Here is a 72089-nt window from a genome sequence, read left to right as displayed (position 1 = left end):
TAAAAATATGAACAATTCAAAAATATTTGGTATTACAAATATTTTTGAATTGTTCATATTTTTAAATACACTACCAAATATCTGCATACATTTATCCAAGAAATTATATCTACCTATACAATGTCATGCATTAAATATAAATCCTTTACAAAACCGTTGGATACATTAATTGATTTATAATAGTTCATATTTTACTATTGTTTGTAATTTACTTTCATTAAAAAAAGGATTATTCTACTGCGAAATTAATTCCTGTCGGTGCGGTTGTAATTGGACCCTGAATAGTAAGCCAGGATAAGAAACCAATATACTATTGGAAGAAAAATAAAGTCTTCAGAACAGAATATGAATTAAGTTGAAGTTTGATAATGTTAAAGACTGTTATTAGTTAGTTGTTAGTTGTTAGTTGTTAGTAGTTATGATTTTAAATTTAATAAAACGCTGTCCGAAAGTGAAGTAACGTCACCTGAAAACAGAAATTAAAGGCCACTTTCATCTCTTAAATAAAAGATACCACCTTAAGATGAATTAGCCCCATTACTTCCAAATTACACGCACGCATACATTCAACGCAAAACTCCAAAACACCATTCAGAAATAACAAGCAGTTATTAACTCAAAGTTGGACCATAGAGCGTAGCCGACGCATAATCGTACCAGTTAATTGAACGAACTTCCCAGTTCGTACCGACTTCATTTCATTTAAACTTGGCTAAATAAACACCTCGGATGGTCTTAAACAATTTTCGGAATGTCAGTTATGCACGAAGTCGAGATAGCGTATTCTGAATTTGTTGTTAACGTTTTAAAATAACTCCATTGTCTTTTCTGCCGCTTTGTTGGATTAATCTGTTCTTTTAATTGAGTGCAAGCGTAAAGTTTTTCTTTGAAAACAGAATGAATAATATCCCTGTAATTTAATGAAACACATGTTATCTGTCATATACAGTAAACATACATAATACTTGTTAAATCAAAATATAAACAGTCGCCCGTAATATATTTAATATTGGTCCCTGTATTTTGAGGTAGATCAAAGCAAAAAATGAATTTACAGTATCGTCGAAAACGTTGATTCATTTAGTAATAATTATTAATCTGATGATTCTATACTGGCTTGTATTGCAAGAACTCAAACCTTCTACGAATCTTACGCTCATAAAATATCGTACAAATGTGGATATGCTTATCGACATTAGTTAAAATGAAAAAAAATACGTTACGCATATAATGATTTCCGTACTTTAATAAAAGCTGCCTCATCCAGACTATTTTCTAAAACTTATACAATTAATATCTCGTCTGCCAATATTTGGCATAAAGTTCTCACATTTAAACATATTTCAAGGGGCAAAGTTCTTGCATAGCAAACTATCGTATGTCTCGTGACCACATTAATTCTGCTCAAATGTCAGCTTACTTGAACTTTGCAGTTTTCTTGCTGAAAATGTGATACTTTCTAAGAACATGTTAACATTCTGTGTGTGTATACAAAGATTAAAAAAGTTCTTAGAGACAGGTGTTCTTTTAGGGACATAAGTAGGTAACTATATATGAAAGTATTTTAAACATCGTTTTATAAACATTGACGGGTCATTGTATAATGTGACACGATTGAAACCTTTTCATCTCGCTTTGTGTTGTTTACATTAATTCGTATTCGTAGAAACTGTTATGAATATATCGCACCTTCGGTAGAACAAGGGCATAATTGTCATAAATTGCCAAAATGACTTAAATATGCAGAAATGCTTTAAAAAGGCCCTTTCAACTGGAGGGACAAAGACATTCGTTTAATTCCTACAAAAAACAGCCAGATTGAAATAGTGGCGTTGTCATTTTGGCGCTATTTTGTTTCTCTCTTGGCGAGACAAAGTCTCATTGGTTAGTTGTGCCATCGGCGGGGACTGAGCTAGCTGTCACTTGGAGCGCTAACGTCGTTTATGTAAATATGCCCTATAATGTTTTTGATTTCTGGAACGACAAGGCCATATCTGTCACACTTATGCCTAGTTTACGATTTAAAAATTGGGAGGACAAAGTCGTTCAAACAATTGTGCCCTTGTCTGTCCAAGATTTGTTATACTCTGTGGTCTTAAAAGTAACATTTTATTCCGATAATTGCTGTAGAGAGCAAAAAAACAAGTTAGTTTTTTAGAAATTTGAACGATAGGACTGCCAATCAAAATACAACAAACATACCCTCACACCCACAAATCTATCCTCAAAAACTTTCGAGTTTACATAATAAATAATAATATTAGTAAGATATTTATTCGTAAATAATTATTTTTCTTTTTCAAATTTCTTTTTGGAATGTATTATTTTGCTGTGAACACATTGCCTATAAAATCGATCATACATAAATTAGGGGACCCAGCATAAAGCCGATGCCGTCCATTCTGGAATGTAAAACGTGCAAAAAAAGCTGGCCCAATATCAATATGCACTCCGGCAGAATACATAAGCCTTATAAAAAATGCCACGAAAAAGGAGGAATTATTTAATGTCAAGGAATTGAATTATGATTCTTTCTTGTTCTGTTATCTTAATATAATATTATTCCAATTTTTAAAGCGATTCCAAAGAATTTTGCTAGGAAACATAATAGTTTCAGATTGTTGAAGATGTGTAATGGCTGATTAGTAAGTTTTGATCTCTATTTTTGTGATAAAGTACTGCGGCTTTCTAAAGTGTTTTAGAAAATAAAACATTTATACAAAAAAACACATTATTATCATTCCAAAATTATTAACTCAAAGCTTTAGATATAGCCATATTTACAAATTAATTATCTTGTTGGTGGAACAAGGGCACAAATGTACACCTACTTAAGAAAAAAATATTATTAAAAAAAAACTAGCAGTTTTTAATATTTGTAAACGATACACCTAAAAGAATATAGTATATAGTTTATGTCATACAAAGCAGAACAACCATAAAAAAATTATTATCATAGCTAGACCACATTAAGTACTACAAATATCTTAAAATGGCTCTCCTGTAAAATTGCAAAAACTGTAATTGTGCCCTTGTTCTACCGAAGGTGCGATATTATGAAAGTTAAAAATGTGTGCGAATTTAATTTACTTCATTCACATTCATTGCATTTAAGGGAATTTAAAATTATACCCATATATATTTTTTTTTATAAACATCATAACATACTTTTAATTTAGTGTTCAAGATTCAGATAATATTTTTATTAAATTAGCTGCACGAGTAGCTTGTAGATATGATCATAATTTCTCACAGACACATCCACATTTCACACTAATACGAATATTGTAAATTGTATTATACAATGCTCTACTAAAGCTCCAAAACATATGATTCCTTTCATATGATTTTATTGCTCACCAGCCTCTGCTCCTTTTTAAATCCTTCAGGACCTCCCTGAAGGCCCATACAGCAGATGTGTCTGTGCTTTATATGGGACCCACTCAAGTTATTAAGAGACATAATATTATGGTAACAAAATGAATTCGTATATTCTTACGCATGGGGCGTATAATTTTACTAATGGACAGCAGTCGTCTTATGGTCTTTGGCTTGGTCCCGGGGACAATAGTACAGAATTGAGTGTTCACCTTCTTAGTTTATAATCGTATCCAGATTACGACAATAAACTCCCTATAATAAATCATATTATATTAGCTGAACCTACAGTTTTACCCAGTTTGACACGGGATAAAAAAATACATTCCAAACATGCATTTTATACACACAAAATAAATATAACTCGTCTAATTTCAACTAGGTACTGGTATTTATAAAGATGCCAATTACGTAAAATATATTATGATATTCCAATTAACCGTTGTAAGTAGAACTTTATTCATATATTCCGCGAATTAACCTGTGGAAGGTACAATTTTGAAATTATCTGATATTCATGTTACCTGAGCTTCATGCTCTAAACTTATTTACATGCTTATGATTTTGTATAAATACTAGTATATCCACTCGGATTTTGATTGACCAATATACAGGTAGGTACCAACGTCACCAATAAATAATACTACTACTTTTCCACTAGTGATATAAATACGAAAACGTGATAGTTTTTGAGTTTATTAATTGTTTTTCATAAGATTTCTTGTATATAGATATAGAGTTTTAATTAAAAAGACAATAATTAATCTAGCAAGCGGAAACACCTCGTGTCATAAGAAGGGATCTAAGAACGTGACCAACGAGTCGAATAAAGGATTTTAAAAATATTGTTTAGTCTATCTACACTCTACAAATGGTTTGTCGCAATTACGTGACCTTTATATTTATTGCAGTGGATTTTATTTATTATATTGATATAAAATTAATTGATTTTATTAGTATCAGCTTTGGGGTGTGTATTCACAAATAATGTGCGAGGATGTAGCGAGGAATGTGTTTGTAAATAACCAATAGTTTCTCTTCAAACACCAAACACTCCACACTTCAAATGAAGCGATATGATTGGTTCTTTTCAAACACATTCCTCGCTACACATCCTCGCACGTTATTGGTGGAAAAGCACCCTTAAACGCCAATGAAATTTTATTTTTACAAAATGGCGGTTTAAATGAGAACGTAAAAAACATTCAGTAAAAACATTGCAAAAACTAAAGATCAAAGGAAGTGAGATTTCTACATTAATTAAAATATTCAAATTTATTATTGCTGCCATGTTTCTTTTTCGTGAGAATACGCTTTTCCTGCGAAGAGTTGTATTATAAATTACCTTAGTTTTATAAATCGATTAATTGGTTAGTAAATAAGTACAGTATTATATGATCTGTGGAAAAACTAATCGATTTATTTTACACTATATTGGTCAATTCTCTTTGACATACTTGGCCAAAAATTTCCTGAAATATATGCATGTCGTTATCGGGAACATTACCTAGTCATAAGGGATACTTATAAAGCCTTATATCAACTCTGAGGTCGTCAAATTAGGTCGTAAATATTCAAGAACTTAGTGTTCTGGATATGCTAGCCATAAATAGAACATGATTTGATTTATGAGTTTGAAAGTATTTAAATAAAAATACTTACCTATCTGTTTTGTCTTACCTTATGAATATTGTTTGATACCTACTATACCCGACTCAGAATTAAATAAGTTTCAATGTAGCCGATTTCTTTATAAATTATAAGTTAATTACCTACATCTTGTGAATTATCCACAGAGAAGTTCACTTGAAAATAGTCTGTGCGTTTCATTTGTATAAAAATATTTAAAGTTTAGTCAGAATATACCTACAATCATTCTACGAATAATAAGCAATGGATATATTTTCAAAATAATCTAAAGATTATCCTACATACCGCCCAAGCCTTTCCGAATAAACATCTGGGGGCACGGTAGTGCCCCCGCCAAGACGAATCAAGCGAAAGCGAAGCGCACGGGCACTACCTACCTTTTCTCGAAGCGCTTCGACGTTTTTTTGAACCCTCATAACTTGGGTTTGGATTATGCTAGATCAACAAAATTTTCGGGATATATTGTCAATAGCGGACTTATTGAATATATTAAGTTTTAATTACATTAGCTTTTATACTTCAGATTTTATTTATACCTAAAAAACGCTAATTTCGTCACTGACTCACTGATGATCATCAAAATTCTTAAGGTATTTCCTAATGTTCTAGAAAGCTGAAATTTTGTATGTAAGCTAGTATTAGCACACAAACAACGAAAAAATTATAAAACTTGTAACTTTCATCCCCTAACCCCTTAAACTAGGGGATGGGAGTTTGTATGAGACCTGTAATTTTAAATTAAATTTTGATGACGCTAGAGGTCTAATCTAATAATCTAAAACTTGGTTCCCCTAGATATATATATGTATAGGTACTCCTTGTTAAAAAAAAATTAAAATCGACATATATTGACATATATGAATGAATAGAAGTGTTGCGAACGTCTCCTGCCTCTTACGTCCACACAGTAGCTAAAAATAAAAAAAAATTGTCGTTGACAAGAGAGTGGGCTATAAAAAAAGGCGTCTCTGATGTGCAAGAAATACACCCCAAAAAAAGAAGAAAATAATAAAAAAAAAATTTTGTTACAAACAACTTACAAAAAGAAATGAAATCCCACCAAAAACATTTTCATGTAAAATGTTGCCAAGACGAGCCCATATGACTCGCACTGTCAAAAAGTTATCAGATCTCATGTAGAGCCAAGCTTCTAACACTACACGCCCTAACTCTACAAGGCCTAACTTCACAAACTCTACACCTGAGTCAAAATATGTGGCTTGGCCGTTCGTTACTACAAGAACTATTGTATAACACAAAAGTTATGAACAGTGAATTAATTTTTCACCTTACGCCGATGTGAATGTAGCGAAATGGCCAAGCCACATATTTTGACTAAGGTGTAGAGTTTGTGAAGTTAGGCCTTGTAGAGTTAGGGCGTGTAGTGTTAGAAGCTTGGCTCTACATGAGATCTGATAACTTTTTGACAGTGCGAGTCATATGGGCTCGTCTTGGCAACATTTTACATGAAAATGTTTTTGGTGGGATTCTATTTTTCACAAAAATGAATAGACGCTTCTAGAATTCATCGAGAAATGAGCTCCATTTTGATTGATGATGTGGCATATCAGGTCGAGTGACACAGTCTCATCGAGCGAGATTGATTACCAACGTACGTTGCTCGTTGACATCTTGCTCTGTTTACCGCAAATGAATAAAACGAGCAATGGATAAAAAACAATTCATTATTTCATCACGGTTTATTACCTCTTCATGTTTCAATAACTTAGTGCGGTATGACGATGAAAAATAAACGGAAAAATTCCGATAAAATGAACGTAACGTTTTATTAAAATACGTAAAAAGGGATGCAAGTACAATAGGATTTAAGGTCTGATAAATATCTACAAAATACTGGATTGTTTAATCATATAAAATTTAACCTATATTTAATAAGAAAATTGTTTGTAGTTTAGGAATAGCATAAAATTATGAAAAATTTATTATTAAGATTACACGAATAAGCAGTATTTCATTACTTAAAAATTAAAACTCTGTAATAAAGATAAATCAAAAATAAGAATTACGATACCATAGCGTGGTTTCCTTTTAACACCATTACGCTTATAAAATAACGTAGAAATGCAGCTATAACTAAAATCGGGACATATTTTTAAGCAATATGTCGTTCAATGCAATATAGTGGCAAGGCCGCTATTGGTAGCCATAGTATGCAATATTGTCCAAAAATGTAGCCAAACATTTTCTGTGTTTTTAGTGCATTTTGTGTCGTCGACTGATCGCGAGACAAAGAAAAACACTGGAATTTTTTCAGGCCTGTATATAAAGTAATATCTTTTGACTTGAGTGACGGTTCCCTGTTATTGCAGGGTTTTTGTTGTTGTCGGTTGTTATGCATTTTAACTAGTATCATCGTTGTTTGTATTTGAGTAAGATTTTAACCTTTTTTATTCTCTATCTATACTAATATTATAAAGCTGAAGAGTTTGGTTTTGAATGCGCTAATCTCAGGAACTACTGGAGATTTTAAAAATTATTTCGGTGTTAGATAGCCCATTTATCGAGGAAGGCTATATATCATCACGCTAAGACCAACAGAAGCGGAGCAATGCGGGTGAAACCGCGGGGAACAACAAGTATTATTATAAATCTCTTTACACAAGAATCTACCCTACATATAAAGTCGATATTATTATCATTCAATATTTTTTCTCTTCTCTTCGTTTGTTTTTAAGTCTAGCATACCATAATCACTAAATTTATCCATAATTGAGTTATATTAAGCAAACTCAAATCAAGTTTCATTAACAGCGACTACGGAATAAGGAGATTCACGTCATCGTAACGAGTTGAATTTCAATTAAGGTCTTAACAGAATAACGTTGGGATTTCAGAAACTATTTACTACACGTGGACGGTGGAAGCCTTGACATTCACTTGAATATTATGAGAATTGAGAAACAGTCACATTTATGCGTGGATGTATTTATTATCTCTCTTTATAGGGGTACATGTATGTATTGTATTTAGTAGTAGAGCAATACGTGCATCTTTTTGGGTCTTGTGTTGAAGTAAATAAAGAAATTTGAATTGTATTGAAATGTATGATTTGTGAAATTTGAAATGTATTGTATTGGAACGTGAACGTATGGGAGTCGTAACTCGTAAGAGTGTCCTTTATGTACTTATTAGAATTGATTTGCTTTTTTTTTGTATTTTCGTAATAATATGTACCTAATAATATAATGTTATGTTGATTTAAAATAAAACAACAGAATTCATTTTTAATTATAATATACATTTACTCTATTCTATGCATGAAAATAAGTGGAATAAAAAATAATATTTCATAAAACATAAGAATTTCATATTATAATAATCACCCTCTTTAATATATTTCGCCTTCGACCGCCTCCTTGGTACAGTGGTTGACGCGTGAGCGTAACACCGAGGGGTCCTGGGTTCGATTCCCGGTGGAGACGAAGAAAAAAAAATGTCTCGGTCTGGCAGGACACAGAAGGCTAAATCCTAAATCCTAAATCCTACTTATCCCTAAAGAAAATCGATCAGTGAAACAGATGTATAATGCATCTGCCCCTTACCCCACTGGGGGACATGGGACTTTATATATTTCAATTACGGCACACAAATTAAAATAAAAGTAGAAAATCTGAGTGCCAATTTCTCCATTAAGTCATATTCATTCAGAGCTGTTTTAACTCTTTTCAGGCATATTTTTACCTTATAGTGATTTTAGTTCAAATGTAGTACGTTTTAATACAGCTAGAAAAATTTGCTTGAGTAACTTGCCTGCTTATTAAGGTCGAGTTTTTATCTTATTGCCAAGATTTTCTTTTGACGAAGCAAACTTTAAACTGTTGCTGAAACTTACTTGAGCACGACATGATTTTTCATTCGTATTAGTCTGTAATAAAAATCAATTGAGGTTCTTTCATCTTGTTATAACAAGATAATTATGGAATGATTTGAATAATTGCACACTAAAAAATACTGATAAGAAAACTGTTATAATTTGTATGAAATAGCAATAACAACGCGTTTGTATTCTAATAATAGGCATATTAATTGTGATTTAATAAGTACCTATTGGAGACTGAGAATTTATGTCTGTTCAACTTGTATTATTTATACAAAGCAAATCTTCAAAATAAAATAATAAAAACTAACTTTTTAAAACCATCTCGAAGGTTCCATTTTTTCAGTTCAATAAAGACCAAATTTTCAAACGCAACATACCACAAAAAATGTTCATCCGAAAATCAGTTTTCCTCGATGCAACCTCACTGCAAAACTAGTTGTTCGCAAGTCTAACTAAATGCTATGATATGTTTATTTTGTTAATAAAATGTAAAGAATGCTTGTTTCATATTTCTTAATAATTAATAATTGAGATATGTTCATCTTATTCTTCTCATTCTCAATCAACAATATTATATAATAATATGAAAAAACAAAATAAGGCTACTCTAAATAACTTTCACCTATTGTTTGAACTAGGTACATATTGTTATGTATTCAAGAAATTGAACTAATGATAATAAACAAGCAATATAACAATTTCGTAATTATTGTACAAAAAAAAATATAGTCTTGATATAGCAACTCGTCGGATACGTTTGTAGGCAAATGGACGAATATTCCCTCTCGTGTATATGATTTTTAGGGTTCCATAGTAGAAAAGAAAATACAAAAACTTCTACGACTTGGACTGTATTTATCTACGTTTTTAATAATCTATACTAATATTATAAAGCTGAAGAGTTTATTTGTTTGAACGCTCCTAATCTCAGGAACTCCCATTTTAAAAATTGTTTCGGTGTTAGATAGCCCATTTATCCAGGAAGGCTATAGGCTATATATCATCACGCAAAGACTATCAGGAGCGGAGCCACGCGGGTGAAACCGCGGACCGCAGCTAGTAATTTATAACATCTAAAATAGGTGCAGTATAACGTAAGCTTTCATAATCATATTATAACTAGATTTCCGCCCGCGGCTTCGCCCGCGTTTGCAAAGGAAAACCCGCATAGTTCCCGTTCCCGTGGAATTTCCGGGATAAAAACTATCCTATGTGTTAATCCAAGTTACCCTCTATATGTGTGCTAAATTTCATTGTAATCGGTTCAGTAGTTTTTACGTGAAAGAGTAACAAACATCCATACATCCATATAAACTTTCGCCTTTATAATATATATTAGAAGATTATAGTTCCATATAATATACACATAATACCTAATAAGTCAAATCATTGTGATCAGTAAAAACATTTAATTTAGAAAAAGCTTTTAAACTACATTTCCATTCAACCTTTGATCGTCATTCAAATGTATCACATTAATAGTGTTAAATCACGTCATGTTTAATCATTGGTGGCCATCCAAACATACCGGAATTACATTGACATACGTTGTAGTTATATAGATAAATCCGTTGTATTATGAAATGACCAGGTAACATGCAATTCGAATATCTATTTTGAATTAATGTAACCTTTCACAACTGTGTATTTTCATACATCACTGGCCAATTTTTGTCGATGTGCGATCAACGCTGCATGCATATACATTCGCGTCCATTCATAATGTTTTATTCATAATATGTTCGAATTCAAATCGACAAATGCCTTAAATTTTAATCAGCAGCATCATAAGCCTTTATTTGTATATTAAAAAATACTTCCACCAAATTCAGGTCATATAACACCATGCTAGTCTAGTATGGGAGACGTGACTTGTTTCATTTTTCTTTCATCGACATTCTCGTCCATAAATTTTAAGTATTTTTACTAGCGGTGTACCCGGCTTGACCACCTTGGTCCCTACATAATATATAAGTTAAGTACTAAAGGATCAAATACATAACCAACAGTGAAAGAACTTTTGAAAACATCCCTATAGTTCCAAACCGCAAACTCTTCAACTTATTAAGATTTTATTTATGTGCAAAAATATGGTTAAACAAACCTTAACTCACATTTCCTTTACTAAATAGCAGTACCAATACACCTGCTACGTAAACTGCGACAGTAGATTGAGCAAACGTCAATACTAACACCTCTAACAGTAAACGAGGCGACTCAGTCCAATCAATAGGCGCTAATTAATCAACCCACTGGCTCTTGGAGCTGAATTTGATGAATAAGCGTTCGAATCGGTTACTCAACTTGCGAACTATTTAATAGAAACATTCCCTAGTCTGATAGTCTTGTGATGGTGATCTCGGTAAACGCTTGGACGATTGTCTTTTACTACTGTAGCATGAATTCGATTTCCATGTCTTGTAGAGTAATGTAAAATGCTTTTACGCTGTCGAGATTTCTCAACTAGCTGAGGATGTGTTGAGAGTTGAGACTTAGGTAATATAAAATAGGTAACTGATTATTGTGTATAGGTATAGGTATACTTTTATTGCAAGTTGCTAATAAAATAATCAATACATTAATAATGAACGAAATCCAATATATAACTATAGAATACATAAGTTCATCAGTCATCCGAAATATCAAACGAAGCAATTTCAATTCATGTTAATTATGCAAATCATAATATCTGCTGTACATTAAGATTTAATAAATATATAACATAAATGACCTACTTAACCTAAGGTCTTTAATGAAATTAAGTAGATAGCCTCTGTAATTTGTAATGTTTGTAACTAAGTATTAACAACTTAAAATTGGGCATAAAATTCACGTCTTAAATTGTAAGTAAATTATTATAGAGTCATTAGGTAAATAATTTTGTAACCTTTGATCAGAAATGGGAGTCAATTAAGTCATTATAATTTATAGAGCGTCGAGAATTTTTAATATTATTCCTGTTTAAAATCTTAAATATCTTATAACGTTATGAAACATAACATAAAAAGCTTTTCATCTAAAATTACATAATAACATTCCATTATACATTTTTATGAAACGCGACAACGTAAAGAGGCAGTCAAAGAGAAATAAAATTGTTCGAAAACACGGCCAAGTGTTGACAATACCATCTCTATTTACCGATGTCTTCTTGCAGATATTTCCTACAAACATGATAAAAAAATAATATGGAGCAAACAGAACAAATATTGTCCGTAAACCGAATTGGGAGATCCCAAATAAATGTCAAATATCAAGGTTTAACTAAAATAAACAACGCAGAAGCGGTCCGAGCGGTGGAAACAATAACAATAAATAATGATAGGAAAAGGAACTAGGACGAATCAAATCGGTCGTTATTCTGCCTTTTCGAGATAAAGAGTGAATGCCTAATGCGTTCCTTTGGACGGAATTTGTTCACGAAATTGTTACAGAGAACGGTAATGGTATGGTGTGGAATTAAATGGTTCAGATGATACTGTGTGGGCGATTTAAAGTTGATTTTGATTTTTATATGGTAAGCTTTGTTTGTTGATTTTGCACTGTGAGTCCTTTTTGTTGTGTTTATATTATTCAAGTATAAATCCGGCTTAAGCTAAAAATGGAATACGTATTTCGAATCTCGCTATCGGAATATCGTAAGGAACATACAATGTATAAATTTTATAAAGCATTTCCATTCTTCATGTTAGCAGCCGTTAATCTTTTATGATAGACCACTGCTCAGTACTAAACATTTTATCAAACATTAAGCTTACATTAAAGCAAAACAAAACACCTGGGAACCACATAAAGCACAATTACGCTTATATAATGAAGGTTCTAGCAAATGGAACAAATGGGTAATTTCAACCCTCCCATCATGAAACAATTAATTACTTTCAAAATAAACTTTTATTTCACTCGCCATTTTAATTAAGAGATTAAAAGTAAAGGCTTATTATATTTACCATTGTAATCAAAGCTTACAGTAGAATTATTTAATTCCAGATGTGATAATTATTTTCACGGTCATTTCTATCGGATGGATTTCGTCGCATGAAAAATAGAACTTTTCATACTGACAACTGAAATATTTCAAGGAAACTTTTAAGTATAGAACTTATTAATTTCGAAATGTGAAAATGTGTTTCCGGAGGCCCACATCCCTTCCTATCCCCAACCCATTCTCTCCTCTCCTATCCTTAATCCCTCCCATCCTCGCCCCTTTCTCCCTAACTCCTTCCAAATCCCTTAATCCTTCCTATATCTCTCTGGTGGGCAACAACCATAACCTTTGTTATGGTCTATGGGCGACGCAACCTGCTTACCACCAGGCCTCGTTTGCCTCCCCATAACATAAAAAAATAAGCATTTGCTCTATCTCTCTATTTACAGGATATATTAACAAATCACGCACTAATTATATTCAAATGTAAATTAATAACTAAATATTATGTATAATTTAAGTAACTATAAGTTGGCAGTGGGAAATTTAGAGTAATTAAAGTATATTCGGACCTCGTTCCATATACTCCTGTATTTATTTGTTTATTTAAATAAATATTACGCTTAGGGTGCATTTCCCTTGTCGCTTCAAATAAAAAACATAAATAATCAACACGGCTCGAAGGCGTAAAAACATAAATTGGCATATCAAGATCCGACAAGGAAAATAGGGGACCAAGTCACCTCTTTTAACCTTAATTCATACAAAAACGTGACAAGAATTCCAAATCTGACGAGTGTAATAAGTCTCGAATGAAGATAGGACAATCTTTTTAATGGCTGGACCAAAGTTCGTAATACAGAACATCGCTCGATATTACATAATATTATATACCTATGTACACATTTATAAACTTTTTACATAATAAACGTAACGTATTTAGTCCAGTAGTAAAACTAAGAAGTGAAATAATGAATCGTTTGTTTAGGTTATGTTATTAATCGTCTTAATAAAGCGTATAATATGTTTTCAAAACATTTGTTTAGTCTCTCTTTTTCATATTTATACTTATCTAGTTATTTTGATGAATGTATGTATGATTCTATTCATGTATAGAGCGTAAGTATTACTTATTTTAATCGTGCTCATGGTTTTCTTCATGATAAACATATTCGATTCTCTTTAACACTGTTCACCTACTTTTCCAAATCGTATTTCCCAAAAGCTGACAGGAATTCAAGAATAGAAGTACCTAAATATGTTATTTAAGACGAGCGTTATTTTCTTAATAAATTTGTTGTCAAATATAGCCGACTCTATATAGCTGTTAAAAGAAGATCCCTCCCTCCCTCTCCCTCATTCATGGTTGACTGCACCATTGTGAAGCTTTCATCCTCCCCTCGTAAATATTTTGTCTTCTAGTAATTATTCGCCGATGACACACATAAAAGTGAATGCGTGTACGGTCACCGCAGATGTGATGGGAATAGGAAAATTTACCCGGGAAACGGGGAAAAAAATGTTTGTCCGTGTAACATAACCGGGCCGCACTATTCATTTGACGTTATTTGCGATGCGACATTTTGTTTTTATTTTCGCCGTCAATATTCGTACGTTTTGCATGAGATTTAAGGATTTCAAACAGTGTGATGGTTTTTGCAAATAAAGGAGGAATTATTCTGTTTATTTCATGAGATCACAAGTGGCTGTTTGTTTGTTGATACGAATAGTATTTAAAGATTGATATTGTCAACCTTTTCTAAAAGTTTCTCTTTAGTGATAGTGTTTGATTGATGAATTTATCAGAATTAACTACGTAAATTATTAAAAATTAAAAACGATTTTATAATAAGTGATTGTTGTATGTGAAATTTATAAAACATGTTTATAAAATACTTACAATGTAATAATACGTAAGAATATAGAGCAAAATATTTTAATTATTATTACACGTAAACTCACGTCTCGTCCACTCGAAAGTTCTGTTAGAGCGTTATTAAACTGACATTCTACTAAAGCCTTTGCCTCTAGCAATAAAGGTTAACAAAGTTGTCTTGTCTCAATAAACTATTTATTGGATAACGATGACATCGTGTATCGCTTAGGACAGACAAACACATATTGCAACCAATCTCGTTAGTTATTCAGCAACTTCCTGGAAATTTTATACACAATTACGGCTAAACACAAAAGAGCACAATAGATTCCATATTTCCCAGAATCTAATGTAATCCACTTCGTCCACACACTTCGTTATGATACTGGGCAAAACACAAAGCAATAATACCACTATTTAAATTCTTAGGTATATAACAGTTTCGCCTAACACTACTACCTACTAACGCTAACGCTACTGTCGATATTATGAATGATTAGCTGTGTCCCGCGGTTTTACTCAGGCTCAGGTTGGTTTTATCGTGATGATATATAGCCTTCCTCGATAAATGAGCTATCTAAAACAGAAAGAATTTTTCAAATCGGACCAGGAGTTCCTTAGATTAGCGTGATCAAACAAACAAACTCTTCAGCTTTATAATATTAGTATAGATATGATGCAGTTCTAAAAAGAAGTCCATAAAGCTTGCAATAGACAAAAGTCTTCTACGATCTCACTCTAAAACGTGAGGATTCAATCAAATTAACGATACGCAGGATCCTCTGACAATCCCCTGTATCCTGAAACCCTTGAGCCTCCACTTCCGAACTGAAACTGGCTTTAACTTCGCTCATCCACCAGGAAATTTACATACTACATGTGTTACTTCGAAATAAATTATCCTGTTTCACTTTCCTTAAAAGTTTTGACCTAGTTAACCGGTGGGTCCTTAAACATGAAATATAAACAAAAACATAATTTTACTGTTCCAAAATTTTAGCCATATATTACACAGTATTTTAAACTAGACTGTGGCTCGGATGCTAATTATACCTATAATAGTTGTAATAACTTGTCTTGTGTGTTTAGAAGAGAAACATAATAGGTACCTACTGGTATAAAAATAGAGAAGCTGAATCTTTCACATCTATGGAATAGTTCAGGATACATCGCCCATTTTTGCAAGTGACTACTATCAAGCTGATTTTCCGTTTGTAGCTTTATTTTGATGAAACACCGAATAATTTCGTGTACGAAACTCTCGATTGTGGTAGCTAACAGAGATAACAAGGATAAAAATTTTTGATTTGATGGTTCTCAAATATTTATTACGCAATTTGTAGGACAATATGTCTGTTGAATTATATAAACATTAACTAAGTGAAAACAAAAAAATCAGCTTGTTAGTAATCATTTATGATGACCTCGTTATCGATACACTTTGGAAAGGGGGACTCTTTGAACCAACCATAGTTTTGTAGGACAAAAATTTTTTCGAATAATTTAGGTAATTATCTTGAGATTGAACAAAAAAAGAAATTCAGTTAGTAATAAATATTTGAGAACCATCAAATCAAAATTTTTTATCCTTGTTATCTCTGTTAGCTACCACAATCGAGACTTTCGTACACGAAATTATTGGGCGTCTGATCAAAATAAAGCTACAAACGGAAAATTAGCTTGATAGTAGTCACTTGCAAAAATGGGCGATGTATCCTGAACTAGAACCATTTTACCTCATACCTGTCCATTTATTCAAGTTCTAAGCACCAAAGTTTATAATAAATATTATTTCTCTATAAACTAAGCATAGAAAGCAGTAAAAGGCTCTAGCTTTCATTGATTAAAAAGTTATAAGTTATTAGATCCAAGTCGCTCACTAATCCGATTCGGACTAGTGCACTATTCCATGAAAGTGAGTTCTAGTCGGTTTTATCTCTTTTTAAGACAACAATACAAGCTTTATTAACTCAACTATTGATTAAAAAAGCAGTATAAGTTGAATCAAATCAAAGATTAACGAAAAAACGAAAACTTAATCAAAGATTAAGCTTGGCTGTCGAAAATGTTATCATTTATCACACAAATACCTATATCTTATTTATAACTTTTTAGTTTATAAAAACGCAAAAGTTTATAAGTATGGATGTTTTTACTCTCAATTAAAATTTACTAGACGGATTTTGATGAAACTTTACAGGAATATATCAGAGAAACACATTTGCTATAAAAATACTTTATTTTGCAAGTGAGTTTTAGGCGGGTGAAACCGCGCGGCACAGTATTTCAATATTATAGCCGTTTGTTTATTACTTACCTACTTATTTTTATACCAGCTCATTCTACAATAAAACGTGCCATAAAAAGCTGAAACGATATAGTTGAATGAAATTATTCGCGTCAAAGCACAATAAAGACCGTCTCTCATCTTTCGCTTTCCTTCGACCGGGAAATTGCTTTGTAAGATCAATTATAAAGGTATGAATACATAATACGTAACGGTGCGTTAATGTCTGAAGCACCGTCAGCTGTCGTAAAGTGTAGGACAAAAATGTGGGTACAGTTTTATGGTGATCGTAAAAGGTAAATGGTTCATTTGCTCGTTGTAAACTATGCAAGATTATATATGTGTAAAAATATGTCAGTGGTGATTAACAGCCTTTTATATTTTTTTCAGGAAAGTCGTTTGAATTCTTCGTTCCATTCTTCTTTCGATACCAGCATAAATTATTAAAAAAAATAAGTTTACCAACAGATTAAAATAACACACGCATTTAATCGAGACCTTACGCAACTGGCAGTCCAACAAAATTTCTAATTACACGTTTGACTGATTCCGTTCTAGCTATTGTGCCCAATAAGGAAAGTTATATTGGCACAGTTCGTCCCTTCGCAGTTCTGATTAGCTACAGGTAATCGCTAACGCTTTTAGAATCACGGAATTACGAACCGTTTGTTGTAATTGGAAAAATCGGATAAGTTTTTGATGAAAACGTGGTAGCTTTGTTTTTAGAGCTTTTAAGAGGGATCAATTAATGTGTGTGTGTGTTATTTTTTATACGTAGAAGTTTTAATTTACATAGATTTCTCACGTCTAGCCACACTTTATTTTATCTGTTGTGTAGATTCGTTATATACTTTACTAAGATGTTGTTAACTATTAGGTACAAGTAACAGCATTCTGGTATCGTGTCGTTTTATATACAACAACAATTTAACGTCGAAATATACATAAATTTCCTTGGTATTCAATATCCAACGACAACAATGTCTGCGATTACCAATAAAGATTAACATAATGTCGATTCAGCAATATAGCAGCACGCATTCGTTGAGATAAGCAAGGTTACTTCAATCAGAACCCATATCCTCTTAATAAAGACCAATAATTGATTTCAGTGTGCGATAAGGTTGGTGATAAAGTATTTATTTATTACACTTTATTGTAATACAAGTTACAACCATTATATAACAAAAAAAAACAATAAAAAGAAGATATATGGTACGAGAAGGACGTATTACAATTAGCGGCCTTATCACTAAGCAGTGATCTCTGCCAGGCAATAAAAAAGTAATGAAAGAAGAGAAGCTATTTCAATTTAGGTAATAATATCCTTGTCTCGACGTCTCAGAAACTACTCGAGATAAATTGAAAAATACGTAAATAATCCACAACCAAATCCATCATCTAGCCGAAGCAATTTGAACAAATTTGAATACTTCTAAAAGTTACAGCGAGAATTAATTAATTTTATAATGAATTTTACTAAACGTTTCCCAAGAGACTTTTAATAATTTTGATGGATTCTGTTGACCAATAAATTAACATAAAACGTTCTTATTATGCAAATAAATGTGTGTAGTGTAGCCGAGCCTGTTCATAATTCATGAAAAAATGCAAATTAATTAAAGTAAATTTACCTGAACACTATGCTAGTAATTGATTATAAAATTTAATTAATACTCACTCTCCCTAATATATAAGTTCATGAATATATTTAAAAGAGTGGCAAAGAAAACTAATATCTATTATATTTTATACCCTTCAATCAAAGTCGGTGCTTTATGTTAATGTTCTTCTTATTTACAGAGATTAATACATGGACACTTACAAATTCTTCTCTTCACTTCTCTTCTTAACTTCAAAATGCCATTACAATATCGATAACAAAATATTGCGAAGAAACAAGGTTCAACTTTCCCGGAAGCATATCACTTCCGTCAATATAAGAACAGATTGGTAGAAAAATTTCATTAGTTCCGAGTTGATCCTACAACCAGTAAACTATGAACGTGCTACTGCATAAACTAATCGTTCACCTGGCCTCCTTACCATGATAAAGCAATATTATTTCCAGAGTGGAAACATGACACTGAAAAGAATACTGCTAAAAGACAGCATAGTAGTTTAGTTGGCCATCATATAATATTGTATGATATAATATACATATTATACAATATTAAACATAACTAAAATACAAAGATCTAGATGATGTTGCTGATCGTTGGCGTGAATACTGCTCGGCTTTATACTGCTGCACGAACAACTCAAATAAAGCATCCACCCCATGGAATGACATTGACCTGGAACCCACAATATTACGATCGGAAGTTACTGCAGCTATCGCGGCACTTAAGATTAAAAAAGCACCTGGTTCTGACCATATTACCGCTGAAGTTCTTAAATCCCTCGGGGACAAAGGTATAGACTATATTCATTCCATCTGTAATCGCATATGGCAACATGGTGATTGGCCAACTGATTGGTGTAAATCGATTATTTTACCTCTCCACAAAAAAGGCTCCACCAGAAACTGCGAAAACTACCGTACCTTGTCCCTCGTTTCACATAGTAGCAAAATATTACTACATATTATAAATAATCGAATTCGATATTATCTCGATTGGCAAATTCCTCAAGAACAGGCAGGTTTCGTGAAGGGCAAAGGCACACGCGAACAAATCCTAAACGTAAGACAGTTAGTCGAAAAAGCTTATGAATTCGATATCCCACTAGTTTTGTGCTTTATCGACTATAGCAAAGCTTTCGATTGTGTTGACTGGAGCTGTCTCTGGAAGGTACTTGCTGAACTCGGTGTACCCCGACACTTAATCTTCCTACTTCAATCACTATATTACAATAGCCAGGGAGTTGTAAGAGTTGACCATACTTTGTCCAAGCCATTTAAATTTGAAAAGGGAGTGAGGCAGGGATGCATTCTTTCACCCATTTTATTTAACATTTATGGTGAATACATCATGAGAAGAGTTTGTGAAGATTGGGAGGGTGGAGTTAATATCGGCGGCACCAAAATCACCAATCTGCGTTATGCTGATGACACCACGCTTATAGCAAATGATAAAGTCGAAATGGCTTCATTTCTAGACAGATTGGAAAGCATCAGCAATGAATTGGGGCTAACTATCAACAAAGCAAAGACCAAACTAATGGTTGTGGATCGCACAAACAAGATGGATGCGACAAACACGACCAACTTGGATACCGTCGATAGTTTTGTCTACTTAGGCTCCATTATTACTAACAATGGCTCATGTGAACCCGATATCCGAAGAAGAATAGGAATCGCCAAAAATGCAATGTCTCAACTACACAGAGTGTGGGCAGATAGAAATATTTCTCTTATAACCAAACGGAAACTTGTCAATTCTTTAATCTTCTCCATCTTTCTATATGGCTCCGAAACCTGGACATTGCGCAAGGCAGACTACTCTCGGATAAATGCTTTTGAAATGTGGTGTTGGCGACGAATGCTTCGCATCCCATGGACGGCACGTAGAACGAATAAATCAATTCTCAAGGAGCTTGGCATTACCAAAAGACTGTCCTCCACATGCTTGCGACGAATTTTAGAATTCTTCGGTCATATTGCAAGGAAGAGGGGAGACAACCTGGAGAAAGTCCTTCTAACTGGCAGGGTAGAAGGAAAAAGGCCCCGAGGCCGCAGCCCAATGCGCTGGTCAGACCAAATTAAAACGACCGTAGAAACTAGCGTACCTGAAGCTATCCACATCGCAGAAGATCGAGACAAATGGCATAAAATAACTAGGAAATCACAATTCCAAAATGATCACGACCCTCAGCAGTGAGGATTTCGACTTAAGGAGGAGGAGGAAAATACAAAGATACAATGTTGGTTCAATTCAGCACGTATCGCTGTAAACTGCAAATAAAAAGACCTGACTCGTCTAAGTTATGTGAAAAAGCTTTTATTTTAGACGACTTTGTTACGTTTGGTTCCAAAACACACAATCGCACTTTGATTATTATTTAAATATACCTAAGGTAGACTAACAAAAAATTTTACTGGTACAATAACAAGAAAAATCCATTGATCTTGAAGCAATAAATGATTTCAGATGGGTTCTATTCCGAGTACTAAAAATAATATTGTGCTTATGAGTGTTTTATAAGACATAATATTATGTAAATAAAAAAAAAAGTTTATTTACACTTCACAACTTAAACTATTACAATGGAACAAAATATGTAAACGTGTAGCATTTACGTTGTGAAGGACTAGTGTCTGAAATAGGTCTGTGAAAGACCTGTAGTACAGATCACTAGCCCCCCTCGCGGATAACACTACTCAAATACATTTATAATTAAGTATTATGTTTGTACAAAAAGTATTCCTATAAATTAAAGAGAAGAATCAGATTTTAACGACTGCTATTCACTAAAAACTGTTTCAGTTAGAGAGATAATTCCATATTAATCCTATTTTGTTGAATTCAATGAATTTTCGTGAAGCTTCTAAATTATAATCAAGCGTGCAAATATCACCTCACAAAAAATACTAATGATTCCAAATGCCTACTAAAAACCAATCTAATGCGACGCTAAATTACAAACCAAAATGCATTGCATATCGAAAAACACGAGCCATTTATTTTGGGAGATTTCATGCGTCCAATATTCTGCAATCCCATATAAAACATTTGCATATTTATCCAAATATATAAGGTATATTATTTCATAAATAGCGTCACTAAATTGTCTATGTCCCAAAGGACAAGTTGGCTTCTATTGGACCCGGTACATATTGGGTCCCTGAATATTTTACTATGCTAATCGAAAATCTTTGTCAGACGCGGGTTAGAAAAATGTTATTCTAACACATTGCCTAAAAATCTTGGAGGATACATAACGACTATTTAAACATGTTTTGAGTTAGCAAAGGGTTATGCAAATTTAACTTTTGTGAAGTTGATGGATTTATAAATATATAAATAACAAGCTGTACTTTTTTACGCTTCAGTGTGGCACGTTCTTGCTTAGATAAGAAATGAGTAGAAATAGAAACATTTTTTTAAACTGTCGTATATACTGCGTTAAGCTTAGGAGATAAAATCAGCTCTACCTTATTTTTAAGCCTTTACATACGAGCTATTTTTTTTTACGTCAGAGAATTGATAAACTGGATTTACATTTCAATTTTAAATCTTACCTGAAAATCTATATACCTACAAAAGAAGAATTTTGCATACAAAACTGTCGAAATGAATTAATCATAAAAATCCACATCACTAAATTAACTCACTTCAATGTCAATACAAACTGCAGGTAGAGGTTTCTATAAAAATAAAATAATAACTTTTAAAAGAGCATCATGTCGGAAAGCGGAGGCAGGACCGTCAGCTTAACTTTTTCTTTTAGTTTCAACTTGTCGCAACCTTTCGGCGCGTTCCAACTTTCAGCAAGGCTTATTACTTTGAGTCGGAGCAAACGTGGTGTGAAAGATAACTTGACTTTATCGGAAATTAACAATTTAATGTCCTCTAGAATTATCATAAATCGAAAATAAAACCACGTCTTAAACTATTATATTTAAATACATGTTAACTAATGGTATCGACAATATATTATATGTATTGATTTATCGTCTAATAAACAATATAAAGAATAAATGTTGATATCGCTCTTGATATCGCTAGAATATAATAGACTGCGTAAAATAGTGTAGTTCTATAATTTTTCTCTGGCACGTGTTTGAAGTTATTAAATAATTACCTATTGTTGTTTTTGTTCTACTGTATGTGTAACTCATCGTAAAAAAATACTATTATATATATTTATTAAAATTTATTTTGTATTATTGTATTATATTCATCAAAACCTAAATTAGTTCAGCTATAAGGTAACACCACATTCAATGACTGGGCGGTACGAAGTTCGCCGGGACAGCTAGTGTAATATAATAGAATACTGATTTAACATACTTACAAGACGCCTTACCAGGCTAACCACAAAACAATAAAATTCATCCAGATTAAGCACACCATTAGTAGGTCATTACAGTGGGATTTTGGGGAGATAAAGGCGCTGTAGAAATATAGCGATGTCCTGAGAGTTACAATTCACTCTTGGCCGGTGTCCAAGAGCGGTGTCGACCGTGTGACACCATTAAACGGACATTATCGGACACCTCCAACATGTGTCCAATTCTATTGTAGCCTTCTATGTATTGTGTGATGGGACTTAATGAGAGTAAAATTGGCAGGATGGGATAGCAGTTTTTTGTAGTAGAGTTAGTGCCGGCTCCTTATAGACATTACAAGCGATGATACTTGTTTGCTATGTATGACAATTTAAAAGTCAAAAGATGAGTTTGCCATTGGACCTACATCTGACAGAAAACTACTTAGAAATATGTTCCTATAGTTTTAGTTGTCTACAACTAGCCCTGACCAATAATCTAAATAAATTTCTACTTTCTATTAACAAAAATCAAACAATTCTGGAATGAATTAGGCTCATTCTCGACGAGTGAATTCCAGAGTTCACTTTCATACCTCCACATACATAATATAATTGCTAGAGTTCGTGTATTTAAGCTGTAGTTCTCCGCTAGAAGACATAAGTAATTAAATGAGAATTGTATGCAAATTTAGAACCACTTGGCTAACCATAAAATGCGTATTAGACTTTCCTAGGTTTACGAACCAAGTATTTAATTTTATCATAGCCATAACAACTAAAAAATATACATATTTATTATTAATAATTTTCTTTCTGTAAGTTCGAACACCTCCTTCGATAAAATTATAATTACTCTAATAAATATTCATAATTTATAAGCGAATAAATTAATTTGTATCTATCGCTAACCTAGAGGTTATTAAACTCCCCAAAAAAGGGAAATCGAAAAATTTAAGAAAAAAGTAATAAAAACGTCGAATTCTGCGTGATCAGTGAAGTCACCATCAATCGTGTCGAAGCATTCTTTTGTGGGATGTAAAATAAAAAAAGATTTTCAAGTGGCAGCCATAATAATAAATTATTCTACTAACGACATGGATGGAGTCCAAATGGGCTGGATTTTGAATCGATTGTTTTGGTTACGCGACTGTATACTTTCTTTGCGATTTCCCTTTAAAGATATTGCCTTTCATTGCCCTGCCCGCGGAAATTCGGTTTGAATATCTTATTTGGCTGTACAAAATGGTAGGTCTGGTAAACTTACTTTATAATATCACAGTGGTCTGACCCGTTGAATTTTGTAGAGCTTAATGTATATCTATAATATAAAAAAGAATCCCAAAATGTGTTGGTAAGCGCATAACTTGAGAACGGCTGAACCGATTTCGTTAATTCTTTTTTTATTATATTCCTTGAAGTACGAGGATGGTTCTTATGTAGAGAAAACGTAAACATGTACCACGGGCGAAGCCGGGGCGGACCGCTAGTTATTTATAAATATAATTTCAAAATTTAAGTGATAATATAGATACCTACTTAAGAGAGTGATAACGCGAAAAAATACAGTTTAAAAATTGATCCTTTCTTGAGTGTGTTAAGTAGGTGCTATTTTAAGGTAACCTATGTTTTCAAGATATATTATAAAACCTATTCCTTGTAGGCACGCCGTAAAGGTATAAGGTAAAGGTAAGGTTGTTAAAGTAAGTACATAATCAAGACATGTCTGTAAATTATGGAATTGTTAGTTTTTTTTTTTTTCAATCCAAAAGTCCAAAAATATTTTATTATTTAATAGCGTGTACAAAGAATGTGTCAAGATAAAATCTGTCCATCATAACTCAAAGATATTCCTTGTTATACCTTATAACAAAACTAGTTATTCATAATAATCCCAATAATTTATATAATTTTCCTTATTTTGTATTAGTGTCATCGCTATCACAGGAATACAAGCTTTTAAAACTCGTTTATATCGCAATTTGGATCCTTGTATCAAATTTCATTGAAACCCTTTTAAAAGATGCGAAATATCTGTTTGCATTTTTATGAAGAAAAATCATTTTGAAAACCTTTGTTGTTAAGTTTATTATCAAAACGGAACAACTTATTTCGGCTAATAATAATCGTAGAACACAAAAGAATGTTTTACTCAAATCTTGACTAAAATACCTTCACATTTTCCTTATTATTTTACAATCTCATATAAGTATCAAATTGTATCTTTAAATACAATTTTATATTTCATAAAACATTTCTCAAACTACTAGTGTATTTGGTTCGTAATCTTCAAATAGTATAAACGCAACGCCTTGTCAATAAACAAGAAACTTGGCTCGTTTGTTTTTATTAACATTCACGTGGTTTCAGAATTAGTGAGCTATAAACAAAGATAAGCAAACTATCCGTCTGTTTAGACAACAACTTATTGAGGATTACAGCTCTAAGCTATGCTAATACCCTTCAATCTATCGTCTAAGATAGCCCATATTAACTATGACTTTATAGTTGTATGATTTACTGCTTTTAAATTATGGGATGACAATTTTTAACCGACTTCAAAAAAAAGGAGGAGGTTATCAATTCGGCCGGTATATTTTTTTTTTTTTTATGTATGTACACCGATTACTCCGAGGTTTCTGAACCGATTTACGTGATTCTTTTTTTGTTCGATGCGGGATGGTGTCGAATTGGTCCCATAAAAATTTTATTCGGATAGGCCCAGTAGTTTTTATTTTATGAGCATTTTTGTCTGTAGGTATTTGTAAATTTTGCAAGTGCAAGTTTGAAGTCGGTTGTTTTTAACGCAGTTATCACTTGTGTTGCTAACTATCCAGTATCAATACTAATATTATAAATGCGAAAGTAAATCTGTCTGTCTGTTACTCAATCACGACTAAACTACAGAACCAATTTTCATGAAATTTGGTGTGGAGATATTTTGATACCCGAGAAAGGACATAGGCTACTTTTTATCCCGGGAAAATAACGCAATCCTGGAATTCCCACGGGTACGGGAGCTACGCGGCGGAAGCCTAGTAGTCTATAATGAGTAATCAAATTTAAATGAAAATATAGAAGAACTTCAGAACTTTTTATATTTTTGTCCAACAGTTGTAAAGCATGAGCGTAGAACCAAGAGGTTTTGGGTTCTATTCCTAGTGAATATTTACAAAAAAATGCCCGGTCTGGTGGGACATAGAAAATATTATCTCATACTTATCTGTAAAGAAAATCGATCAATGAAACAGATGCATTATATGCATTTCATGGATAGCTTCGGCATTAGGTCTCAAGGCTAAGAATTAATAAAACTATTACCTGTAAGAGAAGATTACAAAATCTTCATTATATGTAGCAAAAGCACCTTGGTACATAATTACCGCTGATTGACAGGGACTATTTGAAACTAAGGATAAAGAATTGAAACTAAAATGTATGCATATATTTCTATTCTTCATTGCAAGAAAAAAATATTTTCAGAAGGACAAATCAATTTGAAATTGTATTGTTTAATAAATAGAGTCACCTATCATACGTGACTATAATAAATGTTTATTCAAATGCGATGCACGCACATACATCCCTTTATTTACATATTACACTACTACGTATAAATCGTATCCATAAACATATACCACAAACAATAATCCCTATCAATGTCTAAAAAGAGCGGGAACGCCGCATTTATCACCACAGCCGAACACTGATTTATCGCAAAGCGCATTGTTAGCTTTACAAAAAATAACGTTATGTGCGTAATATATTACTCGACTCTTCCCCTACATTAACAGATCCCTCTTTAGCGTCTTGAAGAATGGATCCATACCCCTAATTTTATTGAATAATGACGCCTCGTCACGCCATATTACCGCCCTAAAACATAAAAGATGCGTGCCAGAAATGAAACACAATTTTTCGGATAATTTATTAAAAAATTATAAAATTACATAGACAGGTCTGTGCTTTAATGGAAAATGTAATGACCGTGTTTGCAAGCGTGGTTACAGCAGTTCGCATATTAAATAGATTTAGGTGCGAGATTTATTACTAATTGAAGGATACAAGAATATAATTAATGAATTTTATTTAACGAACCCTAATCAGAATTAACAAAACCTAGTTGCTTACGAAAGGCACAAAATTATATAAATTTAAATGGTTATACATGAAATTTATTAATGTCATATGTACATCTTAAATGATAATATGGATAATTCTTCAACGTTAAATTAATATATTGAAATTAAACTTAACATCCATTTTATGGATAAAAAGGCACATTTCAAACAAATAATATCTACTATCTCTAAAACTAATACCGCAATAATAATAACGAAAACATAGCAAATACAGGTCATTAAAATTTACACAACATCGACTCTATTTACATCGAATTATAATTATAATTGGTCTCCGCCTAAATTACCATTTAAAATTGCCTTGAGAAAATATTCTATGACTAAAGAACACAAAATCTGATGAGTCACCTATTAACTGTTTGCTTTAAAAGCATGACCATTGTGGAATCAGAAAAAGTAAGTCCCGGAGGTGTCACCTCCATCGTTTTGTCACCCATAGTGGAACTGCGTGTTAGTATAACCACTTAAACTCTTTGGACTCATCATTACTTCTGGATCATTCTCGAACCTTAGAGCTTCCACTTGAGGTATATAATCTACTCCATACATGCAGGCACCAGCCGACGGGTACACTGTTGATAAAGGTTTCATTGGTCGAAGAGTTTTCGTTGACTCTCTATACAACATGTCTGGGTGGCCTGGATCGTAGAAGTTTCCAGAAATATGACTAACAGTAGCATCATTATCTATGTCTGATATGGCATCATTGAAGATATTTGGGGCCTCCGTGGTAAACATGTTACCATTTTTGGCGTTGCGTTTTCTCTTACGATTAATATAAATTCGTACTGCTATTAAAGAAATTACTAAAACTATGACGATGATGATTGCAATGCCGATATAGAAGTAGAAGTTCTCGTTCGCTCTCGAACGTTCTGGAACAAAAGCTATTGTTAGATACACATTCATTCCGGTGGATTCCTATAAAATTATACAGAGAGAATAAAAAATTTCGCACAATATTCAATGAGGAATGCGGCATGAATTTAATTGAATTGTGGTAGAAGTATAACGTCATGTTGTCAAATTTATATAGGTAATGAACTCAATTATTATTGATAATATGATTACAAATAAATTTGTGTTTGTTATTCGCCTAAATTAATTCAATTATGATGAAATCCGGTAACAAGTACTTTAGCCTAATTTTACCAATATTTTAGCGAAATTTGTCGATGTTTAGAAATTTAGGTGATAATAATTGAACGCGAAAGTGGTTAACCGCTGCCGTTCGCCAATGTTTCCGCGATACGCTTAAATTCGACGATTTTAAGAGCCTTTATAATGCTAATTTAATTATTTTCTACCGCGTTGCAGCTTTGCTTGCGTTCGAGCTTAAGATATACTGCGGTATTATGTATTTTTAGAAATTTACGAACAATATACGTTTATAAATTACAATTACATGACAAGAAAATTAAATCTTTTCAAAATATGTACAATATAAAGGAGTATTTTAATTGAACTGAAACTTCTTTAGCGTTGAGAGGTAAACATGCGTCATTGCAATACCGTCACGTCATAGAGCAAGATTTAATTTTCTTACAATTACGTACCTGATTTATTCACATTTCCAGTGTATACATTTTCTGAGGCAATTTCCTTTTCCCGATGGTTGCTAATTTCTACTGGAGGTTGGAGCGCTGAGTCGGCGATCGGTGATACAGCATTTACCTCCCATTTATTACTTGGATCTTTATAAAATAATTAAATAAGTTTTAAACAATAATTAGTTATCATTTTTTTTCCATCTATAATCACAGATAAGATAAGAACAACATGCAGAGAAGTAGAAAAGCTTACTTTAGTAACAAACATAATCATGAAAACGTTCGCTTAATAGTACCTGTAATTAATTTAATAAAAATCTTTTATTCAATAATTTAACTCAAAATTAGGGCGTCGCTAATGTATAAATAATTATTACAATAAATTATTGTCAAAGTTCCTAATCTTTCAATATAATAGGTTGTTCAAAGTAATACACATAATAGATATAAATTAACAATTCAAAAGGAATTATTCCTGAATTGATATAATTACAAGTTAGAATTTCTTCCACGATTCGAGTAAGTACCTACTTCGTAATAATTGGCAATATGAATTTCATTGAGAATAGTTAGCTTTCAATTTAAAGTCGTATAAGATTTTTGTCTCAATAATTAAACTGACTTTCTATTATATTTTTATAATATTTCCATGTTCTAGGTTTCCGTTAATACGGAAACCTTATTAGACAAGGAACTAGGACAACAATAATTTAAGACATTCCATAAGTAGTAGCTTTTTTTTTCTTAAAATTTATCCGATTACTGTATTTCTTGAAAAATGTATTATTATTTATTTAACCAAACAATTCATGCAATTATATACAATGTGATACTTTTATATTGTCGTTATCCGATACATCCAGCACATCTAAAACAATTTATTAAAAGGAAATAATTTGTAACAAAAACTAAACAAAGTTTACCTGATTCTTCAAACACTCCTTTGTCTTTGTTTATTTCATAACTTTTCGTGACTTCATCTTTTTCGTCCGTGCTTTCGTATCTCTCAGTTAAAACACCTAGCGGAACTGAAAAGGAATTTTTAGTTTGAAACTTGAATAAATACTTAAGATATGAAATACTGAAAAACCTCTCAGCTTTCAAAGATCAAAATACAACTTTAAAGTTATATTTTTTTCAAAGAATAGCGTCTTCGACTCGGATAAAAAGAGTAAGGAAATAAGATATTTTGGATTGAAAACTGTAGTTAAATCTACATTCCTTACTACATAAAAAAATATTCTGGTCAAAAAATGTGTGCGAGTACTAGTGTTTATACGTAAGAAGTGAAACTTCTTTATGACCTTATTTTTCAAAAAATAATTTACTATATTCAACTTTACAGATATACGTCGAATCACGCGTGGTAGAGTGAAAAAGATGGCGCGTAACGGAAAAATGTTTTGCGTAACGAAAAAATGTTACACTAAATTTTTTTCCAACCCCAATAAAGATGTTTCACTTCAATAATAATCAATATTATATTTGCCCGTTTTGGATATGAATATTTTTTTTTAATCAATCAGAAATAATTGTTAAAACGCCAACAAATACATTTTAGTTATAAAAATCGAAATACGTTTGCCTTATTTAACATATAACCCAATTGACTGAAACATAATAATTGTTAAAAGGTTGGCGTATATTTGACCTGATTGCTTATTTTGTTTGGGTTTTGTCAATTATAAACGCAAATACGATATCCATTCGAAAATTTACAATTTACACATATAAATATACTAGCTTACCGCCCGCGGCTTCGCCCGCTTTGTCTAAAACCTAATAAATTATATGTATACTAAAACCTTCCTCTTGAATCACTATATCTATTAAAAAAAACCGCATCAAAATCCGTTGCGTAGTTTTAAAGATTTAAGCATACAAAGGGACATAGTTACAGAGAAAGCGACTTTGTTTTATACTATGTAATGTACTGTATAAAGGGTCATTAAACTTTCAGTATTTAGTATCTATTAAATCCACAATTAAATCCGAAATTTTATATTTTATAAGAACTTTCGTGCTATTCCATTCATAACATGCAAGTGACAGGCTTGCAATATTTGCATATGAATAAAAATAATAAAGCACGTCGTTATTTTAACCATTTCTTCCTTTATTCTGACATATGCTGCAGTAACCAACCAGAAATAGGTAACCTATTTGAAACATAAGCTACTTGCAAAGTGGGGAAATGGACTTATGTAGCAATGTCTTAGTTAACGTCATTATTGAGGAGGAGAATTAATTTGATATAGGTAGTAAATACGTATACGTATATAAATATAAATACGTATAGTATATATGCGGGTACTACTTATTATCTTATAGAAATAATATACTACATTTAGCCATACTTTATGTCTAAACTACTACATTTTTTTAATACCTATAGTTGAATAAGTAAACACGCACGCCCTTATTTCACTTTAATAAAAGCTACAAGTTCAACAGCCAAGTCCCTATGCTAATAGAATAATATTAATTTTTTAATTACTGGCCTTAACATCACTCCTTAATGAAATTACGTTTTTCATAAAAATTATAAAAATTTATAAAAAAGTATTTGTTTGGGATATCTCAAACATGTCTCTCGAACTAAATACTTTCTATATTGCGCTTTTTATGTAAATATATGGAACTATAAATATACTTACCGCACGCATATACGATTTTCAGATAAGCTCGGGAATCGGGTTTGCAAGGCGAGCCAAATGTTTTGCTGTTCGCTGCGATTTGACATCTTCGCTTGCCGTGGCAAATTTGCATCACTGTTTCAACCGCGTATGGAGCCAAACAATCTAAAGAATAACAAAAATAGAATTAAGGTGCTTTTCCATCAATGATGTGCGAGGATGTGTAGCGAAGAATGTGTTTGTAAAGAACCAATCATATCGCTTCATTTAGTTTGAAGTTTGAAGCGTTTAGCGTTTGAAACGATACTATTGGTTATTTACAAACACATTCCTCGCTGCACATACTCGCACATTATTGATGGAATAGCACCCTAAGAAGCTATTTTAATGTGATAATATAATATTATAAAGCTGAAGAATTTGTTTGTTTGTTTGTTTGAACGCGCTAATCTCGGGAACTACTGGTCCGATTTGAAAAATTCTTTCGCTGTTAGATAGCTCATTTATCGAGGAAGGTTATATAGGCTATGTATCATCACGCTACGACTAACAGGAGTGGAGCCACGGGGGTGAAACCGCGCGGAGCAGCTAGTGTGATAATAAAATAACATCGGCTTTATTTTTAGAGTGCTACAGAATTATTGCATAATGTTTATTTATTATTGTTCAATCGTTTGTTGTATTTCAATATATTTAAAACACACACCGATTTTACTGGCATTTAAATGATTGTTGAAATTTTTATGAGTAGTATTTTTATTTTTTGACAAAAATCGATCCTTTATATTCTCTAAAAAGACAAAAATCGTTCTGTGTCCATTTCACTATCAAATACTGTTAATACATTTTTCATAATGTTACTGACTGTTTTAAGACGGTTTTACACACAATAGCATCTGCATCGGCGATAAGACATCTATTACACGGAATGCATTAGGATAAAAAGATGTAGAAAAACTTACTCTCATCCACAACTCCCTGTGTCTGCGGGCATGTAATCGACTCATACGCAGTTCTGCCATACTGAGCATCAAATATGGCCACTCTTGTATATGGGTTACAAGACACCTTTATCACATCATCTTCACAACCAGTTCTGCTTAGAAACTCATCTGTTAAATAAACAGGTGCTTTAAAAATAAATCGAATCTCAATGTATTATGTAATATCTACTAAATTAATTTAGTTTTCGTTTAAAAATCTAGCACGTAAATAAAAATATTTCATCATGAATATAAATTATGTTTTACAATTACAAAATAAACAACTTCAATCATATCAATCACCTTTCGACCTATGTTTATACAGAAACGCTTAATAAAAATTCGTCTCTCGATATTATAAATACTTTACTATCGTGCAATGAAATTTAAAATTCCAATATGTTCAAAGTTAAGTAAAAACACTAACTAATATCATGATTTTCAACACCCGATTCTGTAATATTCAATTTATTAAACCCCGCCGCGACGTAACGAAAAATGAACAGCTTTCAAAGGAACCGACACAAAAGCCTAATCACTCCCCTATCCGACTTCTAAATAAATCAATAGGAACACGAAAGAACCCTTACGACTTACGTGTGGTCACTACTCCACTCCCGTTCGATTAAGGCGGATTCACACAGAGCGAGCAGCCTCGCGAATCTTGTGTGGACGTGGCTAAGGCGAGCAAAATGGCGCTACGGCCGAGCAGAACCTTATGTATTGGTAGCGCAAAATACAGACGCTTTTTTCAACCGAGCCACGTTCACACGTTGCTATAAGCAGCTGCAGCTCTGTTTCTTCATTTACCTCGGCGGAGGCATTTCCATATTATCGAGCTGCTTCGGTTAAGAATTTGCTTCGCGAGGCTGCTCGCTCTGTGTGTACCCGCCTTATCGTAATATATCACCTGTCCTCTTTGACATGGCAATATGAACAATCGTAATGAACTTGATGCTTATTCAGTATCGGATATTAATGATATTGTGCCAATATCCGGGACTTTTTCGTATATAGAAAGTGTATTTCAAAAGACTATGATTCAGCGTTCGTCATTGTTTTGTATAGTAAAAAATATTACAATTTATTGTATTCAGCTTACATTATAATATGTAATAGGTAGGTACGTCTTCAAAGCATTCTTTTGCATTTTAAATACACAAAGTACTAAAATCTGTAGTTATACTTTGTAAATAATACAATTTAAAAATATGTGTTGTGGTTTTAATTGCAACGAGTTTTTTATTTATTAATTAATTTTAAAAACAACGTTTAGTATTTTATCGAATATTTTTTCAGTACATAGAAATATTGAGGTTAATTTAATTTTATCCATTTGGCCAGTTGATACGTTCAAACGATACTTGGTTATTAATTTTTAAAAGCTTTTAATTTTAAACGGGGCTTTTAAAATCAAAAACTATATCAACAGAATTTTAATTAAATGCGATGGGTATACCTTTATACAATTTATTTAAAAATGAACATTTATTCAATCACTCAAAACAAATAAAATATATTATTTTATCCTTAACTAAACATACATTATACAATCTAGGATTATCAGACATTTTTAAATGTGTCTAGTATTGGCATTACCAATTTACCTAACACCCACTGATAGCAGTATAAGGCCGAGATTCATAGATCGCACTTTAACTTTACTTTGATGGAAAGATCTACTTTCAACCAAAAATATATTTCTTAGTCGTGTCAAGCTCATCTTTACTTTCCAGAAACTATACTTTACTTAATAAAGGCTAAGGAGCCGATAATCATGACTTTGGTCTCAAAGTAAACTTTACATGACTATGCGTATAAATTATGTAGGCCTTCATTTTAAACCAATTTCCTAGAACAGAAACACATTTTAATATGGTTGGGTTATAGATCGAAACGTCATGTCGAGTAACATTTTTTTGTTGATGTGTTGATCGTTGCATTGTTTCGTTTGTCTTTTAACATTATTATCTTTACATATAATAAATCTGTAGAAGGGTCAATTCTGTACATTGAAAATATTGAAAAAATAAATAGCAGGGGGTATTACTGGATCGATACCAAACCCAAATATGTGATTAAAAAAATTTTTGTCTGTCTGTCTGTCTGTCTGTATGTGAAGGCATCACGTGAAAACTAGCGGTTCGATTTCGATGAAACTTGGTATAATTATACCTTATTATCCTGGGCGTAAAATAGGATACTTTTTATCCTGAAAAAATACGTAGAAAAAAATTAATCTTAATTTTTCAGTTTTATCCATAGACGTTGTTCCGTAGAACCGCGAACACACGTTGCGTATTATTATAGGCCTAGCCGTATTTGGGAATTGGGTCCAATAGATATTTATAAGATTTTATTGTCAGAGGTACCTACTCAAAATGGAGAAATAAACCATCCACGCGAAGACCGACATCCGCGCGGACGGAGTCGCGGGCGGAAGCTAGTAGGTAATATTTTTCTGACGAATTTTGCTGTGTCTACCGGTTTTTGATATTTCAACTATAATCTTCCTACATAATGTTTTTTTTCTAAACATTTCATTTTTGATATAAAATAATAATGTTATTATCATATAATATGTTTTTTTATGGAAATATAACTTAATTTAATAATATTATGTTCTCAAAAACATAAATTATGCGTATAAAGTAACAGTTAGGTACACGTCTTACCCTGTACTTTACTTTGGGGCCGTACTTTTCTAAGGAAAGTCAAGCAATTCTCTCTGAAATTAAATATGTTGAAAGTAAACTTCGGCCATACAAAGTTTACTTTGTGAAGACTCTTTTGCTCTAAAGTAAAGTCACGATTGTGAATCTGGGCCTAAGAGTCACAACCAAAATACATAAACAATCTTATACATCTATACTATCTTTATATTATTTTTACAATATCTTCACTTCAAAGACACAATAAAGTCAAATACAACACCCACTGAAAAGCATAGGCGTATCACAATTATCACAAAACAAAATCAATACCTCACACGCAAAGTTCCAACAAAATATGAACGACTATTGGCTATTTTAAACTCAATTAACAGAGCATACACGTTAACATAATTAGCCGTATTAATTGCAATGTAAGCAGAGGACTTGGCCACAACCCTTTCATTCCATTAGAAATCTAAAACCACTACGTTAAAAGCGTCGAGCATTCGTTGATCAATTATATCTTCACTGGGGGTTGATGGAGCATAGTATTGTTACTCATAGCATGCGTAAACGCGCGGTTTTATTTACCTTATTTTACGATTAATTTTGAATAGGTCTAGTCTTCTCTACTCTGACCATAATTGCTCTTAATGGATGTGTTCAAAAGTGTATGATTGGATTCAATATGTTTGAAATAGGTGCATTTAATGATCTACCATGTTAGCGTTATTATAATGTGTATCTATGACATTTATTTCTGTATGTAGATCTTGTTTTTTTTTTTTTGTATTCTTATTTTATACGTATGAATTTGCCTGGATATTTGACTGTTTCTGTACCTTGCACCTGCTACGTTCTGTGTTCATAATCGAAGACTAAAATAAATATATTGTTAGACGTAACTTTTGATTTAATATTTTTGTGGATGAATAGTTGTCAACATAGTTGTCATTATTTCAAGTCTGAACATGCTTAGCTGTCGAATACTATAAAAAGCCGCTTTCCTTTGTCTCGTGGCGCATTCGTACGAATCGTGCCTCGGGGCTCGGACGTTGTTTATACGACGTTCGACCCAACTACCTTCACTTTGCTAATAGTCGTTGACTTGCTGCGTTTTGTTATCAACTACCTACATCAATTAGGTAGCTGTGTAGAATCGCAGTACATTCTTATTACATTCAAACCAATATTTAACCCGGCCTCGCGTGTTATTTCTTACATCAGAAGCGGGATAGAATTCAAGCCCATACTTTTTAAATGTGTTTGAGTTTACGTAGTTTTGTAACGGCATACTGGCGTTTGTGTTTTTTCGTGCGTTGTGTGAAGTAAAAGTTTGTTGCGTGGATTATTGTAACGGGAATGTAGTTCATCGAAGGAATTGTGTGTGCTATCCGGACTGCGCCCTGCGGTTCGGGGTAGTTGAGCCTTCATTTGTGTTAAGCGAACGTCGTGCCTATGTCACAAATGAGTAGGCGTTGTTCCCATGATACGCGAACGTAGTGCCTATGTCATGTGGATGTGATTGTTGTTCTGTAAGGTCAGTGTGGCCGAGGCAGGATGGTTAATGTGTAATCCCGAGATGAACTACCGTTGTACTGTAATACGAGAAAAAGGCGTACGAGGACGTACGATTGTCAGTATGGCCGTGTTAGACGTAACTTTTGATTTAATATTTTTGTGGATGAATAGTTGTCAACATAGTTGTCATTATTTCAAGTCTGAACATGCTTAGCTGTCGAATACTATAAAAAGCCGCTTTCCTTTGTCTCGTGGCGCATTCGTACGAATCGTGCCTCGGGGCTCGGACGTTGTTTATACGACGTTCGACCCAACTACCTTCACTTTGCTAATAGTCGTTGACTTGCTGCGTTTTGTTATCAACTACCTACATCAATTAGGTAGCTGTGTAGAATCGCAGTACATTCTTATTACATTCAAACCAATATTTAACCCGGCCTCGCGTGTTATTTCTTACAATATATTTAGGTGTCTACTTTTTACAGTTCACCAGTTACATAATAAAATAAAAATATCATTATATTATGTTACATACCACTAGATAATAATATAAAATGTTATCATATTTCAGAAAGAACGCTTGTAATAATAAGAGTATTTATCTTAAAAAGAAGCAATGTTATTTAGTCGAGGAAATATATTGTTAACTTTGCGATGTTCAAGACGTTGCTTCAAAAACGAAATAAAAAACGATACATGTTGATTTTTACCCCCAATAAATATAGATCTTTATAAAACTGGTGAATAGTAACATAATACGTTGTCTGTATTCTTGTCGCCTAAAACAAGATAGAACATCTACATAAAAACTGGATGAATAACATACAAGGAGGATACAATGTCTGCATTTCAAACTAGCTGGAAGGCCTAACTTAGCTTATTAACCAGGAATAGATTTTAGGCTTTGTAAGCACAAATTATGACTACATTTATTTGCGTCCAATTTCCTATTTTCCTTACATTTTGCCAAATAAAAACATATTAAATAAGCTATGTAATCAATGTTTCTTTCTTTCAGTTTTTGTGTGAAGGAGTAACCATCCTCACCAACTCACGTTTCTAAAATAAGTAGAATCCTGCTTCTCTATCTTGTTCTTTATCCACATACACTGTCAATCGATATAACAAAAATTAAAAACTTAAATCGCAGGGCTACCTCGCCCGACTGCCCAATGCGATAATAACCACACCTATGGCCAGGGAGCGGCCGGGCGGTGACCTCTCCCCGGAATTTAATAACATCACATAAATCACGACTCACACCGCCCTCGTAAAAACCATTGCGATTAGCAACCCTATTGTTTCGGATAAGCACAAATTACTCGACAATATTCTGTCAACGACTCTTGGACTCGTGAATGGATTCTCGGAATAATAAAATTAGGGAGTAAACTGAGTGAGTAATAAGAAGCGATTGAAATGTTAAATCTCATATAATTCTGTACGGAATTATTTTCAATTTTGGTGTAGAGTCGAAATAAGTCTTTCTTAGAAAATATATAATTGCCTAGTTTCTAACGTATTTAGAAGTACTTGATTAATTGAAAGAAAGTTTTTTGTTTCGGAAAAGAGTTTCTACTTATAATTAATAGTTTATTTATAAAGTCGTGAAACTAAAATACAGAACATAAATATTTCGTTTTCACTCTTTAATATAAAAAAGATATAAATAGCTCCATATCCTATTTGATTTAAACGGTCCCATAAAGTCCGAACGCGTCACAAAAGAACCTTTATTACGAAACTTAAAGCCGAAAATCCCAAAAATCACATGAATAAATAAACGATAGATAAATCAGGATGGCCTACGGGCTTCAGCAGAATCTAACGCGACCTTAAATAAGGGAAAGAACCAATAACTTTCATATAATGGTTGTGACAAGGCCCTTTGTGTCTTCTGCTATCAAACAGTATAAAAATTCTTTAATACGCTGAGGTATCCCCAAAAATATAATGAATATATTAGCGCTGTCTAGAACAGAGAATGCTATGGAGTCAGAATTATTTTTATTTACTTATAATTTCAGCAAAAATAAAACGATTGTATGTACATTTTCACTTAACAGATTGGTTCATTGTTATTGTTATTAGATAATATGTGTAGAATTCGAATGCAAACCCCGAATTTTCAAACTTCGAAAGCAAACATCTTTTTATTTTTTGATTTATGGCAACCCACTTAACGTTTATATAGTTTAGAAAACGTTATTCAAGTAATTTAAACTTGAACTATATTAAAAAAATCAATTACAAAACCAAACGAATTAATTACCATGTCGGATTTAGAATATACCTATGTTTTCGCGTCAAATATCATTTTTCGCCCTGTTAACACTGAGATACAAGTATCAAAAAGCGCGGGAATTATTTCCGCCAGTGATAAATGTAACATGTGCTTGGCATATTCGATGAATGTGATTGTTCCTTTAATGTATGGTGATTGGAGGTGTTGTGTGGAAACATCTGAATTTGTGAACGCTTTCAGGTACAATGGAGGAATTTTTGATAACCTTATACTCAATAAGGCGGGAAAATATAAATCAATAGATGTTTTCATTTGTGTTTGGTACTTTTGTAGGTTATCTTTGGTCTGACTTTTTTCTATGAATGAGCTGTGAATAACTTTTACTTTAACAAAAGATGAATAGATAAAGGTATAGTTATTTAAATAGACGTAACTATTATTTAAGATAATCACAAGTAGCAATTCCTATAATAATTAATAAAACTGTAAACAAAGAACATACATCGTTGACTATAAAATACGTTATTGTCATATTCAATATTCCAACAAAGTATCTCATAATTATGGTACATACATATACCCACACATAAAGGTACATGAACTCTAAATGTAAGGGACATTTAGCAATTAAATACTCACAAGGCCTGCACTTGTATGCAACTTCGACGAACTTCCTCGCATGTGGACAGGGGTCAACAGATCCTGGTTTTGATTTCGTGCTAAATTTGCAAGCCGGCTTCTTCTGACAAGCTTCCACGACTGTTTGCAGAAGCGAGTACTGTGGACAAAATTATACATCAACTAGATAAAGTGTCAGTTTGTTTTGTTGCGCGGCACTTTGGGGAATAAAATTACCAATTTACATAAGCATTGTTAGCTAGCTTGTGGTTTTGTCGTTATAAATCTGTACATTTACTTGTCTTGAAATATGATCGAATATATTACGACTGTCTAGAACTTTATCTTATATATTTTTACTACTAAACACAAATAAACGAAAACATTTATCAACAGGTAGAAAATTGTAAACTTAACTTTCAGTACTCAAATTTCGACGGACCGAAGGACGTTTTTTAAAAAGACAAGATTTAATTTAAACGTCTTTAATATGTGCTCTCTACATCCAGAATGAAAACTTAAACTATAAACTTATCGTTAAACAAAAATGCAACGCTGCAATCTATGTTCTAAGAAATACAAAATGCATTAAGGCGATGCAGGGTGGCCGTAGTTATGCTGCGTTAACAAATACGATATCACATGCATGTACTGCGGGTTGCCCCGACATAACTCCTCCATTCTCAGTTTCAAGAAAATCTGAAGGATTTTCTTGAATACATATTTTTCTTAATTTAGACTTAATTACTACCACAATTACAATTATAATTACGATTAATACAAAAGTTATAATGTTAATCACTCCGACGGCACTATTCACTGTACTACTAAACTGGTTTTCACTATTTTCACTATTTTCAATTAGATGCCTAAGCATATTTATGTCGGTTAAATTTGCACCCTTCAGGTTAACAGGCTTCCTGTCGGTCGGGAAGTTCATCAAATTTGGTAATATAATTTTTGGTAAACTTGGGTATATAATATCAATTCCATTTACTTCATATTTCTTTAGTGTTATATCTCCGATTTTCACGTAACAGCCAGTCTCATCTAACGCCAATAAATAGGTACCATGAAGGAATTCTTGGGTTACCTCGTTTTCACAGACCTTGGTAAGTACTGTTTCCACATTTACGTATAGTATCCATCTATTTGGCAGAACATTGTCGATTTTCACGTCATCTATGGAAATGGGAATCGGCTGACAACTGGAAACATTTGTAGATAGCCGCAAAAGATCAGTTAAACAATCGTCTTTATATAATGTTGATGTCAGTATTTCCGGGCATAGGAACCGGTCTTCATCTATTTCTTTGCATGGTTGTGAAAGTGGCATGGTTTTCAACCCCTTCACAAGGACATATGGGTATTTGGGTACGATAAGGGAAGTCTGACCTTTTTCTTCGTTAAATATAGGTAAAGGTATTATTTTAAAATATGAATAAATGTCATCAGTAATTAATGGAATAGTCATTACGAATTTTATTTGACTTTGTTTTACATAAGTTTGTACTTCTATTAATTGTTCAATTTTAAGAACATTATCTAAATTTACTGGAAATGGCAACTTAGAGCTAGTTTCAATGTTTTTTAATAAAAGTAATAATTCCTTAGTATCTACAACAGATTGGTGTAAAAGTTTAATTTTACTAAAAGCTACAGCAGTTTCTATTTCACTTAACCTAACATAAAGAGACATAAAATTATGGAAGAATGCAGAATATGTATGTATAATTTCATTAGTCTTTTGATGTAAATTTGTGTCATTTAAAAGCGAATCAATTACATTTAGCTTATTCTGGATTGCAATGAAATTGTTATTAGATATTTCAGCTACATTTAATAACGAACCCACCATCTCAGTAACGATCGTCATCTTATGTATTATAGAGTCTTGTTTAGTCTTTAATTTTTCAATAGTGTTTTCAAATTGTATAGCATCTTCGTTGTCGAGGTTACCGGTGATAATTTTTATAACTGAACCAAGTGGATTTAATAAACCACGTTTAGATCTAGAAGACGGAATTAATTGTTCAAATTTTTCAATAGTATAATTCATATGATAATCTGTTTGTAATTCTGTTGTAATAAAATCGGAACCTAACGCTTTTACTTCAATACAACTATGAACCTGATTTCTAAATGATAGATAACTATTTATATTAAATTCTAAATCGTCATATCATCATCATCATCATCATCAGCCCATATACGTTCCCACTGCTGGGACACGGGCCTCCTATGAGGGTACAGGCCATAATCCACCGCGCTGGCCAAGTGCGTGTTGGCGGATGACACATGTCGTCGAACTTTTTAATTCTTCGACATGTCGGTTTCCTCACGATGTTTTCCTTCACCGTTCGAGCAGTGGTGATGTTACAACATGCGCAGATAAATTGAAAAATCAATTTATTTCCTGCGCGCTCGTCTGGTCTCGAACCTCGGACTTATCGATTCGAAGTCCGAGGTCTCACCACTGAGCCACCACTGCTTAATCGTCATATATTAACTTTAAATCTAAGACCTTAATAATTCTCCATGTGTCATTGCTGACGACTGCATAGCCTTCACGGAGAGGTAGTATCCCGGGGTTCCGTTTAATCTGGTGCAGTTGAAGACCCTGGTTTTGGATCACGTGGATCGCCAAAATTATTAACCTGTGGAGGACGCTTAATGTTTTTAATGGGAACTTTAGTTTCACGATTGTGCGTCGTTACTGGCACAATATTTTTATGGATCGGTCCCGTGACTATCGCTTTCTGATACCTAGGCTTATCTATAGCACGTCTCGTGTTAACTCCTTTAATGTAAGCTGAATCTCCTATGTCTATGTTAAAATTATTTTCACCGCCATACTTATCCTTAATAACCTGTTTCTTATGAATAATTTTGTCTTTAAGATATTTGTTTAAAAATTTTGTACGTTTGTAGTGATCTTTTACAAATTGTTGAGTTAATTGTTCATTAAAATCTACAGCTTCATCTAGAATCAGTATGCCTTCCCTATCAAGATCGCGAGCTGAGTGAACCGTATCTGTATTTTCGCTATTATTGCTAGACGCGGTCAAGGTGCTTTCCGCGGTTATTGTACTACTATCAAGTGACGGAATCGAATATCCCTTCAGCTGTGGCGGCCATTTTGCACGGTTTCGCGCATCTGTGAAGGCCATTCTGCGTGGTCAGCGCGAAACCGTGCGAGTTATAAACAATGACGATATCTCTAAAATTTTGTAGGGAGCTACTTTGTATAACTAATATCGTTCGAATCGTTATGAAACAAGCTAATATATAAAAGATATCTTAGTCATAAATTACTTTGCAATAAATAAGTAATTCTAGCTTGAAATCAGGGTGAGCAATTTTTTTTAGTTCATTGTACAAAACTCGTTAAAAATAAATAAATAAATAATTATTCATACAAAAAGGTTTTATTGTATTTACAATAATACATATACAAACTCATTAAATAATAAAAACCATTCATTCCTATACATTTTTTTTAAAATACAAGGCTTACAAAAACATTAGCCATTCCGAGCGGCCGAGCGCCGGGCAAAAAATAGGGACCGTTAATTATTCTTCAATCCAAGTGGCTTAGGTTATTAACTTTTATTAAAGTTCGGTTCTTATACTTGACTACAAAAGAGTTTTGGCTGTAAGAAGTTTTTATGTTACGAGAAATGAAACAACAAAAAAAGCACTTGAAAAAAGTACCTCTTGAACTTTGGATACCTGACAGGATGAATTCTGTTACATTTATTTGATGACAGATGTCATGATAAAGCATAGTGTTCATTTACGAATCGTTAAAACAATAAAAGACATATGAAACCTTTGTAAAACATTCCTAAAATCGATGACTAAACCCAATGACGCTGTCAGCGATGCGCGCGAAATCGAGACGTTGGACGGTAACTTTTTAAAGCGCTAGAGACGCTCGTAGCTACGTTTTTGTTATGTAAACATGTGGATGTATGCCATCCTTGTTCTTCTGTTGATATTTTGTGTTAGTTTGAGTAGGAAAGATATAGTTTACGATATACAATTGTAAAAAATACGACAGAAGGTACGTCACGGTATAATCAAGCTCCAGGAGCGGGGTCCACAGATGCGATTTTTTTGACATCGTTCTTCTAAAGATTTTATAACAGACAAGGGGATATGGGGACCTCGGGCAATTATTTTTAGTAATAGGCACTGTTCGGTCTGAATCAGACGAAATTGTATTCGGCGTCAGGGGTCGCGGGTCACATGTTCCAGCCTGATCGTTACTAACTTTTACTATTTCGTCTGTTGCATCGGTTAAGTGTTTTTGAAGATTTCGCTCCTTTTCATCTACATTAACTTTCGTTGACACGTCAACTATTGCTGCTGGCATACGAACGCTTTCACGAAAAGTCTGAAAATCTAATATAGAGTCACCGTTCTGAAAGTTGGTTGGAATTGAAACTCTAGTTTCTGATCGAGGCTCTAAGGTGATTTTTAACGGAGGGTTGTATATAATCGGTATTTTGGCGTTAAATGTTTCTAAAACTTGGTGCTTCATATCGATATTTGCATCTAGCGTCTTAAGTAAATCAGATCCGATTAATCCATCATACTTACTGTCTACATTGTATACATAAAATTTGTGGGAAAGTGAGCTTCTAAAAGTTTTTAATAACGGAATTACTATAACCTCATCATGAGTGCTTTGCGCATGTGTACTAACAACTGTAAATTGTTCATACTGTTTATGGTCTCTAAAATATTCTTCTGCTTTGGCCGGACTTATAAAGCAACGACTGCTACCGGTATCTATGAGAAACTTTGCTTTTATTTCGGGAACTATAATATGTGGTAATTTTAAGATGCTGTCGCAATAATTTAAATTTATTATTTCACTGTCTCGTTGGAGGCCGGTAACAGGAAATTCGTTATTGTCATTAAAATTGCTTTCAGTTACTTCCGGATCGGTAAATTCGTATAAATCGTTCGCGGCGTCTTTGTTATAATCTAATGTGGAGTTACCGTAATTTTCGTAATTTGGTTCATCGCAGTAATATAGATTATGAGTTACGTTTTGCCTCATAGGTGCCGTACGCATTGATACATCACTATTTAAGCCGGGGTTCGGTGCCTGAGCATGTTGTATGCCAAATTTAAAACGAGGTTGGTCTGTTTGTTGATTTGGGATTCCAAATTTATAACCGGAATTTTGAAAAGGTCGCAATTGGTGGTTATTATTAGATTGTGTGCCAAATTTATAGCCTTGGGCTTGTGGTGTTTGCCTTAACTGTTGAATAAAATTAGGTTGGGGTGGTTGCATTAAATTTGGTCGAGGTTGTTGAGCGAAATTCGGTCTATACCCAATTGGCTGTTGAGGACTGCCGTATTTAAAGTTTTGATTTAAAGGCATCGTACTGTAATTAGGTTTTAATGAATTTTGGAAAGTGTTTTGAGTTATAGGTTTTGGCTTACTAATCTTTGCGTTATATTGTTGTATAAAATTTACTTCTTCTGTAACTACGCTAAGTGCATTTTCTAAGTTTGTACAACCCCTTAATCTAACAATCCGGATCATGTCCTCCGGGAGGTTGTACAGAAAAACATTTAACGCAGTATTATTGTATATGATCATCTTCGCGGCTTTGACTCCTTCATCCGTGAAGCGGTTTACTTTTGAAAATAGGGAACTTTTAATATTTTGTATTCTGTGGCAAAACTGTATGTAACTTTCACCTTGTTTTATTTTTAACCCTTCTAACTCTAGTGCTATACACTCTTCCGATCGCGGGTCTCCGAAATGTTGGGTAAGTATTTCCTTTAATTCAGTCCATGAAGTTATATTTTGGTAATCACTAAGCAGTGACGCTGCCTTACCGATAAGCCTACTCGTTATGGCATGGTATACATATAAGTTTTGTGCGCTATTATTCGCATCTTGGAATGATCTTATAATATATTCACTTTTATTGATAAATAGGTTTAACAGTTTTTCATCTCCATCAAATTTGGGGATGATACATAGTATTTCTCTTGGTATGAGTTTAATCTCTTCCATTTTGGTTCTTTTAGTTAGTTTTAGCGATTAAAACTCTAAATGTAATAAAGATAAAGTTTTAGCGATTAAAACTCTAAATATAATAAAGATAACACTATTTTTTACTAATAACTAACACTTAAAATTAAACACTAAAAATTACGAATTATCACGATAATTGCAACGAACAAAATCAAATAAACGTAATGATTAGGCCGACTATTTTGGGTCGGGGATTTCGTGAAAACAGGGAATGTGAAAAACAGGAGTGAAGAGGTTTACTCACAGACTGCTCGCTCCCATGTCCTTCACTTATGATCCTGGATGCTCGTCCTTGAGGTCACAGTACGCGTTTCACTTCAGCGATTGAGTTTTACGCGTACGCGTCGCGGGAGAGTTATTTATTTGGTTCGAGGATACTCGTACAAGCACCGCACTATCACAGATCCTTTTATAGGCTATAGTGTTAGCTCGGCAGCAGGATATTATCGAGTATCCTACCGGCTGCGCCACTCAAATTTCGACGGACCGAAGGACGTTTTTTAAAAAGACAAGATTTAATTTAAACGTCTTTAATATGTGCTCTCTACATCCAGAATGAAAACTTAAACTATAAACTTATCGTTAAACAAAAATGCAACGCTGCAATCTATGTTCTAAGAAATACAAAATGCATTAAGGCGATGCAGGGTGGCCGTAGTTATGCTGCGTTAACAAATACGATATCACATGCATGTACTGCGGGTTGCCCCGACATAACTCAGTACATTTCCATATATTTACTAGATACAAATAAACAGAATGAGGTTAAAACAGTTGGAATGCAATACCGCAGTTCAGTCACTAAGACTATTAACTAAGTGAGGGTAGTTATCGGATATCGATTAAACAACGTCCGAGTTCCGAGCCCCAATCGCTGCGAATGCGGCCTGATACAAGGTAGGATATTTACATGGTTGTAACAAATTCACAGGTTACTCGAGAATTAATATGTGTATTGAAAATTGTAGTTGGGAAGGCTTGATAACAAATAGGTATATTAAATATACGTATGATATTTATATCACAATAAGTATATGCAAGTACACCCGTCACGTATTTAATATCAACCTTATTATTGCTAATACAGAAAGATCTGATCATCATAGAGTAATTAGCAACAGAGAGGATTGCCTCTGTTAGGAAATAACATTTTATTGATTTCTTTTAATAACTGAGTTTACCTGTAATGCGCGTAATACCACACTAAAAATTGAAGACTTAAGGATTTATAAATATATACCTAATGAAAATATCCTATTAAATCGCAAAAGTCTCTTTTTAAAATACCATTGCTAAAATTATAAGTACCTGCATAGCATTCGGCCACAAGCACTTTTCGCTAAGATCCGTCGATTCTTGTGGTTTCTCAGCAACACATGTGTGAGCATCCAGCGCCGCTTTCCCATACTGTGCAACTTGGATGCTAATGGATGTTCCCCGGGGACAGGCCAGGGATACCATCTCATCGTCACAGGCTGCTCGCTGCATCGTCTTCAATGTACCGGCTAATAATGCTGTGGAAAAAATATATATATAAAGCTTACTATATGCTTAATTAATCAATATTAACTATTATTATATTAATTATTGTATAATTATATCAGTTCCATTATCAAGGAAGTTTGGTTTGAATTGCAAAGCTTGCCAAGTAAGTTTCATTTCTGATACGTGTGCTCGGCACACACGCTCTTTTTTTAGGAATGTGATGTTAAAGCACTCAGCTCTCTGTAGTATTGTATAGCATAAAGTTGGTTAAAAGATTGAACAAATGTATATTAATTTAGGTACATAATACATAATAAATCAATTACATTATTTAGTTTTCTAAAAATAAATGTAGACCGTAAACGAATATGTTACAAGACTGTATTTTGTTAAGGCGATACCCACCCTACATGTAACGAATATTAGATACAGAAAATCATAAATTTCGAACGTGATTTAATAGAAACACGCGCGCTTTTTGATTGAAGTTCTCGTTTGAAAATCAATAGCCAGGTATGAACAAAATGATTTATGGAACACATGTGTGTTGAAACGCCATTTCGATACGACACGTCACTTAGTTGTGATTAATTTTTGCGTGCTTTATTGATTGGTATATTTATTTTTGTAAATTAAAAACGATAACACTTTATGTAAATATTAAAAAATATCAATACCTATACGTAAAAGTCTTTGGTTACTAAGTGACAGTACACAGACTAGAAAATCCCCTGCTAACCTGAACTTTGGACCAGTACAACTCTTGGATCTGAATTTAATATTGGATGTAAAGAACGAATCAAACCATAATTGAATGCTGTTAACTATTTTATTTTAGGTGACATAAGCTTTCTCAAACTTTAATCAAATCAATTCTCAATTCAGAACGTATGAAATCCTATAATTTGCCGTCTTATACCAAAGTCACAAAAAGTGAACCAGCATTTATAACCTACAATAAAGCTCATTTAAAAACAACTACCGTAACATGACCAGGCGAATAAAGGCGTGTACACAATACGTCCATTAAGAGACAAAAGCAAAAGCAACGTATCTGCGGATGGTGTCATTACTCAATCGACTGAAACAATACGCGATACTTATAGACCGGACTCTCAGAGGAGTTCTCTCCCCAACCCGGTAATTAAATATGGCATACAAAGAAAAAAATAAAAATTTCCAAAACATGCCGTGTGGGGTATCAAATGAAAGAACTTATTGAGTAGATCACGAATATATAGCATACTATAACATTTCTTACACTTTCTCTAAGATTTTTTAGAAAATTTACGAAAATGCTCCATTTTTGAGTTAACTTTAAACCACTATAGATTGAAAACTCATGAATGTATTTTTTAAATTATTCATTCGTCCAGTCCATTGTTTACGATTCAATAGTTCGTACAGTGAAATAGTTGCATGGGGGAGTGGGGGAGCATTCAAAGATGGCGAGTATATTTTCAAGTTTATGCCAGAAATAAAGGCCTAATACAAAAATATCGGTGTCAGGGCTTAGAATAATTATCTCTGCAATATGGCAGAACACTCTTGAATCAGCCTCTGTGTGATTAGATTTCAAATCGGTAACTTCAGTGAAAGTTGCGCCTTGCAATTTAAAACATTTTGTGGGGTCATTAAATCCACTACATACATATAGCTCACTTATTACTATTGACTATTGTTAATTATTTAAAATAATAATTTAAAAAATATATTCATGAGTTTTCAATCTATAGTGGTTTAAAGTTAACTCAAAAATGGAGCATTTTCGTAAATTTTCTAAAAAATCTTAGAGAAAGTGTAAGAAATGTTATAGTATGCTATATATTCGTGATCTACTCAATAAGCTCTTTCATTTGATATCCCACACGGCATGTTTTGGAAATTTTTATTTTTTTCTTTGTATGCCATATTTAATTACCGGGGTGGGGGGAGGGGGACCACAAAACTGGTTGGCAACATCTGTCTATAGGATGTCTGGGATCTATACAATATATATCAGAAGTCAGATTTAGGTCCGCTATTTTTGCAAACGAACATCTCCTTGGAGCCTGCTCTATTAATGGGATAATGGGAATGCGTGTGAAGTTTCCTATGGTATAAGGACAGGAGTACAACGTTGGTTGCATGCTTGCTTTAAATTTTTACTGAGATATAAGGACCTATAATACAATGTTTCATAAAATCGTAATAATCCGTTAATAGACGTTGTTTATTGTATTTAAATATTAACCACTAGGCAATTTAATATTCTAGGTAGGTATAACATATAAAAACCGTCAGTTCAAACATAATTTAAGTAAGTTCTAATTATAGTTGTAATAAACTAACCACCCATTTTCTATTTCTAACTACATGTTTAATTTAATTAGCTCACTTTGCATTTACTAAAGTTACAAAAAAGTAAAAAATATATATATTTAAAAACCCGTAAACTAACGTTAAAAATTGTACTCCATTATTCCGCAAATACTCAGTATAACGAATACTATAAAAACTAATTTAAAATTTGTATTTACTATTATTTACTTAGGTATACCGCTAATTTTCTGTTGCATCTTTTAATCAAAAATATATAATTATAGACACTCTCACAAAAAGTATCATTAAAAAGTAACTAATTATAATCTACCAACAATTAAAAAATAATTATGTCCCGCCAAAAATAGACAACACAAAGGTGACCTACATTGCACAACATGCAACAATATAACGCTTAATTAATCAATTCTGAAGAAATGAAAATAACTAACAGTATTTTTTGAAAGAAAGAAAGAAATGAAATTTATTGCCAAAAAAAACACAGCCAAACACATTATAAAATTTATCTTACAATTAGGCAAACGGATACAGCCTCAGCAAAATGCTGCACAAAAGCAGAGCTAATTTTCAGGCTGTACCGGCGATTGCGGTTCGTCTTAATATTAAAAAATAATTAAGTCTAGGTACTTAAAATAAATATACAGATAAGGAAGTATATAAATATTAATAATAAATAAATAAATGCATATAATTTATATTACGGCAGAAACATATAAATAAGAATAATATAATATTATATTTCTAGGTCAATGATGCTTTCAAATTAAAAAAGTATGCAGATGCATTCACGAGAACTAATACATTTCTAAATAAACTTCAATCCATTAGAGACGGTAATCTTTCATTATCTTTTAAACCAAACAGCACATAAGTAGGTCATCTTTGTATAAGTATTAAGGCTAGGTCATGTGGCAATCAATATCACACAGCATCTGCATAATTTCTGCATCACATTTTTATAGATTCCCGTGAGATCACTATGGTAATGATATGAGAATTTTATACTACAATATTTCCGAACGAATGAGTAATGTAAAGAACGGCGAACGATCTTATGGAGATTAGAAATTTTAGTGAATGGAATTTTATTAGCATTACCTACTTATGTTGCGTCACAAATAACTATTTCAAAAGGTTTATAGTCGAACATTTTTCTCATTACAAACAGAAAGGCTGGTTGCAGAGCTTGACCGACCGTCAGTGCGTACCGTCGGTCCGACGATACGCATCAATTGTATGACTATGACACCAATGCGCATGACAATACGCGTGCGTATGGTCGGTCTAGCTACGAACGGTTTTATGAATTTCCATACATAATATGACAAGCGCGACTGACGTAGGTATGCACTGATGGTCGGTCAAGCTCTGCAACCAGCCTAAGGTCGACACCATACTGTAATTTTAGGCAGTTCAAACATCAAATTGTATTGGGTTTAATTAAATTCACACATAAAAAAAGTTGGTTATTGGTACATGTTTACCTCTATTATCTATTACGAATGATCTCCATCAACCATCCTACCCAGGGCTCAAATACATATCCATATCCAAGGCTTTGACTTACAACTATGTCCCTAAAAACTATAATAATAATAATTTATAATCTCCTAAAACGTTTTTATTTCAGTCCAAAAGGATTAAATAGCGACGACAATTATAATGATAAGGGATGAAGGTCATCTAACAAGAGATTTGAATAGAAAGGTGAATATAAGGGCAAACTGAAATAGTAATGAATAATATATCTGTATACAAAATCTGTTAGTACTGTATAACCTTACCCGACCTTGTTAATATGATAGCAGACGTGATGACGATAAGGACGACCTATTACCCTATACATTCAACATGAAAATCTAAATATATATGTTACAGTCAAATCCCTGAACCAGTCAATAACCTTATTGACTAATTTTACCGGTCAATAAGGTTATTGACTGGTTTAGGTTTTTGACTGTAACATATATAACTCAAAGATAACTGACTGACTGACTTAGTGATGAATCAACGCACAACCCGGTTTGGGATTTTGGGGAGACAACGCACAAGACGGATTGGACTGAAATTTGGCACGCAGGTAGATGTTAGGACGTAGACATCCATTAAAAACGGGTTTTAATAAATTCTACCCCCAAGGGAATACTTAAAGTATTTATCTTTCCCACGCAGGCGAAGCTGCGGGCATTGCTAGTATGAAATCAATTTAGTCTGCATACAAAATATGTACATGGTATAATAAACATCCTTGCGTGTTATCTTAAATGCACCACTATGACCTCTTTTCTCAGCTAAGTATATCTTATAAAGTTGAAACTCAATAAAAATTTCAACATGTAAACGTGATGAAAATTTTTCTATCTAATTTTTCAAGTTCCAGCGTTATGAGTAAATAAAAAATGTATTTTACAATGACATAATTTATGTATACTGCTACATTATATTTTTATAGCGAAGTAATTTATTTGTAATATCATGTAGAACTGATAGGTAAGAAAGAGCCTTAGTGATATAAATTTTAAAATTGAAATAATAGGCAATAAATAATGTTATTTAATCTGTCATGGATATAAAATTAAATAGGTATATTGACATGGCCCAATTCACTTTTCTCTCCTCACGCGAAATAAAATTATAAGTGAGCCATTGTCCCGTCCTATATTGTACACCGTCCGTGCATTACTATCACAAGTCTATAAGAAAAGGCAAACAACAACACGTAACAACGCCAAAACTAAATTCACGATTGTCATTTCCAGGGACATTTCAATTTTCCATTAACGCCGAACAAAACAAAATTTATTAGATGTTTTCATTTCTTGACGTCTCTCCACGGTCGACAACAACTTGGCAATTTTATTAAAAGCGGAAAAGCTCCCAAATTATTCACGAAACAAATAGGTACACGATTTGTGGGGGAATTTACGGCGTCTCACGGCTTAATAACAATCTTCGAAAAAACTTTTAATCTCACTATGCTTAATTAAATGATATTTTAATACATGTAGGTATAAATCATCACGTATAGCGAATATCATAGGGCTACCACATAGAGATCGAAATTAACATTCACAATGTGATTGGGATGATTTTGAAATTACGTATAAGGTTTCATTTGACTTTTTTCCAAATTCATTCTAGTTATGACCGTCCGATCACTGTTGTTACTAAGAAAAATAATGGCAAGTTTAGTCCAACTGCAATACAACGGCACCTCACAACTGAGGCGTATGCCTCATACCACAGAACATACCTCTCTTTATATGTTCTGTGCCTCATACCATACCTTGAACACTATTTGTTGAACCTTTTCCAATGTGGCAATACATTTCATACTGTTGTAGTAATCATAAGCTATTATTAAGTAGAAAAATAGAAGATTAAGAGAAATCGCAGTCAAATAAATTAGAGATTATCAGAAGTCATAAGTTATATTAAAGAAACGCTCTCACTACATAATAATTCAAGTCAACTCAGCAAATACGAGTATATCGAGCAAATATAGGACATTCCAAGTGCTACGTCATGAGGATAACTAATTATTAATGCTCTTAGCTTCTTAATAAGATGAAACAAAAGTTACATACGCACTAGTTTCAAGAGCTAAACAGATAAGTTTGCGAGATTAGTTCTGTTACATTTCTAAACGAAACGAGAATACGAAATTGTGGAGAAGATTGTAAGTAGTTTTCCAAGTTAAGTAAATGGACTGAGATCCCATTTAAAAGTTGAGTTGACCATCACGCGTTAACTTTGAAACGCAATAATGAATCTAAGTATGTGTATTATGGTCAAGCTTTAATGTTAATGGCTGCCTAAAATTAAGCATCTAAGGAATACCTTAAATACTTTCGCAACTATAAGAATATCAATTCTATACTAATATTATAAAGCTGAAACGTTTTTTTGTTTGTTTACTGGCTTGAACGTGCTAATTTCAGGAAACATGGGACTGTTTAAAAATATATTTCACTATTAGATAGTCAATTTATCGAGGTAGGGTATAGCTGTATATATCATCACGCTAAGATCAATAGGAATGGAGCAATGGGTACAACCATAGGGCACAGCTAGTACCGTATGCACTGTGCAATGTATTCTGTGTTGTTAAGTTTGTTTTTTACTAACTTCATTTAAACTTACTCCTTTATTTTGTAGTTATTTCTTCGTCCAAGTTGTGTTTACCTATTAAAGTTGTGCAATAAGGTTTCTTTATATAAACTTGTATAATTAACGTACACAATAAAATAACTTGATAAAATTTAAACAAAAAATAATTCACAAATAATAAAATAGTCATTAAATAATAGCAATTAAAATGGTAATACATAATTAAGCTAAAATAAACATGCCGTTTACTTCAATAAAACTTTCTTTAAAGTTTTCCTTTGATAAAACCTCAATTAAATATTATTATATTAAATTCAATACCTTTATATCTAAATTCGCACAAAAATATATTCATTAATTTGTTTTTAGTTTAGTTTTCTTGAAGTAAATAAACCGAGAAACATGCTAAAGATATACTGAGAGAGAGCATTTTATTTCGCATTTATTCGTTAAACATTTTCATACTTATTTTCATATTTACGTTCACAAAAGAGCGTCATACATGCCTTATATACTGTTCAACGTAAATGTACATTTCCTTTTACCAGTCAGTCTAAAGCTGGATTTCCGTCGTCGCTATAATATCATACCTGTACTTCTAAACAAAATAAAATTTAAATATTTCTCTCTGATTCTAAGATAACAATGTTTATTCTAATGATTTATTGATTGTTAATATGGTATGGTACCAAAATATACTGTTATTGTTCATTTGTCGGTTTGTCTGTCCCTTTGTTTGTTCTGGGTAATTTTTGGAACCGCTGCTTATTTATTTTATATATTATTTTTATTAGAACATAGAAAATGTAAAGCAAAATAATATGTGTTTTATTAATATAAGTTAACATCACTGGTAGCCTATTTGACGTATGTTTTCATACTACCTGCAATTTAAACTGACAGATAAGCTAACCAGAATATATCCATAAGTTGTTAAATCGGACATAACATAACATAGCTCATATTATAACGACACGTCACTGGCATCGGCTAGTATAAAAGCAAACCATCTGTTATTGACAATTTTTTGTACACTAACATTTTGACAAGCCTTTACCTCACTTAGCACCCATTCCATCGCCTGAAAAGTGGCTGCATATTTTATCGGCTTGCTTTCGACGTCCGTAAAACTAAAAAAACTTGCCTCTGTAGTCTGTGGTATTTAATGGATGATTTATTTCATTCTTGCTTTACACGTTTGCTACATAATTTATGAAATATAATAATTACAAATTAATTAATAAGACAATTTATTTGATTACAATAAGGAATAATTTTATTAATAGATTGCAAATATCTTATATTTATAGTAAGACTAAGAACCGCTAGCAATATTTTTATCTAGAACAACAATACATGTATCTGTTACGTATAACCTAATCGTCATCAATTTCACGTTACATCGTTAAAATTAAACATTAATCGAGTTTATCAGTATCCCGCAAACCGGACAATACACCATTCGTTTTCATTTTTAAAACTATGCCATGGTAATTGACGAATTTCATGTTACAAAGGGCCTCTCCCTCGTATATTAATTAAAAACGTGACAACCGCGAATTTGGCTTTTATACCGAGTGAAGCTAGACAAAGAGCACGTGATAAATGTATCCGCTTCTGTAATATTCCGCCTCATTTGTAGTTTACGGCCGCCTTTGGGGACATTAAAATGTTTCTTAAGACACCTTTGTGTCGACGGTCTTTTGAGAATTTAAAAACGCTTTTTTAATGTAAATCGTCGGCGCGATGAATCGCTTTGCGAATCGGTTTGTTATGAGATAATGGTTTACTTAAATCTTTTTGGGAATTTATATTGTATTGTTGTAAGAACGGAACATTGTCTATAATTGGAACATTGTGTATAAAAAAAATATTATTTGTCATGAAAGTTTTTGATATTTTTAATTACCTATTTGATGTGTATCATTTTTATAAAACGTCAGGTGATTACAGTATTTTCTTTTTTCTATAAAATAATTGCTATCTCATCATCTGATAATTATTAACTTCACTAAAAACGAGTGGATTTTTATAATAATTAATAATGTTTTATATTATAATTTTTCCCCTTAATGTAATCATTGTTTAAGTCCAGCTATTTATCCTCAGAGAGTGTTGTTTAACATATAAATGAAAAAAAAAGCAACAAAGTTTCAGTTGAGGTGCTACATTAATTTAAGTGTATTCTTACTCTTCGTATCTCGTCACCTTATCTACCCTACTAATATTATAAATGCCAAAGTTTGTGTATGTATATGTGTATATAATATGTATGTTTGTTACTCTTTCACACAAATACTACTGAACCGGTTACAATTTAATTTAGCACACATATAGAGGGTAACTTGGATTAACATATAGGATAAGTTTTATCCCGGAAATCCCACGGGAACGGGTTTACGCAGGTTTTTCTTTGAAAACGCGGGCGAGCCGAGAGCAGAAAGCTAGTATAGTATAAAAACTAGTTATGATTTTTACTCATAGAAATTACATGATTATGCTTGGACAAGAATTAATTAGCCATAGATAACCACAACATCACAGAAGATTGACGTTAAGTGTTATTAATAGCCGGTAGTACGTGTTATACATAATATTAAATCTACTCTGTAATGCTGCTATGTATGTCTTATAAAGTATATACATACTATGTATGCAAAAAAAATATCTCTTGGAGAATAAGTTAATGTCTCGCAATTTTTTTTACAAACATCATGAACTTTTTTTTTAAATATTTGATAATCCTGTTTTTTTACTTTTATTCTGCTATTGAAATAGGAGGTACATATTTGTGATGTAATATTATTATTTATTTTATTTACTCTCTATTTATTTTACAATATTTGAAGAAAGAAAGTGATTTTTAGATATATATCAAAGCATTATTGACATTTAAAGAAATGAAAAACTGCCTACATTCAATCTCATGAATTTCAAATCCTAATACACTATATAATAAGGTCACATTAAAAAAAATATTCTCATTTCCCTTTTTTTTCACAAAGTTTCTATTCTATGCATATAGTCGTTCTTGAAATTAAACTTTTATTTCAGTTAATTTTCACAATAATAATCTCAAGCCAGTATATTTCTAAGATTTCTAACGACATTATACAATTCATACACAGTTTGAGCGCTACGCATAAAAGAACCTTAAGTAGCGTAGAATTACGTAGCATTTCGTAGCTGCTACGCTCTACGCTGTCAAGAATCCAAGTTTGCTACGGAGTTCTATTGAATTTTTAATTAACAGCCGTAAATATAAGGTCAGTACATTTCGACTCGGATCACGACCGGGTCACATGAAAATAAAATATTTTTTTTCGTCAGAGTACCTACGCTTATGGAACTACGCGAGCGGCAAAAGTAGTATTGTTTTTAACATGTTTGGTAAGAAATATACGTATATAGCTATTTACCCGACTTCCAAAAAAGGAGGGTCATCTTTTTTGAGTGTATAATCGGAGAACATACATAAAGTAAATTTTCCGAAGAATGGAGAACCTTCTCCTTTTTTGAAGACGGTTAAAAAATGGCACAAAAAAGTAATTAAAAATTATATTTTCATAATAATATATAATGTTTCTACATGTTATACATTCTACGTGTATGATATTGTATAAATTACCTTAAAACTTGGTCGAAGGCCTACAGGGCCCTCAGGCCAATCAATCGACAAACTAAATTGAGACATGTTATACGAATAACCATAATATTATGAGTTTTAAGAAACATTATAAAATATCACAATTTATTTTATCAGAAAATAAAATAATATCTTATAACTACTCGGAACTCGGAAGTGATCATTATAACTGATATCAGACTCATTTTCATCACTCTTTCATTATCAGTATAAAAATATTTCATCTTCAACAAGATCTTCCTGAAAACGATAACTTAATTAATCTATATAATAAAAATGAATCGACAAATATGTTGGTAAGTGCAAAACTCGAGAACGGCTGAACCGATTTTTTTAATTTTTCTTTTATAATATTCCTTGAAGTACGAAGATGTTTCTTATGGAGGGAAAACGTAATCATGTACCACGGGCGAGGTTAGGGCGGACCGCTATATATAAAATAAGTTATCATATATATTTTATCGACAAAAATGTTGTTTTTTAATTGCATAGTCAGCAAAGAATACGGCAGGTTGCCTGATGGTATGCGCTACCACCGCACCGCCCGTGTTGATTAACATCTACAAATGAATTGCCCACAAGGGATACAGGTAAAGGAAAGAAGTATGGAATGAATGAATGAATGCTTTATTGTACACACCAAAATAAAGAAATAACATTAAAAAAATATAAATAAATTGCACAATATGCATAAGTATTGATGAGGAAAGAAATGGAAATGGAAATGAAAAGAATATGCTCTTAAAGTCTCAGTTGGAAGTATATTTGTTACTTGTAAATAATAAATATACTTTCAACAGTACCTCTAACATACTAAAATTAATATAAAAGCACAAAATTAATAGTCAACAACTAGCGAATGGCCGCTCTCGATTCAAGTGCATTTGAAACTTATAAGTGGCATACATAATAGTTATTAGCGATGCGATGAACAACAAACACTATCAAACTATTAACGACATTCTCATGTTTGTATTATTATACAAAGTTAATTACTTCTATAAAAATATATATTCAGCTGGTTTTGTAGTTAACTCACATATAGTTAAGTGTAGTTAATTAACATGTAATAATATGTAAGGTTTTATAGATGTTATGATTTGAAATGATGTAATAACATGTGATAATATTTGGCACTCATAATATTTGAACTGACGTTCGAAATACATACAAATCGCTCGTTAAAATAGCGCCAAAAAAACTGCAAACGGCAAAGCAAATCGCAAAAAGGTTTAACCGAAAAATAAATATATACAAATCGTCACCTTTTTCAATTTCGCCAATCAAAGCACAAATTGTCGATCTGTTTCCAATTCAATAGATGCGTTAATTGGACGCTAAATGTATCACTATTGCGTATTCATGGCATTCCGAATAGACATGTCATGAATTGGATGTTAATTCCCCTAATACATCAAAGGTTGAATAATAATTCGTATTATTTTAGCGGAATACCAATGGGCTTCATTGGGTAAAGATGACATTTTCTTTTCAGTGTTGCTTAAAATAAGACGCAAATAGGGCAAATCGATATTTATCAAAATTCTCAAAAACAAACGAGATTCTTATTTTGTAGCCTATTTTTTTATATAGCAATGAGTATTTAAAGATAATTAAGACTATTGTTACCATTAATATACAATCAAACTGTTCTAGAGTGTATGTCATTACGTTTAACTGCATAGCGTTGACCTCCCGTAGCGATCTCTGCGATTGCAGTGTTTGTAAACAATGAGCCATTCTGTTATTAATTCAACATTATCGGCCTTTATATCAATAAACGCAAACAATTTTTCGACGCTTGAAATGTTAAATTATAAAAAAATTTCGGATAGAAATTTCTTGAGCTATACCTACATTAATTTATTTTTGATTAATAAAAAAATATAGTAGGTATATCGTATGATTTGATTGAGATGTTCTGAAAAATGTATATGAAATACCTAATACGTACTTACTTTTAGCTCTTATTATATAAAACTGTAATACATAAATAAATATAAATAGTTCTATAAAATACATAATGTATATATATACAACGGAGCATAATAAATTAGGCGTGCGAATTTAAAGCCAAACATTCAGTAGAGAAAAAAATAAAAATATTGCTAAGTACAAAAACAAAAGCTCTGAACGAACGTACGAAATAAAACATGAATTGAATCAAATATGCATGCGCTAAAGCAATGCAGACAAAAATGCTTTCAATACAATACGCTTTAAATTCATGCATACAATATAACACATAATAATATTCCATATATTTTAAACTACTAAAGTGCGTGCATTGAGTATAACCTATATAACATATTAAGATAAAAGCAATAAATCACCTAGATTATCCAAGTTGGAACATGATGGTTTCGGGCAAAACAGGAAGCCGAACACGAGAATTAACGCAGCTCTCATATTGATAAGGTATCGTCACGTCATTATCACTTCTCACTAATCACTGTTCATGCCCGTCCTTCACCTATCATGTCCATCCCAAACGAAAACAAAACAGGTATCGCTAAATAGTTTGCATCACGGGCTGGCTACAAAAAAATCTCAAATAAAAAAAAACAATAACAAAATTTCAAAATAAGAAGGATGCTTGCGCACGCGGCAAATCACGTGGCGCCAAACCGCGTGGTAACCGGTGTCCACAAAATAGGAGCGTGTGGCCACATTGGCTTCGGTCGTGCGACTGACGCGAGACGCTAAAGCGCCTTTAGCTTTCAACCATTGGTCACAGGCCGAGCCCATCAATTTAGCCTGACGTTTCAATGAAAGCTTCACATTTCCCTAGTGAGAAATTAAGAAGTTGCGTTCGTAATTAAAACGTATGCTAGTTTGAAGAGAGCTTAAGGGCTTTGAGATTATTCCATCGTTAGGAGTTTAATTTCGTTTCAAAGGCTATTAAATTTAGATCGGATTCACTAAATTGTCCTATTTAGATAAAATTGTTACCTTAATTATTTTCGGCTTAAAGTTTTAATATCGAGAAAATCTATTATTTCTTTTGTAATACATATTTACATTTTTAAAACGCTCAAATGTAATAAATCACATAAGAAGTTAATTATTATAAGCAGGAAATTATGTTTACTAAAGTAGATATAATTTTATTAAATAACGTTACTCTATGTAGATGTATCCATACAACATCACTTACAGCGTTCCCGCCAAGAGTTCCGTCTTAGCGAAATCTTTTCTTCGAAATTCAATTTCTGTATACGAATGAAGTCTCCTCTGCATGAACTTAGTGATAAATGACGACAGATGCCGTTCATACACACAAGGGGCTTTACAAACGACCTCGAGTTAACAGTTCGGAATTATTGCACTATTTTACCTGTTCTGACATCGGCAAATTGATTGTTCTCCCAACTAACATGCTGATTTTCAGACTACGTAATTGCAACTACTGTTTACGGATATATCTGATTAAAGGTAGCTATGAATTTGATAGCTAGCTAATTAGTTTGTAGAATCGTTGGGTGTATATATTTTAATTATTATGTCAAATTACTGAATAGATTTTCCTTAGAATTTAATGGTAATTGAAAACTTTGTTTGATAAAAGGGCATTAAAGAAACATAGGTTTCACCTTTCAAATTGTAGGTTATAAAAGCTTAACAACCATAAAATGGAATTAAATTCTTAAAGAATATAGCAGCCCTGAAAAATTAATAAACCGCGCCACGAATCACATTTACCTTATTAATATTTCGAACGCGAGTTAATTCTTAACCTACTTCATAAAACACTTCACCTTGCCAAAGTACATCATAATTCGGCCGTGTTGCTCGCGCTAAAAACAAACCGTTCACTTAGAGCAATCGATGTACAGTCAATAAAGTTTACGCTATATAAAATAAACTCCCATCACTGGCTCAGTTCGTTATTACAGTACACTGGTTTTTATTTTTTACATTACATTGGTGCATTGCAGTTCAAGCCACCGTGTGCTCGCCCTGTGGGGATCGACGACCTCGATTTGTAGATTATGACCAACCCTTAATAATTCAACTGACGTACGAGTACGTAGTTTTAATTTAGAGCAAACTTCGCTCTTGGCACTCCCCGTGTATTGCGCTACAGTTCATAATAATACTGGTTTACTTGCTCATACTTTTTTATTAATGCTTACTACTGCGAAAATTTTCGGTGCTATCTCCTTTTTTAATTAATAAGATAAAAGTAATACAAACATGTGACTTGTATTTTTAATTTAGGTAGACTAATATTATAAAGCTGAAGAGTTTGTTTATTTATTTGAATATCAGGAACTACTGGTCCGATTTGAAAAAATTATTTCGGTGTTAGATAGCCCATTTATCAATGAAGGCTATATAATTATATATCATCACGCTAAGACCAACAGGAGCGGAGCAATACGGGTGAAACCGCGAGGCACAGCTAGTAACTATATATCTATAGAAGACGTATATCATTTTTGTAAAATATCTTAAAATACCCTTAATTTAAACCATTTTTGGGTGCGGAATCTGCGAAAACTTACGGTAAAAGTGTGATAGTGGCCATCAAACTACTTATAGTTCTTCACTAATATCGCCAGAGAAAGTTGGAAATTTAAATTAGTGGTAATATCAGCCATAATCTTCTAATAATGGAGTCTTATGAGATCGGTGCCCTCTCTACATAAAACCAAACTAATTTCATGATATTAACAGTGGGGATTATTTTCGATTCTTGCGGCAAGAATTCCGATGCCTAATTTTTTACTTAGCTCAAAACGTAATATTTAAGACGAAGAAGAGATATTTACGTTGACCGTTAAAATTGTTATATACTAAGCGACATTATTATTATAAAATGACAAACTATTTGATAGCAATAATAATATGGTATTGATATTATACATTAGATACATTATTTAAAGCATGCATTTACCATGGTATATTATTCAGTAACATACCTAACTACCTAAAGGTAATCTTAATGAAATTGTTAATATGTAATTGATAATAACATGAATACGTAAATGAAGTAGATTCTAGTAACTACTTTTAATTTTTCAATATTTTTAATTAGTGCTCCTGCTCACCATAAATTTTAAACATTATTTTTAAAGTCATGTATTCAAAAATCAAGTTTTTAAAACTAAATTTTTCCGTACAATATTACTCACTAATAATGCCTTAAATTCCGTAAAATCGAGCAAAATTTTTAATTTTTTGAACATTTTTAACATCAAATACCACACTATGTCATTCAGCAATATCACAATTAAAATTGTATATATAGAGGTTCCAAATAAACGCTCACACCTTAACACGATATTATTAATGACGTAAACTAAATTAATTCCACAATACACAAGCAAATATAAGTACATTTACATAATTTTCATCTCAATTCAATGTTTACTCAATAACAAGATCTCCTTAGTTTGTATAAATTATTATAGGGACGAGTTAATATATTGTACCGTTCCAAACAATATTATTGTCTGCTCTGCAATAGGTAAGTTTAATTACTATGTGATGAATCGGTTGGATTTTGTATTATAATACAAGATACACAAGCGTTTGGATCTGTCATTGAAGTTATTATTTAATCAAACTAAATTTATATTACAATTATACCAACTTAGTTATCTTGTTATTCATATGTTTATGTAAAATTATATTAATGTTTTAACAGTCAATTTACCGTTAATAGAATGGTTAAATAAATGATGGTTGATAACTCGTAATACTCGATATTTTCCACCCGACCTTGTATGGCCTATTCACTTTTTCTATACCTAGTCATAACTTGATTATGCGTAATAAAAAAAACAAAGCTTTAATAAAAACACAACTCTGTAAGCCAAACAAAATATCTGTATTATAAAAATATATTAACACGTTCACTGCGGCACCTAAAATGCCAAACTTACCGTTGTTGCGGCATGTCTTCCATACTTCACATCGGCAAGTTCACCACTGTGCGTCATGAACTCATGAGCCATTTTTATCACATCGCACCTTCTGACTTTGAAGGTTAATAATTTCATGAAATTTCAAGATATTTCAAAAAATTTTTCTTCAGATAATAGTATATATAGTCTTGTATATACCACTTAAATAGCTTTTAGTTTGACCCAATAGTTTAAAAGATATGAGGGAAAATGCAAACCCCTGATTTTATGAAAAATTATTTGCCATCCCGCACTGCGTTGATACGGTATGTTTACAGTAATAGCGATGGGAAACACTGTAAAATAAAACATCGATATCGATTAAAATCAATTTTGTATATTTCAGTCTGTTTATTAACAGATAACGAGATCGTCGATACAAAAAAAACACATATAAAACAAGATACTTGATAGAGTAGGTACTATCAGGAAATTGTTCAGTAACTTTTGTTTTAATTTGTTCAGTAACTTTTGTTTTAATGTTTTATATTATTTTCACAACTGTCATCACATTTTGCATTTATGCTACGAAATAAAAAAAAGTAAAAAAAACTAAAGCCTCTAAGGTATCATTGTCATTTAAAAATTTGATAACGACGCGTGCGGTCCTGGTACATCACTATGCGAGACTGACACGCGGCGCGCTCGCAGTACAGCGCGGCATGAGGTGCTTGTCCATGGCAAAATATTTGACATGCCGCACACAAAAGAAACGGTTTCTTTTCTATGCGTGTGTCCAATATTTTGCCATACGATTTTTAAACGAAATTGAGTCCTACTTCAAACTGTGATCACAAAAATATTTTTGTCTCTTTTCTAGTCATTGATTAACATATATAAAACCTCGCCGCACCACGGTGAAAACTGCGATTTTGGGCGCCGCACTGTGGTGTAGTCGCTGATGGCCCGATACTGGACATGCCGCAGTGAACGTGTTAAATAACACAATTCATAGGCAAACGTTCTCAAAATATTTGACAACACCCCTTACGCTCGAGAGATAATACGAATTCTTTTGTGTACGAAAATATAATATTCCTTTGACAATTCTGGGACATCCTTAACAAATGAAGGGCGGATAGTCGAAGACAATATGTATCCCAATTGATTGATAAATACATGAGAGATTACAATGGCAATTTGTTTCTGCTGTGATATATTGAACAAAATGTTTCGGCGACACGGCCAAATGATATCTTAATAAATCAATCAAAGAAGTACTGATTTGGGACCCAAATATTGCCTATAACCTATATTTTTATTTGTTGGCAAGGGAGAGCGGTCAGACCTATAAAACAGAAAGAGGTCACAATAAACTTTCGTTTGTAGAAGAATACTGCGATCACCTTGAATTTGAATACAAATAATTTTATTACATGGAGTAAGATTTATGTTATTACTTAAACCGCTATTACTATAATTAATTAATATTTTTTTTAATAAATTAATTGTGAAAATAAAACATTTAACGATTATGTGCAGTCACAGTGCAAGTTTAACGACATAATATTATTATGTAGAGACAATTAATTTACCGCGTTATGGATTATTCCATACCATTGGATTATAACAGAACTACTAGTAACTTTGAGTTATAGGGAAATTTTAATGAAATCATACTGCTGGTGTGTCGATATTGTATGAAAATAGACATCACTACTCTACCTGTACTGATCCAAAATATTCAAAAGGTAGTTTTTTAGAGTGCATTATAATAACATTCGGCCACATCCATATCTAAAACATTTTAACGCTTAACAGACTTTATACAACTGTATAACAATAAAGACTAATGTACACATTACCGTATACGTCATATTATTTACAAAGAACCATTATGAAGCTTCGAGTTTGAAGTTGTTTTGTTTCCACTCTCACTCATTTACTCTTTTACCTTAAATGTATTAAGAAGTCAGGTTATTTTGTGTTATTTATGTCTGTAGGAGAAATCTGTTTATCTATGAGAAGTAAAGCGATTTAAAAGTAAAAAATATCTGGAAATAAGAATAAACATCACTTCAAAATAAAAATAATCACATAGTATTTTTTAAAGGTAACGTAGCAACTCTACAATTTTCTGTATCAAAAAAATTTTGATTATCACCATATAATATGGAATTTATTTCATTGAGATATACATATGGAGACGACACCGCCTACATCACATAATATGTTCCGCTCAACATACGCCATATGGCTTAACTGCACGCATTTTTAAAACTTAGAGCAAAAAAATGTCGCACAGGTTTTGTTCGTGGTGTCATCTCCATACGTAGTAATATTATCTCAATGATTTATTTATACACCAAATATTATACATATATATAATAAGATGTATATAATATAGACATGGTATATGTGATTATACCGGAATTCGGGCCATGTTTCAGTACTAATTAGTTAACGCTCGGGAGGTTTCCACGCCCGCACAGAGGATCTATAGAGCGGTTGTATCAAGTACATATGTTATATGAGCACTCCGGAGCATGGAACACCTGGTAAGTATGTACATATCTTATGACACTGGTTTAGATAATATATACATATTGTGTAGTACATTAGTTATTGATATTACTTCCGATGTTGTGTGCTTAGTCCAATTAATGAAATACAAAAAAAAACATGTTTTAATACAATGGTCATCATCATCAGCCCATTATGTTTCCACTGCTGGGACACGGGCCTCCCGTAAGCCACGCTGACCAAGTGCGGGTTGGCAGATGCCACATGTCGTCGGCTTTTGATTCTTCGTCATGTCGGTTTCCTCACGATGTTTTCCTTCACCGTACAAGCAGTGGTGATGTTATAAACATGCGCAGATTTATTTATTTATTTATTTAAATATATTGATAAATCTTTTAATTAATTCGCATACAGTGATAGGTACTAATTACCTATTTGTCCAAAAGAATTCATAAAAATACTATCACAATTCGAACCTACAATCCACCTTCAACACAAAACAACACAAATGGTACAAACTCCAATATTACAAATTGCCCACAATAGTAAAACAAAAGATCGTAATTTATAAGTTATTACCGGTTTTCGTGTTCTCTGCGTGACGCAACACATGCAAGTAAGGGAAGGGCCAACAATGTCACGTAATTTCATTATAAAATAATACCAAATTAAATGTCAACACGCTATCCTTTGTATTATATGGGTAGTGTATCAAGGGGTTAAAATTCAAATGTAAACTTAACGATTTGTGAACGCAAATCATTTTCCCTTTACAAAGGTTATTTATTTTAATAAATGGCATAGTTCTAAAAACATGTAAAGTTTAGAAGTCAATTTTAAATTTTGCTCTATGAACTCTATGAATCCTAACCTAAAAACCTATATCATTTATTCCTTCAAACCAGGGCAAGTTATATTGATTGAAGCTGCGCAAGAGGCAGTCAAAAATCAAGGAGCTGTACATTTGTAGTATTGTTCTCTATAAATTTATAGGTTTAAATGTTGGGTAAATGCAAGGTAAATGTGTTCTTTGACAATTTGACGTATGAAAAAATACATAATATTTATTAATTTTGACAATTATTATTATACGTAAATAGGTCACCAGCAACAGCAGCAAACGAAGTTCTACCATTTTTTCCCCACAACACAAACAAAGACAAATTTAAAACAGTTAATTTAAAATTAAATACAAACATGTCTTACATATCAAGCGTAATTACCAATTGCTGGTTTTCTTTGACGTGCACATACCATACAATCCCTTGGAATAATTTCACGATGAATGAACATCAACCTACAGTTTGAATAGCTCATTGACATGCATTACATGATGCGTTTAAATTAACAGCTTCTTGGAGCTATTTATATGAAATGTGAGCATTATATGGCACAATTTTATATGACTAATTAAGGATATATTGAATCGGAGCGAAATTGATGCAATTATGAATGTGGTTGCTTTAAGTTAATGCCTATTATGTTTTAATATCACAAATAATTTAGGTCATTTGACCTTTATTTAAATTTTATAACATCTTTGAAAGAAATCTCTTTCATTTAAAGTGACTATTTTTAAATTATACCATATTATATGATCTTGATTTAGAGATTAAATTTATCAAATAAGGAAACAAAATTCAACATAGAATACGACTCATTAGAGAATAACAAATTTTTGTATTTCCAGAAAACTTAGCCCTTCCCCGCATTATAAAAGATATATATAGCGGAAACAATCTGATACAATGAATTGTTAACTCTATCGCAGCCTACAAATCATTTTAACAACCAATTAATTTCAGACGTTACGCAATTTATTTCCTAAAGGAAATCCGCGTTAAAAGAGAAGACAAACTTTATCAGTAATTTTATAATCAATACTTTGTCATTCGATTAAACTCGCCTCTGAAGTCTTCCAAACTCAATCATTTAAAGCCAACTAGACTTTTTGGGTGCATTTTCTTCTGAAAACCGATATTTAAAATACTTGTCCTATTTGACTATTACGACTACACTATAGAAAATAAAAATAAGGCAAACGCTACCGAAATAATGCGTATCTATAACACAACTTAATAATGTATAAAAATTAACTTATAATGACCTCCACCAGACTAATATAGATATACATAGTTGAAAATTTTAGGAAGGATGTCTTTATGTTACCGCTATCACATCAATAATAGATTTTAAACGTCGAGGCTAAAATGCAGTTGCGCTTTAGCTTATTTGTACGGAACCCTGTGTCGCGAGTACAACACACACTTGACCGGTTTTTTTATCAACATAATAATCTTCTAAAAAAGAATACCTTCTTGACGTGGGTTAAAACACTTATCAATGTCACTTAATTTGTGACCTTCGGATGAAATTTCAGTTTCAAAGGATTCGGATTTATTTTTAAGGCGAGTTTCTTTTGAACATTTTTCAAGATCTTTTTGACATTTCACTTTCATGAGACTTTTGGTATGGAATAAAATATTTTGTTCTTTACTCTGATGGGATTTGTGATTAAAATTTTATATGGTAAAGTAATATAAAAGTTTTATAACTGCCGCTGATGTTACAAATGTTTATATTAATGACTGTCTTTTTAGGTCACACGCTTATAAAATAATTTGTATAGGTACCGTGTCTATAAGCAACTATATGAATTTCAATTTTAATTTAGGTCCAATCGTTTAAAACCTGCACCATCTTATAATTAAATAAAATTAAATTAAATTAAATTAATTATTATATTATTATAATAAATTATGTTTTATAATAAGGCCATTCTTATTATTGTGTAAGAATTTCAATTTGAGTTGAAGGTTCATTCATTTCTTTCATTGAGAATTAGTTGAAAATTCTTCAATAGCGTTACAATACACAACTTTTTCTTTTATTGAATTCAGAAGTCTTACAAACTTTTGAACTAAATTAAAAAGGTATTTTAAATCTTCAATTATTAACTTTTTCGTATTCCAAAAATTAAATTATCATACATAAATAAGAAACCTATTTTTAGTGGTTTTTATATACAATCTTTTCATAAAACGACTTTTAAGTCAAGAAATATAATTTAATATAATTAAATATAATGAAATTAAATGTTTACTTTTTAAATTAGAATAATTATCACTGAGTTAATTCACTGTAAAATTAAATTATTTATGTATAGTGCAGTTTTATGAAGATTAAATAAAATTATTTTTCGCAACTGAAAATGAAACAGATTGTAATCTGTTACATTCGCGCCAATGTTTAATAGAAAGGACTTTTCGTATAATATTATGACAGGTAAGATTTCAATCAACTTTAATTAGAAAGTGATAAAAAAAATCATTGGAAAATCCAAAAATTCACGCTTTCTAACTTAATTTTTCTACTCAAAAATAGAAATATGCTTTACGTCGATATGATGGGTAAGCCATACAGACCTATACAGACATACCTATACATAAACAGACAATATATAAATTGGATATAATAATATATATAAAACAGTCGTGTTATTTTGTTTGTTTATTATTTATTTGTAAGAATTTTCTCAACGATAAAACAGTGTGAGCTTTTCACCGGTAAGCTTTTAGTTAAATCCCATATTTTTCATCGTTTTCATTAAGTTTTCAATGCATATACAAAAACTATTGTAACATCAACAAGTTTATATATTTATAGAACAAATCTTACCATGGCATGCCTTTATTTATTCTATCGTAGTATTTAATACAAGGGTTGTGACAAACAGTGCTGACTCGTAAGTCCTAAACAAACGCAAACTTCGTGTGTAATACAAATTCGTTGACGGTTTTAATCAGATTCATTTGGTATGTGATTGGATTCCTTGTACATATTACACTTATTTAGTCACAGAGCAATAGGAAAAGAACTAAATCCGATCAGTACTTATATATAATATTCTACAAGCTCTACATATGTCTTCTTTTTCTTTAGTGGCAAATCCCTATCCCCTTAGGATGGATCTACCATCGTATCATTTTGAACAATGATCAGCTTAACACATGCAGTGTAAGCGTAGTCTGTCAAGAAGATTCTATACATCACAAGATGTGCTTCTGATCCGAATTCACGATTCTGCCTACTATTTATCTATCCCAGAAATATAAGAATGTGTCTTATAGTTTTCACTCTATTATACACATATTTAAATACCCACCTTTACTACAGGTATAATATATTTTCCTTACACTCAGTGAAAGATCTTGTCCCCGACCTCGTCATAACATCCTCAACTCTCATATAAAAACAAATATAATTATGCTAAACTGTAGTTCGTAACACGTGCCCACCTGACCTCAACCTCCGATCTTCAAACAAAGCCGTCCATGTTTTTTCCGCTACGACATCGATCAAATAAACTCGAAAAACAAACGGTGTGTAAATTTTCCAAAACTCACATCCAAAGCGCCATTTTTTCTATTTATTTTCCTTTGTGATTTATTGTATTTTGTATTCACAAGAGCTTCTAATTTTATTACGTGCAATTTTATATCATTCCTAAATGTACTGCTACTTAATCACTTAAAAAGATTGCTTTTAGAGGCAGAGCGTATTTATAGGTCTGATATTTAAATCACTCCAATTTTAACGTATTAGAGTAATAGTATTAAATTCTTATTTGTTATTTGATCATAGGACAAAATCTTATAGTACATTCTACATTATAATATTTAGATACTGACGCTAGCTTGTGAGACATATACAACATCAACAATACTATGCGCCTCATTATCACAAGAAGCAAATATGACTCGACAATTGGTAATATAATATATATCCAAAGTATAATAATAAAAGAAAAGAGCATCGTCCGCTTTATATCCCCTTACGATACCAATAACAACATAGTTTACAAACAGTTCATTTGCAACTCACACCAAATATTCTACAACAAACGAAACCCCAAACTTTGAAACTACCAAGCAACACTCTACAAATATAATATGCAAAATATTACACTGCAAGCTCGAAACTTAAAACAATCCTGTTAATGCTCAAATTCACTGAATATCATCTAATGTGTGGTTCACACATTTGCCCCTCAGAGGATTGTGTTTATTTTGTTAGTAATGTATTTTCTTCAGTATTGCAATGAAACGGACTAATAGTTTGATAAACTTTTTTATTGATTTATTTTTAGAATTTATAAACAATTCGTAATATTTAATAAAAAAAAGTCGTAGGTGGGACTAACCGCATCTATCTGTGAAGCTTAACGATATCACGTGGATTATTTCTTTTAATCTGAAGAAGAATAGCATACATTCAATTGCTTTGCATAATCACCACTTAAACTAATTATTTTTTGACATCATATAACAACAAATAATGAACTAATTAATGAAAATGACTAGACAAGAGACAAAGCTTAGTAAGCTCCTTGACCACAAAGAATAAGGGTGCTTTTCCACCAGAGATATGCTACGCAGCTATATAAATAAATAAAATAAATAAATAACTTTATTGTCATAAAAAATAGGTACAGCTTATATATGAATCCATAGGCTCCTGAATTAGTTAAATACTGTGTCTCAGGAGCCAGTGGCTTCTCCCATTAATTCGAAACAGTATAGATACCTACGTTATACAAAAGAAAATTTTAAAAATAACAAATAAAGGTAAGTGGAAAGCGCTTAAATGCTTGTGTGTGTATATGTGTGAGCGTGTGTGTGTGTGTGCGTGTGTGTGTGTGTGTGTGTGTGTGTGTGTGTGTGTGTGTGTGTTTTCATGTAAGTTTTGCTTTTATGTGTGGATATGTGAAAAAGAAAAAAAAATGTGTAGTATATCTATATATTTATAATTTTTTTTTTTATCCTTTCTTATAGCACGCTTTAAATTATAGATCCCTTAGCACGGTTTCAATTTCGTCGTAATCAAACTTCTCTAGCCACGTAAGTATACATCTTTTTATTTTATGATTATTCAATTGTTTAACTTTAATTTCCTTATTAACTTTATTGTACAGTAGAGGTGCAACTACTTTGTAGTGTTTCTGTGCGAATTTTGATTTTGTTATAGGAAACGGACACCGATCGACACGTTTGTTACTTTTGGGTAAGTATGGAACATCATTTTTATGGTAGCGACGTAAGATTTCAAAAATGAACAGTTTTCTTATACTAAGAACATTGGCTTTTTTATATACATCGGTTGTTGGGTGACTACATGGAAGTTTTAGACAAACTTTAAGTAATGCTCTCTGTGCACGCTCTGCTGCTATTAGGAGGGATTTGGATGCATTACCCCAAGCACAAATGCAATATCTTATAATACATTCGCACAAAGATTTATACGTAGATATCACCAATTTTTGTTCTGCCACAGATTGTAAATTATTAAAAATATAAATTAGCTGACGTATTCTGGAAGTTAGTTTTGAAATATGCGAAGTCCAATTCAATTTATCATCTATCTCAACACCGAGGTATTTAATTGTATTAACCCGTGAGAGTGTAGAACAGTTGCAGGGGGCCACATAATTACTACGATTACATGGAAAGGTATGTATTTTAATAATCATGTCTTGACTTGGGGCACCTTTAGATGTCATACTGTAGCACATGTATTTAGTTTTACTAGTATTTATTGACAGTAGACTATTTTCGAGCCAACAGGTCACAACAGAAAGACACTTTTCAGCAAGCTCTGCCACAGTTCTCCAAGACTTTTCATGAACTAGTAAAACAGTATCATCGGCAAACATAAGAAGATCTAATCCAGGTAAGGTGATATCACATAGTTCGTTGATATAAACAAGAAAAAGGATAGGTCCCAAAGTACTACCTTGCGGGACGCCATATGAGCAATCTAGATAGTCACTTTTATGGCCCTCTACTTT

General features: G+C 32.4%; 1 protein-coding gene and 1 long non-coding RNA gene across 2 annotated transcripts; one reads left to right on the top strand and one right to left on the bottom strand.

Annotated features, from left to right (window-relative positions):
• Positions 1-26805: 26805 nt before the first annotated feature.
• Positions 26806-59542, bottom strand: LOC123695460 (protein eva-1-like). Its single transcript, XM_045641319.1, has 8 exons — positions 59201-59542; positions 46613-46818; positions 39262-39400; positions 32182-32331; positions 31241-31384; positions 29507-29611; positions 28590-28727; positions 26806-27908 (listed from the first exon to the last, which is right to left on the bottom strand). The coding sequence occupies exons 1-8, from the start codon at positions 59274-59276 to the stop codon at positions 27463-27465; spliced, it is 1404 nt and encodes a 467-aa protein (XP_045497275.1). The 5' UTR covers positions 59277-59542; the 3' UTR covers positions 26806-27462.
• LOC123695461 lies at positions 35920-36753 on the top strand. Its single transcript, XR_006751934.1, has 3 exons — positions 35920-36559; positions 36592-36593; positions 36713-36753. It is a non-coding gene; the product is annotated as an uncharacterized LOC123695461 (long non-coding RNA).
• Positions 59543-72089: the final 12547 nt, after the last annotated feature.

The sequence above is a fragment of the Colias croceus genome, chromosome 11 (genome assembly GCF_905220415.1).
Source record: "Colias croceus chromosome 11, ilColCroc2.1".
In the NCBI taxonomy this organism is placed as follows: Eukaryota; Metazoa; Arthropoda; class Insecta; order Lepidoptera; family Pieridae; genus Colias; species Colias croceus.
The sequence above is the reverse complement of the archived record's forward strand: the minus strand, read 5'-3'. Positions and strand labels throughout refer to the sequence as shown.

What these genes read in the sequence shown, in the direction of transcription:
- LOC123695460 (XM_045641319.1), bottom strand. Translation starts at nt 59,276, where the DNA reads ATGAGAGCTGCGTTAATTCTCGTGTTCGGCTTCCTGTTTTGCCCGAAA. An exon ending in TGCATACAAGTGCAGGCCTT is followed by an intron (nt 32,332 to 39,261) that starts GTGAGTATTTAA and finishes TTTATTTAACAG; the next exon opens with ATGAGTTTCTAAGCAGAACT. An exon ending in TGGAAATGTGAATAAATCAG is followed by an intron (nt 27,909 to 28,589) that starts GTACGTAATTGT and finishes CTTTTGTTCCAG; the next exon opens with AACGTTCGAGAGCGAACGAG.